The 72,089-nt window shown below is 37.1% G+C and overlaps 3 protein-coding genes across 5 annotated transcripts; 2 read left to right on the top strand and 1 right to left on the bottom strand.

The window, feature by feature from the left end:
- Window positions 1-36,606: 36,606 nt before the first annotated feature.
- Mrpl32 (mitochondrial ribosomal protein L32) lies at window positions 36,607-40,313 on the bottom strand. The gene is made up of 3 exons (XM_076864211.2): window positions 40,138-40,313; window positions 37,836-38,008; window positions 36,607-37,153 (listed from the first exon to the last, which is right to left on the bottom strand). Exons 1-3 carry the CDS (start codon window positions 40,271-40,273, stop codon window positions 36,899-36,901), a joined length of 564 nt encoding a protein of 187 aa, XP_076720326.1. The 5' UTR covers window positions 40,274-40,313; the 3' UTR covers window positions 36,607-36,898.
- Window positions 40,314-40,463: 150 nt separating this feature from the next.
- Psma2 (proteasome 20S subunit alpha 2) lies at window positions 40,464-51,773 on the top strand. The gene is made up of 8 exons (XM_076864201.2): window positions 40,464-40,545; window positions 44,362-44,438; window positions 45,181-45,313; window positions 47,278-47,400; window positions 48,590-48,671; window positions 50,095-50,168; window positions 51,351-51,408; window positions 51,491-51,773. The coding sequence occupies exons 1-8, from the start codon at window positions 40,505-40,507 to the stop codon at window positions 51,605-51,607; spliced, it is 705 nt and encodes a 234-aa protein (XP_076720316.1). The 5' UTR covers window positions 40,464-40,504; the 3' UTR covers window positions 51,608-51,773.
- Window positions 51,774-56,595: 4,822 nt separating this feature from the next.
- On the top strand, window positions 56,596-59,327 carry C1H7orf25 (chromosome 1 C7orf25 homolog). 3 transcript variants are annotated; one of them, XM_076864176.2, is made up of 2 exons: window positions 56,596-56,675; window positions 57,682-59,327. In XM_076864176.2, exon 2 carries the CDS (start codon window positions 57,703-57,705, stop codon window positions 58,969-58,971), a length of 1,269 nt encoding a protein of 422 aa, XP_076720291.1. In that variant the 5' UTR covers window positions 56,596-56,675; window positions 57,682-57,702; the 3' UTR covers window positions 58,972-59,327. The 3 variants fall into 3 exon arrangements, with proteins under 3 accessions (XP_076720291.1, XP_076720281.1, XP_076720302.1); XM_076864166.2 differs by having other exon boundaries at window positions 56,608-56,751; XM_076864187.2 differs by having other exon boundaries at window positions 56,617-56,661.
- The last annotated feature ends 12,762 nt before the right edge of the window (window positions 59,328-72,089 follow it).

The raw sequence follows: 72,089 nt of genomic DNA, 5'->3' as shown, positions 1-72,089 counted from the left end.
CTTACCTTCCCCCTCAAGATCTATCTGATACACTTGTATTTGTCAACTAAAACTCTGATATAGGCTTTTCTGTGAAGGTTCCCTGATTGCCTGTCCATCATGTAGAACTAATTGTACTACTTTTTTTCTTTCTTTTTGCCACCATGTCGTATCCTTATATCTAAAATATAATAATAACTTTAGCACTTATTGCATTTATAATTTTTTACATCCAAGTCCTCTGGAGGCAGTAGCTATACCTATTATTCCATTTTCATGTGCCATTTACAAAGTGCTTGGCAGATATGAGGTCTTCATTAGGTGTTTGTTAACTGAATGACTAATGAAGTCACAATCAATCTAAATTGTCTTAATGAAGACCTCAGACTTGGGTTGGTGTCTACGACTGACCTTTATTTAAGGAGGTAATATAATGTGCATAGAGAAGGGGTGGGGTAGGGAGTGTCAGCCTGACCCAATGCAATTTTCTGATCACATCACTTTGTCTGGTCAGTCACTTCAACAAATATCTTTTCAAATATGGGAAACAAGTCAAATCCTTGTTTATGATGTTCCATTCCCTTCATGGTCTAATTTTTTTAACCTACCTTGGTAGGCTCATTTCTCACGACTCCCTTTTGTACATTTTAGGAACTCACCAGGGCCTGCCCCCTCAGCGCTTTCCTTTAACTGTCCTTTCTTTCTATTAAGTTCTACTCCCATCTTTTTCGACTTGAGCTTTTGACATTCCATCAGTCTTTCAAGGAACCATTTGACTGCCACCTATCCCAATGGTTCCCTGACTTCGCTAGCTAATGTCTTCTCCTTTAAGCTTCCATTTTAACGTCTTCTTTATGGCACCTAATAGTATTGTGTTTTATGATTTAATGGCGGTGTATTCATCTCTCTTCAGTAAAGAGAATACATGCTGTTTATTTTAGGGTATCTTTCTTTGTGCATCTTAGTAAAGGTCATAAGGAGATAAGAAACTTGGCCTTTACTAAGTACCTGCTCTACAGAAGGCATCAGCTGAAGTACATTTGAGCATTATTTCATTTTCCACATTTGACAGATAAGAAGTAGATCCATGTGCTCATGATTATTAAATTAACAAAAAAGTGAGGGGCCTGGACATGAATTCAGCTGTCCCTTCTACTATCACCATATTGCTTCTCAATGCCTGCTGCTGATGAATCAGAGTGATTCTTGTTTATGGATTTCTCTCTGCTGTTGGTCTTTAAACAGACAGGAGACCTGTGAGCTCCAGCTGATACCTAGTTACTCAGAAGTGAACAATCTGGCTTGTGTATTATTCAGGTCCTAATTTTCTCCTTGACCTGTTTCTAGAGTTGGGATCAACCTATTTGATCTGTAGTATGACATTTACCCAGGGAAGCAGGGAAAACTCTGGTGTGGATTTTACTCTTCATTGGAAGCTCTGGAGAATAGTCATAGATAGAAATTATTTGGTTAAGTTACTTTCATAGATTAACTTTCTGACTTCATAGAAATTTAAAATTTCCCATTTTGAAGGAGTTTGAGAAGTCTTCTCTACTACCCATTTACCTCTTATTTCTCATTGGAAATAAAAGGTAACTATAAGAGACACACTCTGGTGGTCTCTGGAGCTAAGGTCTGCTGTCATATATCATAGAGGATGCCCTGTGAATTTGTTTTACATCTACATCATTTTAATAAAAGACCAAGTATCTATAATGTCTTCCTTTAGGGAAGTAGCACCTCAGGAGGTAGACATTAGCAAGGAATCTGCTAAACTGGAAATTAGTTCCCTCCAACTTCGGTTAAAATTTTTTTTCTCCCTCCATCAAAACCCATAAATACAAAGTGATTAGCAAAATTCGTTGCTTCCTCTAAAAGCTAGGAGTATGCCCCAGATATTTGTATTGTGAGTACAAGATTCCCAGCATACTCTTTTGGCCTCTCCTAGGCTTCCATTGGTATTACCTGACCCCAGGCTACATCTTCCTTTGCAATCTCTTAGACAAGTAATAATTGCACTGAAGTTGCAGGATGCCAGAAATCGAAATGAAAAGTAGTAAGTTTTTTCCAGAGGGCTTTTCTTTTGATACTTTATTCCAGTATCAAAGATTAAGGCAATGCACTTATCATCTTTTTTATCTTGATTTCTAACCTAAGGTCACAATTAGAAGGTAAAATATAAAGGCATAGATTTAAATGGCACAAAAGTGCCCTTTCCATTCACTTCGTTTCTTTCTTCCTTTCTCTCTCTCTCTCTCTCTCTCTCTCTCTCTCTCTCTCTCTCTCTCTCTCTCTCCTTTTGATTTCACTTCCCTCAGTCTTTGTAACATTGTGTAGATCTACCAGCATAGAGAATGCATGACCCCCTTCTCTTTAGTTAGTACTGCACTTTTCTGTATTGCACTAGGATCTACAAACAGAACAGTAGTTTCTCTTATCCAAGGCTTTACTTTCTGTGGTTTTAGTTATCCATGTTCCACTATAGTCTGAAAAATTAAATGAAAAACTGCAGAAAAAAGCAAGTCATAAGTTTTAAATTGCACATCGCTCTGAATAGCATGATGATATCTCATCTGTTGTTCTCTACACTGGGTGAATCACCCATTTTTGCAGTGTATCCACACTATATATACCATTTGCTGTTAGACTCAGATAGACTGTTGCAGTAAGCAGTGCTGTGTTCAAGTAACCCTAATTTTACTCCACAAATGGCCTCAAGCCACAGAGTAGGGATGCTGGCAGTTTGCATATGCCAAAAATAAACCATAAATTGCTTTCTTTCTTTCTTTCTTTCTTTCTTTCTTTCTTTCTTTGATACTTAGTATTGGATGCAGGGCCTTGAGCATGCTAGGCAAGCATTGCACAGTGAGCTCCATCACTAACCTATAAAGTGCTTTTTTAAGAAAAAAGATGAAACTTCTAGATTTAATAAAGAAAGAAAAATCTATGGTGAAGTTGCTAATATCTAAGGTAAGGTATTGTTAATCTCTTACTACATCTAGTTTACAAATTAAATTTTATGATAGGTACATATGTATAGGAAAATTGTAGTGTGTACATAATTCAGTCTATTTGTGGTTTTGGGCATCCACTGGAGATCTTGAAACATATTTCCTGAGTATAAAGGGGAAGTACTATATATTTGTGTCATTACATGTCTTGTTTTAAATTAGATGTATAATGTGCATCTTGTGTTTATTGAGTTGATTATGACAAGAATTGTGATGAATGGCCTTTGGTAGCTTTAATTTATTATCCAGAAAGCTTCATTTTCCAACATCAATCAGGCAATTAGAAGAGTAGCTATTAAGTTGACCTATTGTACAACTTCATTCTCTTGCTTCATTTCACATTCATTATGGTTCACAGTACAGAATGAGGGTATGCATTCATTCAAGAAGTCATTCAGTCATTCAAACCAGTTTCACTGAGTGCTTTCTAGGTGCTATACACCAGTAAAGGTTCAGAGAACAACAATGAAAAGACAAAACCCTTCCTTTATGGCTAAAAAACAGAGGGGAAGGACGGCGTACCAATGAACAGTCTATTGTAGTAAATAAGGGCTGAGTTCTAGGCTGGGGAAAGGGCTAGTGAAGACAGGAAAGGGAAGTCATCAGGGACGGCCTCCATAAGAAGGTGAGCGGGAGCAGAGACGTGGATAAAGTGGAGGAACAAGGTCCACAGCTACATGCCACAGCCTTCCAAGCAGAGGAAGAAACACCTGTCAAGGGACTGAGAATGGAGAGGGTTAGCTTGTTTGAGGAATGAAAGGGGTATGAAATCTGAGCCCATGGAGCAACAGATCAAGTATGTAGAGAGTAAGTAGCCAATAGATGGATAGATGTAAGTCTTTATGAGCCAAAACTAAATAAAAGCTTCATTTCATTCTGAGAAAGTTGTTATTCCATTGGAAGATTTTGAGCAGAAGAGACATAATCTGATATTTGTTTTTAAAAAGTCATTCCAGATGTTATGAGAAGAATGAATGGTTGGGGTAATAGTAGAATCCAGGAATCCACTCATGAGTTACTATGATAATCTGGGGGAAAATAATGGTGGCAATACATTAATCATTGGACCAGGATGACAGTGGAGGGGAGAGAGACAAGATTAGATTTGTGCTGTACTTTGAAGGCATAGCCAACATGCTTCAGTGTCACATTAGAGGTGGAGAATGAGAGAAAGAAAGAGGGGAGGAGGAGAAAGGAGAAGGAGGGAGGAGGAGGGGGGAGGAAGAAGAAGGATAGGAAGAAGGAGGGGGAGGTAGAAGAAGAGGAACAGGGAGGAGGAAGAGAAGGAGGAGGGGGAGGAGACAAGGTAACTCCAAGAAATGGGGAGGCATAGCTGGTTGGATGAAATTGCTATTTACTGAGGCGGGAAATAGAGGGAAGAGACATCAGAGAGAGGCAGAAAAAAGCCAAGAGTTTTCTTTCTGACATGGTGTACCGATGTGGAGTTTCCACCTCCCCAAAACCATTAATTAGTATGTTATCACACTTCTCTTAGTCTAGTCTTGACAGAACTGTGGTTGAATGTGGTCGTTGAACTTGGAACCTACCCCTATTAGTTCTATGATCTGGAAAAATGACTTAAATTTTCTCATTTTCATCACTTGGGAAACCTACTTCAAAGGGATGTACTTAGAACAGTAAAAAGTGATAGCTACTGTTATCTTCTAGATTATCTGTAGTCTACAATGGCTAAGAACCTGCTTCTCTTTGGGTTCTAAAGAATATGCAGTCTAAGGAACTGAGAGGTTGCAGAGGAAACCCTGATTCAGACATTTAAAAAAAGTTAGCCATGATAGTGCTCGTGGTAGCTTCTACCAGTGAAATGTTGCCTCTGCATGTCCCTCTCTTCCTAACCTCTAACCTGTCTCATCACTGACCTATTCTTTTTCTTTATGTTTATGTTGTCCCCTGAGAAATACATTTTTTTATACTTGGGGTTGAACTCAGGTCCAACCACTGAGCCATATCCTCAGCCCTTTTAAAAAAAATTATTATTATTTTATTTTGAGACAGGATCTTATAAAGTTGCTGAGGGCCTCACTAAGTTACTGAGGCTGGCTTTGAACTTGCAATCCTCCCGCCTGAGCCTCCTGAGTCACTGGGATTACAGATATGCACAATTGCACCTGGTTTGAAAAATACTTCTTTATTGGTGTCTTCATTATTTATTGCTGTGTTACAAATTACACCAAAATTTGGAGTTTAAAACAACAAATGTTATTATCTCCTGGTGTCAGTAGGTCAGGAATCTGGGAAACGTTACCTGTGAGGTTCTGGTTTTATGGCTTTCCTGAGTGGGGTTGAGATGGTGGCCAGGCATCTGTAGGTTTGACTAGGCCTGGAGTACCTATTTCAAAAATGGTTCACCCACATGGCTGTTGGCAGGAGGCCTCAGTTCCTCACCACACAGACTCTGAATGGGACTACCTGAGAGTCTTCATGATGAGGCATCTGGTTCCCTCCCCAATGAATGACTCAGGAGAGGAAGGAGAAAGTTACAAGGTGTTTTATGGCTAGTTTCCTAGGTCTCTTGCTTTACATCTGCCACATTCCATTTGTTAAAAGTAGATTTCTAAGTCTAAGAAGGGAGGAATTGGGCTCCACCTCTTGAGAGAGAGAGAACATCAAAAAATTCTGGGCATATTATAAAACAACCACAATTGATGGCTGAGAATCAGAACAAGTGTTATAATATTTAGGGCAGTACAAAATCTACCTTCTCAAGTTTAAACCTCTTACTGGCTGAGAGAACCTTGGGCCATCTGCTGAGGACATGCACTAAAAACTCTGAGAACCACGAGGCAATGCTTTGCGTTTGATTGAAACCAGGCCCATGTGAAGAAACCTAACTGCAAAAGATGACAAAGAGGCCAGTTGGAGCCCTGTGAGCCCCTGATGGTTGATGATGACTGTTTTGCCAGCAATGTGTATGAGTGCCCAGCTCCTATAACGATCAGTATTTAAAGGTTTTTTTTGTAGCCATGAGACATAACTCTGTAAGATAAGTTTTAGCATCAGTTTAGAGTTGCACTCAGGGCTTTGAATTCCACACATCTCTAGCTGATATCAAGAGCACAAGGTAAGTAAGTGGTGAGTTTATAATGGAGCACATTTATCACAGAATCGCCTGCAGGAATTGTGAAGGCATCTTCACTAATATGAATACGTGTTTATGTTATGACATAGATGTGTAATGTATGCAGCTGGATCCCTTGTTAATTGAAATTTTACTCTGGATTTATGTTTATATGTAAACCTTTTATCAACAAATCTACATTTAGAAGTATGTGCACCAAAATATTAACCATGGTTGTTTCTGGGTAGTAGAATTATGACGGATTTATGTTTTACTTTTTTTGCTTATTGTTTTTTTTTTCTCTATTTTCCCAAGAGAATATTTTTTTTCTTTCATTTTACAAAATAGTTTATTTTCAAGAAGAATGTTTGGTCAGAGCAGAAATAATACATATTTGAAAATATGGGTGCTTAAGTTTTTATGTTAGGAATTTCAAAGCTGTTTAAAGATAGGATTCGAAATCTTGTTTGGATCCCAATTTGAGCTACAAAGAAGCAACCATAAGAGAGAAATTTTCGAGGTGTTCTGGGAAATTTCATCATGGACTGGATTAGCAAGCTATGGCCTGGTGCCTATTTTAGTAAATAAAGTTTTAGAGGAATACAGCTGTACCTGTTTGTTCATGCATTGTCGAAGGCCGCTTTCTCTCTATTACAGCAGAACTTGAATCATTTTGGCAAAGAACACAGAGCATGCAAAGTCAAAAGCAGTTACTACCTGGCCCTTTTCAGGAAGTTTCTCACTGCGTTGAGGCTATGTGGAAAACATCCATAAACAGCCATCCACTATGAAGGGGCAAACTGAATAATCCTTACATACTTCATGATGCATGTCAAAGATTTGCTTTTAACTACTTCAGCAAGGAAACTCAAAAGGGGTGAGATAAGCCAAAATTCTTGGTAATTGCTGAAACTGAGCGAAGACTCTAGGAGGAGTCATTGTATTTTTCTCTTTATATATTTGTTTAGGGTTTTTTTTTTTTTTTTGTACAAAGAAAGGATGCAAAACTGTTATATTAAAGTAATTGGTTAACATGTGAGAGATTATTTACCAAAATGACTGCAATTCCCCTTAACTAGAGAGTGTGTAAACAACTGTAGGATATTCATACAAAGAAATATTACTAAGTAACAAAAAGGAGGAACTACTGATATATTCAACAGTGTGGATGAATCTTAAATGCACACTCAAAATGAAAGAAGCCTAGAGTCCAAAGGCTACATACTCCATTTATATGGCACTCTGGACAAGGCAAAACTGTGAGGATGGAAAGTGAGCAGTAGTTGTCAGGGGTTTAGGGTTGGGAAAAGGGTTTACTACCATAAATAAATAAATAAGATAATTTTGAGAAGATATGGGAACTTTCCAGTACTCTGACTAAAGAGATACACGATTTTACCCCTGACCCTGGTGGTTTTAGCAATCGTCCATCCATCAGCAGTGATCTAAGCATCTCTGCATTAGAAAGAATATCCCATTTTGGAGAGGCTTATATGTAACCCTCACTCTCTAATGGGGTGCTGCCCCTGGGATATTACCAGCCCGCTGCTGTCTTCCCTTTGATATGGACTCCCCATGCCATAAAACCTGTCTAGACAAGACTTCTCTAAGAGCTCCCTCTCCTGAGAAAGCTGTACTTCTCTTTGTATTTGCCATAAAAAAAAATTTCTGCCCCAAGTACTAGAGAGGTTTGTGTGCAGAGCCACAGGTGCTGCTCAGGTATCTCCTGGCCAGACCCTGAGGGACTTGTGTCTAATTATTAAGGAATAGGTGATTGAAATAAGCACAGTGAGTCCAATGAACAGAAAATTATAGCAAAGTCTATTTTGTTTTATAGCCTAATAACAGCAACAGAAAGTTTGTTGACTCCAGAGGTAATGGTTGTGCAAGAAAGACTAATTCCTCACCAAAAGGAATTCTGACAAATGAACAACCAGGATCAGGTGTCCATGGACCAAAGTAAGGCCACTAAGGGCACTCACAGGTACAGTAATTGTGACCAGTAGAATCAGGTGGGTCTGTGGGACCCAGAGCACCAAAAGAGCACCAAAGGGTTACCTTGTTGGTTTCATAAAAGACATGTAAGCTGCCCTAGGTTTGTGCTGCAAGAAAGGAAGAAAGAGAGCTGGGAGATACTCCATGAAATAATTCTGTAACTGTGAAAACCACTTTAGTGCCCTGCACTACAGATGTGGTAAATGTGGCCTCATGACTATAGAAGTGTGTGATTTGGCAGACACACTCCCAGACAGTATCACACTTTGTTTTACAATAAGCCCCTAAGTTTGAGTCCCAACTACCACCGACAGCCTTAAATGCCATCTACCCAGAAGAAAACAATCTTTACCACATTCTCTGAAAGAAGATGTAGGGTTCCACCTGTACCTGCTCAGAATCCCTATCACCTTTGGTCCCTAGTGATCACATATAAATCTCTCTTATTGTCTAACTTTGAGTCTATTGTTATTCCCATGATTCTTCCTAATTTCAATCTTTCATGCTATACTTTCCCTATCATCTTCTAGGCTCCCTTATTCATCCTCATCTTCTTCAAGGAACATTCTCTGTGTGTCCATACATGGGCAGCATCACATTGGTCTAGGTCTACATGGTTTTTTTCTCTTCTCCCTCAGGCTTCACCCTTCCACATTTAAGGTCTGCTCATCTGATTCTGTCTTCTTGCTGCAGAGCACCTGGCCACTCTCCATCATTTACTGAGGATTTGAGCACAGGAACTATGGTCTTCTGGTCAAAGCCTGTTATACCTATTATATCACTGGAACACATCAGTGTATACGTTTTTTTGAGGAACATAAATACCTGAGACCCTCAACATTTGTCTCAACTCTTTGTCATCCTAATCACCACTCATTAACCTCCATTCCTGTGACCTCACTCTGAGCTGGAGATGTGGCGCTATTGCCAAATGTCCACATCTGAGACCTTGTGAATTGTTCATGTCATGATTTTTCCCAGAGCTGGATGAGACATTTCAAGCTTCCTTACACTGTGCCTCAGTTCCTACACTAGATTATTGCTAAGAGCCACAGCCAAGTAATATGATGCATGGCATTTTTGGTTGAAAGGTGACGCCAGCAAGCCATTGAGATGATATGATTATGTTAAGATCTGCATTCATATGGATATTGGACTCCTGCTGTCCACCTCGGCCTGCTACGGGACTCCTGGAGAGTTCCCAATGGTTGGGGAAGTGCAGTAGGAGGGAATTCCGGAGGAGGAACCTCCTCTTGGGTTCCTGGAGAATGGCGCGTGTAATCTTCCCGGGCTGGCGGCAGTTTCAAAAAATAAACTTTGTTCCTGCTTGAGTGGCTCGTGATTTTGTGCCCAGCTAGACTGCGGCAGATTCTCATCCAGAACTGAATGATGCCTGAACATTCCAAATCCAAGATCAAACAAATCATTTCTCTTTTTGATCTTACAATCATGATAGAACAAAAGAACAGTCTCCACTGTCATGTGGTCCTTCAGTACCACTTGGAAATCTTTTTATGTGCCATATTTTCTGGATATCCAGCATATTTTTTAAACACCATTCCAATTCTGGAAAATTTGGAAATTTGCATTGCTTCCCATTTTGGCCTCCTTTACAACTAAATATGAGATTTATAACCTAGTTTCCCCAATTAAAATCATTCATGTGAAACCTTGACAATCAGTATAGCAAAGAAAGAGGTTCTTTGTGAGGCATCAGTTTGACTGGTGAAGGCAGCAGCAGAAGCATACTGATGTTGAATTTGGTAGTAGCTACCAGGTTGAGGGGATGGAAGTCCTTTCCCATTATGAGGAAATGCAGAAGCATGGGGGAAATGGGACAGTATTCTCCATATTGAAGTGCAGTAAGTTCCTTAAGTGAATATAATTTACTTATACAACCTTCAAGCTTGTGTACTCGACTCTTAGTAGGTGCTCAATAAATTGTTAGCATCAATAACTTGCCTTAGGTCACTCAACTGATGGAGGAAACAGATGTCCAACTTGTGTCTTCCAATTTTAAGCCACTTCTTTGGGTCTTGGGGTGTAGTTCAGTGACAGAAGTACTTGCCTACCATGGACAAGGCCCTGGGTTCAAACCCCACCACTGCAAAAGATAAAAAATAAAAATAATGTAATAATGAAATAAATGAATAAATAAAGTTACTACTCTTTCCAAACATAATTAGCAGGTCCCAACATCAGACTTTGGATAAAAAGTGATGGTTGCTTGCAATAAATTACTCACACTCTCAGGCCTTCCTGCTTCTGGATCAGCAACAGATATTATGGGACCATTTTCAGAGGTCATAGGGCATTCTATATTTGCTAACAGGGATGATTCACTGTGCCCTCTAAAAGCAATAGCTGAACTTGTGTTCCTATAAGAGCTATAACCTTGAGGAAAGTGTGAACAAGCACTGCAGGAAGCCTGGCTGGTGAAAAACAATGAGGGGCTTGGAGGTGCTCCAAATGCCAGAGAAAGTTGCAGAGGAAATGTTCAGGGTTAAAGGAAAACTGTTCTTTCTTATCCTTAATGGAGAGACTAATATAATTTGAAACAAATATGACTCTTTAGTCATTTCAAAAGTCTTGTGTTTCTTAAGATTTTCCACAAATTATTATACTGTAAAATATTCAGCAGAGATAAGCTTCTGTGTTAACCAGTGCATTGCTCATTTTCTCCAAGTATATAAAAAAATGACATTTCCCTGGCTCCATCACTCTTGATGAGTCATGTGACTCTCCTCACTCTAGCCAATAGAATATGGAAAGTAGCAATTTAACTACCTTCCAGGTCCTTAAATCCTCCCATGAGATGCTCCTATGCTACCCTCTCTCAACTGACTCCATGCTGGATATGAATATGCTAGTATTTAGACCCAATGATAGAAGGATTCAGGCTCCCCAAAGAATTACTCTGGAGAGCGAGTAGACCAAGCTCACTGACCTGTCATGTGTATGAGAATAAAACCTTTATTGTGATTCTCCAAAGACACATGCTACATTGTAAAACGGAGATTACTATTAATTATCCTTATCAGAATAGTCCCTAACCAAGATTCTTTATTGCTTAAAAAAAATTAGTGGCTTATACCATATACATTAAAACTGACATTAGGATAGTTCAATTTGGAAGTATTTATTAAGTATTGCACTCTAAGTTCCTTGTAACTTTGGAAAGCCATACCTGCCCTGTGCCTGAAAATTTCTTCTCTTGCTTATGGCCCACCTAACTCTCACTGTACTTCAAATCTCAGCTTATCCCAGGTCTTTAGAGAAGCTGTTTAGCTAAAGTAGATCCTCCATCATTTTCTCTGATGAAAATGAACACATCCAGTTCATTTCCTTTCATAGTGCTAGTGGCAATTGCTAACAATGCATATTTCTGGGCATGTATTTTAAATTCTCCACTAGGTAATAATCTCTGTGAGACCAGACACAGAGTGTGTCTTGTTATTTATTGAAGGTCCTGCACTCATTATAGTGCATGATTTATGGTAGGAAATTTTTATTTTATGGATGAATAAATGAATGAATGAATAAATGCAAGATTTGGTATTTAACATTACAGAGGAACAAAGATGAATATAATAAATACATGATAAACAATGATGCTTAGTCAAGCATACTAAAAAGACAAGATACAGACGCAACACAGAATTTTTAAAAAGTAATAGAATGAAACCAAACTGAACCAACTCCCACTGGTTAAAAAAAAAAAAAAAAAAAAAAAGTTGAGAAGAAAATAAATAACATTATTGGATTATCATTCAAAATGTAAAACAAATATCCAAGAGTCAATTCTGATAGAAATAAATGCTGGAATAATTAAATAAATAAATGGTAACAAGAGACAAATTTCACACATACAAGAAATTTATGCAGGTACTTCCCCTTCAAGGAGATGGAGCTTAACTTTCCACACCTTGTATCCTTAGTGACTTGTTTCCAGAGTAGAGTGTGAAAAGACAGGGAATAAAGTAAGTTGGGCAAAAACTGCCAGAGTTGGGTGACTCAGGCTAATACTAATGATATAACATGTTGGAAACATGCACCTTCAATATAATGTGAAATGCACAAACACACATAACCCAGTCAAGTGATGAGAAAAACATTGACAAAGTAAGATGGAGGGACGAATCATTCCTTAAAGTTCATCAGAAACAAGGATAGTCTGAAAAACTGTCACAATTGAGAGAAATCTTTATGAGGGTTCTCTAGACACACACACACACACACACACACACACACACACACAGAGAGAGGGAGACAGAGAGAGAGAGAGAGAGAGAGAGAGAGAGAGAGTAAATATCAGTGATTTATTAAAAGGAATGGGCTCACATGATTATGAAGTCTGGCATATCTGAAATCTGTAGAATTGATGTCTCAGTTTAAAAGCCATCAGACAGAGAAAGGGTCAGTTTTGGGGGCTATTCGGTTTTTAACTGAAGATGGACCCATTTTGGTAAGCAGTCTGCTTTAATCAGTTTTCCCACTTAAATACTAGTCTCATCTAAAAGCACCCTCACAGAAATACTAGAATAATGTCTGACCAAATATTGGGGTATGTCATTATGTAGTCAGGGTGTCATAGGTGTCATAAAATTACCATTACAGAACCTAAGGAGACATAACAACTAAATGTACTGTGTATTCTAAATCAGATCCTGGCACAGAATAATAACATTAAGTAAAACTAGGGAAATCCAAATAAGATACAGATTTTAACTAATAATGTATCAATATTGCCTTGATTGTAATAAATGCACTGTATTAAGTGGTTAATAGTAGAGGAGACTGGGTGAGGGATATGTAAGAACCCTACAATCTTTCCAACTTTTCTGGAAATCAAACTATTCAAAATAAAATGCACTTTAAAATTTTTATCAGTGCACTATAACTATACATAATGGGCTTCATCATGCCATATTCATACATGCACACAGCAAAATTTGATCTATCTCAGTCCCCAATACCTTCCTTTTCCCTCCCTTATCTTTCTCCCTTCCCTGATACACTTAAAAATTGTATTTTTTTTTGATAATGCAATTGTGTGTATATAGTAAACACCATCGTGGTTAAGCAGCATCATGAAAGCCTTGATGGAGGAGGTGATTTTATATATATATAAAACAGCGGAATTACAATTCTTATTAAATATATAGAGCATAATTTTTCATATATCTGATTGTATACATAGTATATTCACACCAATTTGTGTCTTCATACATGTACTTTGGATAATAATGATCATCACATTCAACCATCATTAATTACCCCATGCCCCCTCCCTTCCTCTCCCACCCCTCTGCCCTATCTAAAGTTTGTCTATTCCTCCCATGCTCCCTCTCCCTATCCCACTATGAATCAGCCTCCTTATATCAAAGAAAACATTTGGCATTTGGTTTTTTGAGATTGGCTTACTTCACTTAGCTTTATCTTCTCTAACTCCATCCATTTCCCTGCAAATGCCATGATTTTATTCTCTTTTATTGCTGAGTAATATTACATTGTGTATAGATGCCATATTTAGAGCACTAATCACTAGCGAATATAAAAAACTCAAAAAGCTAGACACAATAAAAACAACCCGATCAGTAAATGGGCCAAGGACCTGAAGAGACACTTCTCAGAAGATGATATACAATCAATCAACAAACACATGAAAAAATGTTCATAATCACTAGCAATTAGAGAAATGCAAATCAAAACTACTCCAAGATTTCATCTCACTCCAGTCAGAATGGCAGCTATTATGCATACAAACAATAATAAGTGTTGGTGAGGATGTGGGGGAAAAGACACACTCATACACTGCTGGTGGGACTGCAAATTGGTGCAGCCAATATGGAAAGCAGTATGGAGATTTCTTGGAAAATTGGGAATGGAATCACCATTTGACCCAGCTATCCCACTCCTGGATCTATACCCAAAGGACTTAAAACAATATACTACAGGGACACAGCCACATCAATGTTTATAGCAGCCCAATTCACAATAGCCAAATTGTGGAACCAACCTTGATGTCCTTCAATAGATGAAGAGGAGGTGACTTTTTAAATGCAAGTTTTAAATGCAGGTGGGCATGAGGTCATGGCCCTTGAGTTCCAAAATGGCAATTATTTGTGTGTGAATGTCTTAAACTGAACTGTAGATGTCAAACATTAGATAGAGAAAAGTGGGGAAAGGGAACCCCAACTGAGGGATTACTGCTGGATAAAGAGAGATCCAATGTGGAGTCAGTTGTGGGAACAGAAAGGAAGCACTTGCTTTGGATAACACAGAGTGAATTGACAGGATTTAGGAACTGATCAGACATGATGAAGAAGGATTCAGGGGATTTTAAAGGATTTGAGGGACTTCAGCTGGCATGACCTAAAGGGTGGTGGTGATCTAAAGGAAAGCAAAACAAAAGCAAGAGCTGATTTAAGGAAGAATGAAATGTTATGCCTTATCCTCAGATTTCTGGACAGGACACCTGGAAAGCCTTGGCAAATAGACACACAATGTATTTGAAAGGGTGTGCCTGGTTAACACGGGCACTGAAGTCCTCCTTAGAGGTGGGTAATAGCTGGAGTCCTGGCTAAAGAAGAGATTGCCCAAAGAAGGAGGCTGGAAGGGGGTTAAAGACAGAGCACTGGAGGGCACCAGTCTCTAAGGAGGAAGCTTGTGGAGACAGTACTTAATGGGGTCAGAGGGGAGTGGGAACCAGTGTGTAGCTGTAACTCAATGTGATCTTCTTCCTGCTCCTCTCAAAGAAACAAACCAAAAGAAAAAGAAAAACAACAACCCTATAAGAGACACTCTGAATAGACAAAGCTAAATTGAAAAATCAGAAAGAGTAGATATAGGCTATTGAAAGTCTTCAATAGCTGTAAATGTGACTATTGTAGGTATGATTAATTTCAAGGGTAAATTATTATATAAAGAAGAGAGTATTACCATGATAAGCTGGACCTATATATAAATTACAAATGAGATGAATAAAGATTGAATCACAGAATTAAATGTATATTTGTATTTAAAGAATAATCAAACATTATGGTTTTATCCTGACATTTAAGTTATTTACTGTATACCCTGAAAAGCAGATGGTTTTAAACAATAGGTGTAAGTCATGATTTCTGGCAACTATGCTACTTTAAAAGAGAGAATAAATGAAACAGCTTATCTGATCTAGAAAATAAATTATACAGCAAAGAAGAACAAAAAGCAAGAAACATTAAAGACACAGAAGTATAACAAAATATATCAAACTTGACTAACTCTGAGTCAATGAGTCAAAACTATTAAAATGCAAAAAAAGGAAAAAATAGATTAGGCTAAAAACACTAAATAAAACCAAAAATATTTTAACAGAAAAGTTAAAATAGACAGAGATACACTAGCAAAAATGCAAAATGATTTATGCACAAGGTTTTTCACGGTGACATTATTAACAGTACAGAAAGAATGCAAATAGTCCAATGTTCAGTATTAGGACATGGGTTTCATGACTGTGAGACATCTATGCAACAGAGCTCTGCCCTCTCTTTGGACTTTTAGCCAAAATAGTGTAATCTCTATGCTCTGCTATGGAGTTGTTTCCAGGACACATTACTGCAGTTGTCATTTAGATTATTCTTTCCCATCAGACAATGGCAAGAGCTCAGTTCTTTGCTATAGGAAATGAAGAAACCAAAGTGTTTTCTACCCTCAGTAACTCAATACATCTGACACCAGATGTGTTTGTGTGTATGTGTGTGTGGGGGGGGGGGGGCTGTTTCTATACCAAGCACTTCTGCAGTGGACACCGGCTGGAAAAGCTCTTATTCAATTCTGACAGTATCTACCTGGAGATAGCAACTGATCCCACAAGTTGAGGGCTCAGTCCCAGCAGTAGGTGGCTCGAATATTGAGTGGAAACTGGTAGAAGGGTTATGAAGTGGTAGAACATTTGGTAACAGTTGGTCAAAGAGAATAAGGGGGAGAGAAGAGCTTTCCAGAGAGCAGAGCAGTCCCAGTCAAGAAACAACCCTCAGGGTGGAGGAGTCTCACAACAGCTGCCCGGTGGGGTTGGGGTTCAGAGATGCCAAGGAGTCTGCTATATTCCTCCCATTAGTCCACTTTCCAATGGGAATGTCCACTGTCATTCTTATTTCATCTCATCATTGTGTATTGTGTGTGTGTGTGTGTTAAGAGATAGATAATGTGTGTTGTTGCTGAATAGGTTTCTGAATCAAGGGAAGCATATTAAATAACTAACACCTTAGAGAACTGTTTAGCAGCTAATATAAATACAAATATATTGAAAGCAAAATATATGACTGTAGCCAACATAGCAATTTCACTCCTAGATATAAACCCAAGAGAAATGAGTGTGTATAGTCATCAAAAGAAAGAAACAAAAATGTTCACAGCCGCTTAATTAAAAATAACCTACAATAAGAAACAAGCCAAATGTTCTTCAATAGCAGAATGACTAAATTATGCTGTTTATACAATAGAATAATATTCAACAACACAAGGAAATAAAATTTTACTACACAAAACAACACGAATGAAACTCACAGACATAATGTTGAGCGAAAAGAGCCAAACATAAAAGAGTGTATACTAGGTCAATTCTATTTGTATGAAGTTTAAGAACTGGTGAGCTACTATAGGGATATAAGTTAGAATAGGAGCTATCTCTGTGGTGGGGATAGTGGCTGGGAAGGGGCTCAGTGAAACATTTTAGTGCACTGTGAATGTTCTACTATTCATCAACAAATATTTTTAAATAAATATAAAATAAGGAAAGCCACACCTGGACTCAATGTAGAGAAATACACCTGATGTAGAGCCTCTAATGCTACAAATGGGTCAGCATTCTTGAAAGGAGATGACTGTATTTAAAATGTAGGAAAGAACTTGAACTAAATAATTAGTGCCAAGAAAAGTGAACTGTGATTATTATTATGGCTGTTCACAAATATTCTGGCTTTCTCTCTTCTTAAGCATATCCTAAAATCACCTTTCCCTGTTCACCTGAGGTTATCCATGGTTACGATATTTTCTTTAGGCAATATAATGTCAGCATTATGTTCATCTGGTGATCAATATAACCATCCAGTGAGACCCTTTGAAAGTCACGGTGGGCTCTGCCACTCACTGGTACAAGGTATAACTGCTCCCTTGGCCTCACAACACGAGGAACAGGCAGTGGCACAATAGAGCCTGTGCTGCCCCAAAGTGACACAGACTGTGAGATGAGACATGACATTGTCTCCTTTTAAGCCACTGAGATTCTAGTATTGTTTTAAAATAGGCAGATCCTCATGTATGTGCTTCCTTATGTGTATGTGTAGATCTTCTGCTTCCTTATTTGGAAAAAGAGGAATATGTATATGCACGGGTATATATCTCTATATATTTATTTATGTTTTCAAAAACAGTGGTAGAATAAAACAAAAGTTATTTTTAAAGATTATCTATAACAAAATGGAGGAAATCATGTGAAGAGGACATGGTTAGAAACCAGACTAGTCTGACTATGCCTCAATATAGAGTTCTGACTTTTGAATCATGTCATTGTTTTTCATAGTCAAAAAATTAAAGTAAGATCCAACATGGCGGCGGGCAGAGAGGCTGCACTTTCACTGTACTCCCAGTGATGGGGGCATAAAGTTGCAAGGATAACTCTTGGATCCTTCCAACGGAGATTCTCCTAGCAAAATTCCATTGAAGAGAGACCGCCCGGGAGCTACTAGGATTTTTTTAAAACGTCTATGTGACCCGGACGAGCGGGACCCTGCCGCTAGACGCGGAGTACCAGATTCACCTTCCACAGTCCGCGCACCGCGGGCACAGCTGCAGATCTGTCCACCCGCCCGCAGCAAAAGTGACTGGGTCCTGCTAGATGCCGAGACACAGCTTGGCAGGAAGAAGTCTTTAGCCAAGCCCCCACGACGCAGGAGCTGAGGCGAACCGGGCTGGACCAGTTCCACCCCTCCCCTCGGACACTCCGGCAAGGAGCCTGGGGCCCGCCATAGCAGAGAGGTGACGTCATCGGAGTTCGGCCGGCGGAATTCCTTCCCAGCAGAATCCACTTTAGCAGGTGCGTGACTTCCCATACTGATACAGGCAGCCAGGAAACCTCATTGACTTCTCAGGGGTCGTGTCCGCAGGGAAGCAGAGGGGATCCCAGACCCCAAGGCCCCCATATCACCAGCGGTGACCGCCAGGGTCTTAGCCGCCAGTTTACCACAGCACTGGGGCTTAAAAGGGACACACGGTGGGGCTGCAAGTGTAACTAGATCTCGGGGGAATCACTTCTGGGGAACAGGACCTGGCTGGCAGGCTGACAGGAGGAAGGGGGTTAAGAGCTGGAGAAGTGAAATGGCTCGGGACTGACAAGTCTGAGAGACTCCCAGGAGACGCCCTACAGAGATAGCTCTCGGCAGGTACAGAGCAGACGCTCCGCTTGGAGGGCACAGCTCCACCTACTGGAAGAGAAGAAGGAGGAGCTCCAAGACTTTAATTTATTTTTTATTTTTTATTTTTTATTTTTATTTTTATTATTTTTATTTTTATTTTTTTTGTGGTTGTTGTTGTGGTTGATGCTGCCGATATATTTTTTTTCTCTCTCCTTATTCTCTCTCTGATCCTTTCCCCCCTACTCTTTCTCTCTTTCTATCCCATTTCAAATTTTATTGTTCTTTTCATTCCCCTCTAATCTATCTCTCCCTCCATCCTTTTATCTTTTTAACAGCACCTTCATCCCCTTACCCCCCAACTCTCATCCCAAGCATTACATCTTCCATTGCGTGTAATTGTCTAAATGCAAATAGGTGAATATCTCGAGGCTGTCTATAAGACTCCCAAATACCTAGCTACTAACAACACCCTGATCCAATTGCCCGGTAGTATCCACCTTCAGTGGAGCAATCTCCTAAAGTAGCCAAGACATACTAACCATCGTACCACCAGAGCACCTAACCTAAACGTATAGACCTAAGAACAAACAGCAAAACATTATATGCATACAGGACCTAGAAGCCTTATATGAATTGAATGAATCTGCTTTAAAGCACAACAAAGCCCAACATTTCTAGGCATAATCTCCCAACACAAAAGAGAGAAAACAGAGATATACAAAGCCAAAACAAATGTATAGGAGAAAGCAGTTACAAAGCAGTCAAACAGAGCTGGATAGCGACGTGAACAATATGAAAAAACAAGGGAAAAAAGGGTTACAAACAATGCAGGACAATCTAAATGTACAAGAGGACATAGCAGAAACAGAAACTTGGACAGGGAAAGAAATCAAGACATACCTAATTCAGATGGAACGGAATATTAGAGAAGACATGAGACAGCAAATCCAAGCATTGAAAGTATATTTTGAAGAGGAACTAACCACACAAATTCAATCAGTAAAGAATGAGCTTTATCAGGAGATAGAGGTGTTAAAAAAAAATCAAGTTTTAATCATAGAAATGCAAGAATCCGTAAATCAGATTAAAAGCGCTAATGAGAATATTACAAACAGACTAGATCAAGTAGAAGTCAGAACATCAGATAATGAAGACAAAGTTTATCAACTTGAAAAGAATATAGTTAACACAGAAAAGATGCTGAAATCTCACGAGCAATCTATCCAAGAGATATGGGATCTTATCAAAAAACCAAATTTGAGAGTCATTGGGATAGAAGAAGGCACAGAGAATCAGTCCAAAGGAATGGATGGCTTACTAAAGGAGATAATACTAGAAAACTTCCCAGAGATGAAAGATGGAATGGATTGCCAAATCCTGGAAGCTTACAGGACCCCAAACATCCAAAACCATAATAGACCAACCCCAAGACACATAATCATGAAGATAGCTAACATACAGGACAAGGAGAGAATACTAAAAGCTACGAGAGAAAAGAAGCAGATTACATTTAGGGGTAAACTAATTAGGTTAACGACTGATTTTTCATCACAGACTTTGAAAGCGAGAAGATCCTGGAACAACGTATTTCAAACACTGAAAAATAATGGATTCCAACCAAGAATACTGTATCCAGCAAAACTAAGCTTCAGATTTGACAATGAAATTAAAATATTTCACGATAAACAAAAGCTAAAAGAATTTGCAGCCAGAAAACCAGCACTGCAAAACATTTTGACCACAATATTACAAGAAGAGGAACTGAAAAATAGCGCCCAAAACTAACAGTGGGAGGTATCTCAGTAAAGGGGAAGAAAAATAACCAAAGAGGGAAAACTAACCAATCTAAAATAAATAAATAAATAAACATGACTGGAAGTACAAACCATATTTCAATTGTAACCTTAAATGTTAATGGCTTAAATTCACCAATCAAGAGACATAGGCTAGTAACCTGGATTAAAAAAACAAATCCAACAATATGCTGCCTTCAGGAGACTCATATGATAGAAAAAGACATTCACAGACTGAAGGTGAAAGGTTGGGAAAAATCATACCACTCACATGGCCATCGGAAACAAGCAGGAGTGGCCATTCTCATATCGAATAAAGTCAACTTCAAACCTAAGGTAATCAAAAGGGATAAAGAAGGACACTATATACTGTTAAAAGGAACCATCAACCAACAAGACATAACAATTATCAATTTATATGCACCAAACAATGGTGCTGCAACGTTCATAAAACAAACTCTCCTCAAGTTCAAGAGTCAAATAGACCACAACACAGTAATTATGGGAGACTTCAACACACCACTCTCGCCATTGGACAGATCCTCTAGACAAAAGCTGAACAAAGAAACTATAAAACTTAATAACGTAATCAATAACCTAGACTTAACAGACATATATAGAATATATCAACCATCATCAAGTGGATACACATTCTTCTCAGCAGCACATGGATCCTACTCAAAGATAGACCATATATTATGCCATAGGGCGACTCTCAGTAAATATAAAGGTGTGGAGATAATACCATGCACCATATCTGACCATAATGGAATGAAGCTGGAAATCAATGATAAAAGAAGGAAGGAAAAATCCTGCATCACCTGGAAAATGAACAATATGTTACTGAATGATCAATGGGTTACAGAAGATATAAAGGAGGAAATCAAAAAATTCCTAGAGATAAACGACAATACAGACACAACATACCGGAATCTATGGGACACAATGAAAGCAGTTTTAAGAGGGAAATTCATTTCCTGGAGTTCATTCCTCAAAAAAAGAAAAAACCAACAAATAAATGAACTCACACTACATCTTAAAACCTTAGAAAAGGAAGAGCAAAACAACAGCAAATATAGCAGAAGACAAGAAATAATTAAAATCAGAGCGGAAATCAATGAAATTGAAACCAAAAAAACCATTGAAAAAATTGATAAAACTAAGAGTTGGTTCTTTGAAAAAATAAATAAGATCGACAGACCCTTAGCCACGCTAACGAAGAGAAGAAGAGAGAGAACGCAAATTACTAACATACGGGATGAAAAAGGCAATATCACAACAGACACTACAGAAATACAGAAGATAATTAAAAAGTATTTTGAAACTCTATATTCCAATAAAATAGAAGATAGTGAAGATATCGATAAATTTCTTAAGTCATATGATCTGCCCAGATTGAGTCAGGAAGACACACACGATTTAAACAGACCAATAACAAAAGAAGAAATTGAAGAGGCCATCAAAAGACTACCAACTAAGAAAAGCCCAGGACCGGATGGGTATACAGCAGAATTTTACAAAACCTTCAAAGAAGAATTAATACCAATACTTTTCAAGCTATTTCAAGAAATAGAAAAAGAAGGAGCTCTTCCAAATTCATTCTACGAGGCCAACATAACCCTGATCCCAAAACCAGACAAAGACACTTCAAAGAAAGAAAACTATAGACCAATATCTCTAATGAACTTAGATGCAAAAATTCTCAATAAAATCCTGGCGAATCGAATGCAAAAGCATATCAAAAAAATTGTGCACCATGATCAAGTAGGATTCATCCCTGGGATGCAAGGCTGGTTCAATATACGGAAATCAATAAATGTTATTCACCACATCAATAGACTTAAAGATAAGAACCATATGATCATCTCGATAGATGCAGAAAAAGCATTTGACAAAGTACAGCATCCCTTTATGTTCAAAACACTAGAAAAACTAGGGATAACAGGAACTTACCTCAACATTGTAAAAGCTATCTATGCTAAGCCTCAGGCTAACATCATTCTAAATGGAGAAAAACTGAAGGCATTCCCTCTAAAATCTGGAACTAGACAGGGATGCCCTCTTTCACCACTTCTATTCAACTTAGTTCTTGAAATACTAGCCAGAGCAATTAGACAGACAAAAGAAATTAAAGGCATAAAAATAGGAAAAGAAGAACTTAAATTATCGCTATTTGTGGATGACATGATAATATACTTAACAGACCCAAAAGGGTCTACAAAGAAACTGCTAGAGTTAATAAATGAATTCAGCAAAGTGGCAGGATATAAAATCAATACGCATAAATCAAAGGCATTCCTGTATATCAGCAACAAAACTTCTGAAATGGAAATGAGGAAAACCACCCCATTCACAATATCCTCAAAGAAAATAAGATACTTGGGAATAAACCTAACAAAAGAGGTGAAAGATTTATACAATGAAAACTACAGAACCCTAAAGAGAGAGATAGAAGAAGATCTTAGAAGATGGAAAAATGTACCCTGTTCATGGATAGGCAGAACTAACATTATCAAAATGGCGATATTACCCAAACTTCTCTACAGGTTTAATGCGATGCCAATCAAAATCCCAATGGCATTTCTTGTAGAAATAGATAAAGCAATCATGAAATTCATATGGAATAACAAAAGACCCAGAATAGCAAAAACAATACTAAGCAGGAAGTGCGAATCTGGAGGTATAGCGATACCAGAGTTCAAACTGTACTACAAAGCAATAGTAACAAAAACAGCGTGGTACTGGTACCAAAACAGGCAGGTGGATCAATGGTACAGAATAGAGGACACAGAAACCAATCCACAAAATTACAAATTTCTTATATTTGATAAAGGGGCTAAAAACATGCAATGGAGGAAGGATAGCATCTTCAACAAATGGTGCTGGGAAAATTGGAAATCCATATGCAACAAAATGAAACTGAATCCCTTTCTCTCGCCATGCACAAAAGTTAACTCAAAATGGATCAAGGAGCTTGATATCAAAGCAGAGACCCTGCACCTGATAGAAGAAAAAGTTGGCTCCGATCTACATATTGTGGGGTCAGGATCCAAATTCCTTAATAGGACGCCCATAGCCCAAGAGTTAATAACAAGAATAAACAAATGGGACTTACTTAAACTAAAAAGTTTTTTCTCAGCAAGAGAAACAATAAAAGAAGTAAATAGGGAGCCTACATCCTGGGAACAAATCTTTACTCCTCACACTTCAGATAGAGCCCTAATTTCCAGAATATACAAAGAACTCAAAAAATTAAACAATAAGACAACAAATAACCCAATCAACAAATGGGCCAAGGACCTGAACAGACACTTCTCAGAAGAAGACATACAGTCAATTAATAAGTACATGAAAAAATGCTCACCTTCTCTAGCAGTCAGAGAAATGCAAATCAAAACCACCCTAAGATACCATCTCACTCCAGTAAGATTGGCAGCCATTAGGAAGTCAAACAACAATAAGTGCTGGCGAGGATGTGGGGAAAAGGGTACACTTGTACATTGCTGGTGGGACTGCAAAAGGGTGCAGCCAATATGGAAAGCAGTATGGAGATTCCTGGGAAAGCTGGGAATGGAACCACCATTTGACCCAGCTATCGCCCTCCTCGGACTATTCCCTGAGGACCTTAAAAGAGCATGCTATAGGGATACTGCCACATCCATGTTCATAGCAGCACAATTCACAATAGCCAGACTGTGGAACCAACCCAGATGCCCTTCAATAGATGAATGGATAAAAAAAATGTGGCATCTATACACAATGGAGTATTATGCAGCAATAAAAAATGACAAAATCATTGAATTTTCAGGGAAGTGGATGGCATTAGAGCAGATTATACTAAGTGAAGCTAGTCAATCCTTAAAAAACAAATGCCAAATGTCTTCTTTGATTTAAGGAGAGCAACTAAGAACTGAACAGAGGAAAAGAGCATGAGGAAAATATTAACATTAAACTGAGACGAGTGATAGGAGGGAAAGGGAGAGAGAAGGGAAAGTGCATGGAAACGGAAGGACACCCTCATTTCTATACGAAATCACATATACAAGGTTGTGAGGGGAAAGGGGGGGAAGGGAGAGAATGGAACAACAACAGATGAGATAGAGAGGGAAGATGAGAGGGGAGGGGAGGGGGGATAGTAGGGGATAGGAAAGTCAGCAGAATACAACAGTCACTAATATGGCATTATGTAAGCATTGTGAATGTGTAACTGATATGATTCTGCAATCTGTATTTGGGGTAAAAATGGAAATGCATAACTCATTTAAATCAAATGTATGGAAGATGAAAAAATAAAAAAAAAATAAAAGAAAAAAAAAAAAATTAAAGTAAATCAAGGGAGAGACCCTAATAGGTGAGACTATTCAGTATCTTGACCACGGTATTGGCATACATGATAAAATTGTTTAGGACTAAATACACACACACACACACACACACACACACACCCAGGCACACACAAAAATGCAAGTAAAACTGGGGGACTATGAATAAGATCTATGGATGGTCCGAATGTTGATATTATGGTTATGATATACTATAACTTTACAAGTGTTACTATTGGGAGAACTGAGCAGCATGTCCACAGCATCTTTGTATTATTTCTTACAACAGCATACAAATACTAAATTATTTCATTGAATTTTCAATTAAATATCAAAGTAAATCAAGAAGCATAAAAAGCATTACCTACAGATTGAAAGGAAATGGAACCAGATGATCCAATTTTATTTCAAATTAGTGACATAACCAGATGAAGAACAATTATTTCAAATGACAATAGAACCCAGTATTTTGATGAGATATCTTTATTGAAGTATACGGGTAAATGGATCGATGGAAAAATCTTAACTTCATTCAGTAATCTTACCATCATTAGTAAGAATGGTATTATTTTGAAATAATTTTTCTAAGTTGTAAGATCAAACAAATAAGTAATTATGCTAATGTTGGATTTTTCAGCATACAACAAAGCTACAAGTACAGAATCAAAGAAGTAAAAACCGTGTAAGTAACAATGCAAACTCATTATTGTTGTCATTTTAAAAAACACATTTCTTAGCTTCAACAACTTAAAAGACTTGGTGGCAATGACAACTGGAAGCACTAAAAGCAATAAGCATCTGAATCAAGGAGATCAGTATTTCTAAATATCGTTCAACCCTGTGGTAGACTGTTTGCAATGATGATCACAATAATTCTCCATTTTCTCACATTCAATGTTGCCTTTTCTCCTGAACTCTATAGACTTGTCCACCTAATTTGCTCTGGGTGATAGGACATCAGCAAATGTGATGTAAGCTGAGCCTTGAAAGCATTTGTTCCTTGGAGATTATTCTCTTGCTGCATTTGGGAACTCCGTGACCACTACTGTGTGGAGGAGCCCAGACAAACTACTGGGAGGGAAATAGGACCTGTTTGCCTCTGGTGCCCTGGGAAACAGAGTGCCAAAGGCCAGCTACGTGAGCAGGACCAGCTATAGAAATTGTGGGGCCAGTGCAAAGTGAAATGTGGGGCTCCTTATTTTAAAATAATAAGAATTAAAAAAAAAAACAAACAATAGCAGTGTATTTAACTAAGTGTGGTGCCCTTTAGAATACAAGGCCCTGTGTGACCTAACCTGCATATGAATAAGGCATCCTAGACCAGCCAGCTGCCTGTTAGCTTTTCACAGGTTTATGAGAGAGTTCAGCTCTCTCAGACTTAGAGAGTAATCCAGCTAGTGCACAGAATTAGAAGTTAAGCAAGTATGGTTTTAAAAGACATTAAGTTTGGCGGCATTTGGTTGCACTGCAGAAAATAATATAATCACTAAATGAACTAATAGTTGGTTACAGGTCTAGAGCAAGAAATATGTCAGATGAGACTGAGACATCTTCTGTGCCATAAAATAAGAAAGCTCAAAGACTAATGAAGTAATGTCTAAAAGACAGAGTGCAAACTATAGATAAATACTGCAATCCAGTTAATGAAGTATTTAAGGGGAAGTAGCCTGGTGTTTACACCCTACTTACAAATTTATCAGAAAAAGAATCCCTATTGATTAATGGATCAATATAGGGATAGATACTAATTTGACTAATACATGGTGTATTAGTAACACTAATACATGTTGTATTTGTCAGATTTCTGTCACTGTGACAAAACACCTGAGATAAACAATTTAAAAGGAGAAAATGTTTATTTTGGTTCATGGATTCTGAGGTTTCAGACCACAATCGTTTGTCTCTATAGTTGTGGGCCCTGTGGTGAGGCAGGGTATCACGGCATGGAGTGTGCATTGGAGCAAAGCTCCTCACATGGTGGCAGAGAAGCAAAGGGAGAAGAAGGGGCTAAGGTCTCAACATCCCCTCTAATGGCATGATACCAATGACCTGACTTTCTTCCACTAGGTTCCACCTCATGTAGGTTCCACTACCCTCCCAATAGCACCTTGGACTGGGGACTACACATATGGATCTTTGGGGGACATTTAATATTCAAACAATATAAGAGGAATACATATGACAAAACAAGTATACTAAAATATTCATTGTAGAAACTTCCAAATTTTCAAAATTTTCTTTATATTTAAAATTTTTCATAATATAATCTTGAATAAAAAGGATGGAGGAGCCAAAAATTGATTGAAGCACACATTAAATATATATATATATATATATATATATATATATATATATATATATATATATATATATATAACCTGTATGTTCATGATGAAACCATAAAAGTGATTTAAATTCAGTCACCACTATTGATAACTAAGGCATCAACTCTGCATTCTGAAAATTGATCAATAAAAGGAATTCTCTATCCTGTCTTTCCTGTATGACCTACATCTCAGGATAACTAGCAAATTTGATAAGGAAAATTGTCTTTTACAGGATAATTCCAACAAGTAAAAATAGATGGAATGATACAAATAGGTACTCATCATTTTACAATTCCTAATGAAATAACAAAGATTTCAAAGATCACCAGTAGATGAAATCCTGTGATAAAGACTGACAGAAAATTTGACAATGGCAATCAGGACTAGAAGAATAAGAATGTCACTCCTTGAACCCAATGGTCAGACTAGGCATCTTCATGGTTACCACACATTATGTGTCAAATTATGTAATGTGTAAAGAAAGACACAGAATCACCTATGTAGTAATTGTGCCAAATTCACTTGAACCTGTATTTAATTAAGCTTTGGGGCTAATTCCCTGTTTACGTGGAGGGAGACAGAGAAATAAGTTAAATGACATCTTAAAGGAGAAAACAATAAAATAAAACAATAAAATGTTGATAAATATTTTATCAACTGACTCAATTTCTCTGAAAACTCAGTTGTTCAAAAGAGACAGAGTGTGTGTGGGGGTCACTCAAGATTGAAGACAGAGAAAAGAGAACTAAGGATTAAATGCAGTGTTTGGGTTTTCTTGCTTCTTAACTCCAACAAACCAACTGTAAAAAGATGTGCTTAAACCCCAGTGCGGGTGTGGTCACACCTGTAATCCCAGTGGCTTGGGAGGCTGAGGCAGAAGGATCGCAAGTTCAAAGCCAGCTTCAGCAAAAGCAAGGTATTAAGCAATTTAATGAGACACTCTCTAAGTAAAATGCAAAATAGGGCTGGGGATATGGCTGGGGATGCGAATGCCCCTGAGTTTAATACCTGGTAACACCCCCCCTACCCCACCTCTCTGCCCACAAAAAAAAAAAAAGGGGGGGGGGTGTGCTCAAAACAATCAGGGAAGTTTTCCTTTGGACTGTTATTTAAGGATAATAAGGAATTCTATGTTTTATCAAGTGTGATAATATCATTATGATTATGATTTAAAATATCCATATTTGCAAAAGTGAAATGACAAAATATCTGGGATTTGTTTTAAAATTCTTTAGAAAAAATGGAAATTAAAAAAAGGAAAGGTGAAACAACTACAGCTAATTTTTGATTATTGGCATATGACTTGACTAACTTTATTATGTTTTGAATTAATGGATATCTGTCAAGTACTAAAAAGTCTGAAGTTAACAAATGGAAAAATTAAAAAAGGGTAAATTTATAATTATAGAATTGATATTTTTTGAAAAAAATCACAAATGAGAAACACATCTGTACAAAGTGCTTAATGTTAGGGATGGCATAATGAGGTGAATTTTCACATATAACCCTAGAGAATTATAAAGTCAGTCAGTTGTTCCTTTAACCAAAATCACCTGATGTATAAAATAGAGGAAAGTATCTCAGGATGTTTTTATCTCAATACTTTGTCACTAAGGACATTTCTTTTTTATTTGCTAAGGACTTTTTGAAGACACTTGATAGAGTTGTGTTTAGAATGAATTCTATTAAGACCACTTAGTTCCTTAATCAATTTTCTTCAGAGAGTACCATCTAATAGGCTTTTCTGAGACAATGGGAATGTTCTACATCTGCTTTTTTCAGTATGGTAGCCACAAGTGCTACATGGCTCTTGAGGACTTGAAATGTGTCAACTGCAATTGAGAAAGCCAATTGTTTATTTTATTTTGATTAATTACCTATTTAAATTTAAATACCCACATGTGTCTTGGGGCTACCACATCTGACAACACAACTCTAGAGTAGAGTCAAAATATTGTGTTACTTAAATATTTATTTTACTAAAATAATTTTGATAATCACGAAATGGTTAATGATTTTCCATTTGTTTTAGAGTAAATATTTGATTTTGTTTGTTTTATCAGAATTACTCATTAAAGTTTCTGCCACTCTGTGGTTTCTTTTGAAGCCATTCTTTTTTACCAATTCCATTCTCTCCCAACAAAACATTTTAAGATCTATATTATATCAGGCAGATTTTTATTCTTCAATTAACTTTTATACAAAAACAAATTTTATCTTTGTAATTTTAATTATCATTTTCATTGATAACTTCTAAGTAGACATGATCATTATGAATCAAATAAAAGGCTTATATTTATTCCTTAAGTAAATATAAATAATGTGAAAAGTTTTGTGAATGAGATATATATATATATATATATATATATATATATATATATATATATATATATATATTTTGAATGAAATGCTTTTGTCCCCCTCCCTATATCCCTCCCTCTCTCTCTCTCTCTCTCTGCTTTTCTCTTCTTGAGAAAATGAATAAAACTCTTAGGATCTCTGAATCAGATTAAGGCCAAAAGATACAAGAAAAAAAATAATGCTAGCTAAAATTTACAATAATGTGTCACACAAAAATGTAATAAATCATCTACATACAACTCTTAGCTGAGGGCCTGATATATTATAAACGCTGAATAAACAGTGATCATGATTATTGCTATCCCTGAAGCATAGATTGGAGACCCTCACCCAGAAGACCCTTACCATAATTAAGCAGAAACCTCCATCATATTTGTCACATAAAATTTCTCCTCTTGTCAGAAAGCTTTTTACACAGATATAGCCAAGAACATCTGCAGAGGGCACTGTGGTGTGTAGCTTCCTCTTTTTTGTAAATACCAGGTTTGCAGGGAAAAAAACTTGCAAAACCTCTTGTCTAGTTTTTAAAAATGAGACAAAAAGCATTTGCCATGTACCCCACCCTGGTATAAAGTTCAAAGAATTTTCAGACTCATGGTCCACAAAATTTTAGGCATAGTGCTTCTGGACCCTGCAATCAAAAAGCTGTTTCCGTCTTACATCATCCCCACAATGTTAAGAATTATTTAAGACATACAAAATATGCCTGATATTATTTGGGAAATGTTAGCCATCTTATTTAAGAAAATGATTTTGACCTCAATATAAGAAATATAATATGATATTAACAAATGTTACATTTAAAATATTAAATATTTATGTTGATATTAGTAAATATCTTAGTTTTTGAATGAGGAAATTTACTAGAAATAGTAATTAAAAAAAAACTTTGGGAATTTGTCTTATCTATTACTAATTTTTATGACCTATAAACCAAATTCTGTGTTAACTCAAAGTATACATTCTGATGTTCCTAGCTAGCTTTCATACTCTGACAGTATCAGCAAAAATAACCATTAAGCCTTTGGAACAACATGTGACATATGACACCATCCATTAAATCATCAGTATATTGGACTGAATGGAATTACTTGCTTCATCTGAATCTAATGGCAGGAAAAAGGAAAAGCAAAATTATAGATGGGGCTGCGTTGAGGGCAGATTCAGAGACTGTGCTGTGGCGTGTTCCAGGAAAGGATGAAAATGATTCAGGCTTCTCAGGTTTCTTCCGGCTTCTAAAGCATCAGCCCAGATTTTCCAGGGGTTTAACCTTCAGGTATTACAATCCAGGATCCCTTGCCCTTTCTAATAAAAGCAAGCCTCAGTCTCCTTTTCTCACTGCTTTGAAGAGGACTGTCTCTGTTTTTCTTTCTCTGCATCATTGTATCAGTGGTCTCCTATTTTACTGGATAATTTTCATCAGCATTAATGCATGTACACTCTCAGTTTATAACACACACACACACACACAAACACACACACACACACACTTAATTTCCTATTCTCTTTAACCATTGCCTAATTTCTTTACTTCTGGCAGAGGAAAACTTCTGGAAAGAATTTTCTAGGAATGCTGCCTCCACCAACTCAGTAAATATCTATTCTTCAGCCCACTCCAATCTGGCTTCTGCTACCAATACTGAAATGAAATTGCTTTTGTCATGTCACAAATGAATTCCATTTGCCACAATCATCAGGCACTTTTCTATCCTCATCTTACTTCTCCTACCAGCAGCATTTGACAGAATGGTGATTACCTCATCCTGAAAAGCTCTCCTCTCAGTACCACAGTCTTAGATTGACTCCCTAGATTGACTCCCCCTCTTCAGGGATCCTTGTAGTGTTTTCTTCTCTCTCTCCCTTGACTACTTGCCCGGATAATCTCATTGCTTTCCATGGCTTTAAATACACTCCATCTGCTGACTGTTTCCAAATTTATACACTCACACATCCATTGCCCTCCTTGTCCATCTTAGTTTGGATGTTCAATAAGCATTTCAAATACAGCCTGTTGAAAATAGGAATCTTATTTGTGGCCCTGGGGATTGAACCTAGGGCTTTGCGCATGCTAGCTGTGCACTCTGGCTCTGAACCACATCCCCAGCCCCAAGATGGGAATTTTGAATTTCCTCCATACCTAACTCACCTTAAACAGGTTTTCTAATCACATCCCCTTTGTCGCTCAAACTAGAAACTGGGAATCATTCATGCTTTATCCCTGTAGCATGTCTACAATCAAGTAATCACTAAGTCCTATCTATTCTACTTCTAAAATATATCTCAATTTCCTCTAGTTCGCTCTATATCCTGGTCTGTGCTACATAATCACTGACCTAGATAACTGTTAGAGACCTGTATTCTGTTTCTATAGATCCATTCTTGCCACACTTCAATGCATTCTCCTTGCAGCATCCCTTCCTATCACTCCAAACTAAATGCTTCTTGGGGGTCTGGACCTGTTATGGGGGCAGAATCAAAAGGAGTTGCTCATAAATTATACATGACATGAGAATAAATGGAGAAATTGAGAATGAGTTAAGCACAGTGGTGTACACCTGTAATCCCAGTGGCTTGGGAGAATGAGGCAGGAGGATCACAAGTTCAAAACCAGCCTCAGAAACTTAGAGAGGCCCTAAGAAACTTGATGAGACCTTGTCTCAAATAATAAATAAATAAAAAGAGCTGGGGATGTGGCTCTGTGGTTAAAAGCACCCCTGTGTTTAGTCTCTGGTACCAAAAAATAAATAAATAAAAATTTTTAAAATTAGGGGTTTGCTGGAGCAACTTTACTTTTATCAAGGTGGGAAAGTTTGAGTCAAATACAGGTTAGGCTAATGGGGATAATAGGTAGGAATGATCAGCAGTTCTATTTTTTTTTTAAATTATTTTTTAGTTGTAGGTGGACTCAATACCTTTATTTATTTATTTTTTTAATGTGGTGCTGAGGATTGAACCCAGTGCCTCATGCATGCTAGGCAGCATGCTACCTTTGAGCCACAAGCCCAGCCCCAGTAGTTCTATTTTTGATGTGCTAACCTTGAAATGTCAATTAGTTAAGCAGAGGTGGTGCTATAGTCGAATCAAAATATTAGACAATTGTTGAATTAATAAGTATACCAATTTAGGTTAGCAGAGAAGCAAATTTAGAAGGAAAACTTGGAAAAGTTGTTAAGAGGATGATATGTTAAAGATATTTGTAATGTTTAAATGGAATCTTGTATTACTTGGACATGTGTGTGTAGAAATCTATAAGAAAATTAGATTTGGAGGCACAGACAAGAGAGTTTTCTCTGAGACTTTAAAGTATGGAGAAGACAAGAGGGCACAGTGAGACTTTTATAACATTAAAATATTTTTCATGTCACATTTTTTATTCAAAATAGAATTTGCTTTATTGAGTCTGGTAGGGGAAACTATTGAGCATCATCCCTGGTTTTTACCCTCTAGAATCCAGTAGCACTAGACATCCTCTCAAGTTATGACAATCAAAAATGTTTGTAAACTTGGTCAGTTGTTCCCTGGGGATGAGAAGGGAATTATTCCTGATTGAAAATTACTGAATCAGAACAATGTCAGGGAGAAACTCAGTATTTTTTTTTTTTCAGATGCTGAAATGTTAATATTGGGGAATATTGGAGAAGTAGCTACATAGCAGTAGCATTCTGAGCTTTTATCCTGAACAATGCTCTTGTGAAGGACTTTATATTTAAGCAGTCTGTAGTACCCAAGAGTATAGTGTAGGGAAAAAAGGTCAGGGAAAGCACCCTAAAAGAAAGCAACACTGATCCCCTGGCAAAGGAAGAGAAGCTCTAAACAGGGTTATGAGTGAGGATAGCCTTCACTCTGCATTGCAGACTTTCCTACCCCGAAGCAATTCTGTCTGCTAACCACAGGCTGATGGCTTTGGTACAAGCAGACAATGTCCACAGTACTGCTAGACCTGACACCTTGTTATTTTATTTAAGACTCTCAGTGCAATTCACCTGCTGCCCCCTAGTGAGACTGCATGGTAATGCCTGGCTAAATTGTGCCAGTTCCTAATGTTTTCAAAGCTTAAATGGTCAAGCTTGCTTAGCATTTCCGTTGGCCCTCTATAGCTTTCCTCCCATCCTTGCTCAAAATTGCATCCCTAACCCTCACCTGTGACTTCCCAAATGTGGAGAAGATGGATGTTCAAATCAGTAGGAACAACAGAGAAACAGGCAGAAAACACGAAGGCATGAGCTTTGCGAGGAGTGTTCTCAATAGCATGCACTGAGTGCAGGGGACATGCCCTTGATTTACCTTAGGTGTTGCTGATCTAGATGCCCTTGAAACCAGTGAGAGACATCAGTTGGAAGAGACACCACCATTCTGTCATGGAGGCACAGATGACAATGTTATCACATAATACTGTGCTCCTTAAGAGTTGCAGTGGACGACAGAGTATCTATTTTTGTGTATATGCCAAGAAAAGAAATGCAACCATAGACAGTAGAGTTCCGTAGAATGGATTTTAAAATAATGAGGGGCAAATCCTGCTCCTGAAACATAACTACATAGTGAGGCAGAGGAACAGACCATGGGAGACTGAGGTGGAAGCAGATCAAGTAGGGGTCAGTTCAATATTCTAGACAAGATAATGGAAGCTCTGATTGGAATGGTAGCAGTGCAGGTGAAATTTGTGGTCAGATTCAAAGCATATTTTAAATGTAGGACCAGTGGGATTAGTAGATTTGCTCATAGGTTGGAAGTAAAAGAGAGAAAAGCTGGAATTATCAGGGTCAAGGATAAGTCTCTCCAGAATAGTCCAATAAAATGTCTTAATGTAGTGGTGTAGGAGTAAGGGAGTTAATTTCTAATGTTTAACACATGAATGAATTAGTTTTAAGTGACTGAATTCAAACTTACTGTGATGGTTAATCTTGGTTGTAAATTGACCTGAGAAATACCTAGGAAATTGGTAGAGCACACTTCTGAGTGTCTGTGAGAGTGTTTTCCAGAGATGATTGGCATGTGGGTCACAGAACTGAGTGAAGACCTGTCCTGAATGGAGGCAGCACTGTCCAATAGGCTGGACACCTGGATGGAATAAAAATGAAAGGGAGAAGCTCACATATATACCCACACTTCATTCTAGTGAGTGTTGTTTTTGCTGTTTTCATTCTGTAGACATCAACCTCCAAATTCTTCAGCTTTTGAGTGTGGACTGAAACCAGTGACTCTCCAAAAGCCTTCCAGGCTGTCATCCTTGGACTAAGGCTGCATCCTTTGTTCCTTTCGTCCTGAGGCTTCCAGCTTCTTGAACTGAGTACCTAGCTACTTGTTTCTCCAGCTCTCCAGGCTGCAGACGGCCATTGTAGGACCATGCAGCCTGATTATGTAGGCCCATAATAAATCCCCTCATATGTATTCTATTGGTTCTACTCTTCTGAATAACTCATGATGCTCTTCTTCTCTGAGAGTAAAAACTGGAGGTATGAAGCAATAAGATGCATTATAATTTTGAGGGGGCAATCCATTCCTAAAAAAAATCATAATCATAATCATTTTTATGACATGGTTGTCCAACATGAACTAGAAATATGGTTTTGCTATCTATTGCCTAATTTGGAGATACAAAATGGTGACCATGCCCACATAATCTTCGTAAAATAGAGCTTTCATTGTCAGTTTGGGTGTCTAAAACAATTTCTCACACTCTGGGGGCAGATTCAGTTCTGATAAGGACTGAATGGCTTCCTAGTTTGCAGATGGCCCTTTTCTTATATGCTTATGTGGTGGATAATAGGGAAACTTAGTGCCCCTTCTAACAAGGGCATTAATCCATTTGTGAGGGCTCCACCCATTATAACCTAGTTAACCTCCCCAAAGCCCCATATTTGCTAACACCATCACACTGGGTACTGAACATGATGTGAATTTGGGGAGAAGACAGTCAGTCCACATCAAAAGACAATCTGTTATTTAGAAATACAATTTGCAATGTATTAGTCAACTAGTTAACTGGCAATACTGAGTCAGCAGTGGAACATATTCAGGTAGATATAGTCCAATTTTGGCTTTCTTGAACTTAAAGATAATTTTGTACTCAAGGACATTTGCCTTAAGTTTGACATGTAATACTTTTGTGATTCAGCAAAGTAAAAAGCAATTATCTACAGATAATTACACATTAGTAATATGCATATAACTAATTCTTCTAGATCCTCAAAATTTTTTTGTTGTTGTTTAGATTGAACCAAGGACTTTTCAATATTTTGGAAGTCTTAAGAGATTTCCTTTTACAGAACTGTACTTCAACACTGGGTTATAGTGTATCCTATGAAATTTATCCTTTTACCTCTAGAATTGGCAACACAGAGTACCCCATGACAATCTTTACTATGAAGCTCGACAGAAATGTTCCTTAGGCTTCAGTTCCAAAATAGCAATGTACCTTATGGAGACTGTTCCATTTAAGTCAATGTTCCCTTTCCAAAGAAAATAAAGTTCAGCTGGGTACAGTAGCACATACCTATAATCACAGCAGGTGGGGAGGTTGAGGCAAGTGATCTGAAGTTCAAGGCCAGCCTCAGCAATTTAGGGAGGCCCTAAGCAACTTAAGTGAGACCCTGTCTCAAAATAAAAAGGGCTGGGGATGTAGCTCAGTGGTAAAATGCCTCTTGGTTCCAATTCCCAATATTAAATAAATAAATAAACTTCAGGGTCAATTTACTGCCTAATTCTAGTAATGTTAAGATTATTGTGGCATTCATTTTGCTTTAAATACATCCCTGGGCTTTGTTTTATCTGTTTACTGATTTTTTTCCTTACCTGTAATTTCCTTAATTCTTATTACCATGTGTTTCAATAAGCTGTCTCACTTTCATTTTAAACAAAGCAGGAAACAAAACAGCAAATCTGGGACACAGGGCAGACACAGGGCAGATACATTGTAGGAGAGGGAGAAAAAAATAAAAAATGAATTTCAGGAAGTTAAAAAAGTTATTGCTATGAAGAGATAAAGATGATAAAGTGCACAATAAAAGGATATATTAGAAGTAAAATGCAGTCAACATCCTTCACACATTTTTTTGATGTATGAGAAATGTGCTCATCTCTTTACTAAAAATTCATTTCCCTAACTATGGAATTCAAATTTTGTGAGCCATCTAACGAATTTTGAATGTCTCTGATTTAATGTAAAATGTAAGGAATTATTTCTATCATCTAAACAAAATAGAACAAAACCTTTCTTACTGACACAACTATGACTTTAAAAAATAATACCCAGAGTTCAAATACCACCCTATTTCCATGTATTAGTATTTATGCTTGTCTAAGAAAAACCACTGGCAAATAAAATGAGAAGCAAAACAGGTAATTCTTGCTATTAATTGTAAATTTTTTATTTTTGTGTGGAAATCTAATGTTTACTTAAAACCCAAAAGTATAACAGAAACAGATATATTAATCCATTGAGCCTTTCCATAAACATTTTAAGAGTTTACTCATGACATATTCTTTAAGTTAACTCACATAAAGCCAACTACTTATGAAGTATAATTTAAACTCTATTGATGATTTAATAACAAGCACAACATAAAAACCAAGACTCTTCCTCTGTTTCGGCATAAATGTTTTACTGTGAAGTTATCCTTTTAATATCTCTGGAGTCAATTCTGTGTGAACCAGGATGGCCGTTTCCTATCTCGTTCAATGATCCTCTTGCCTTGATCATTTTCTGATGGTGTCTCTCCTGAATACAGCACAACAGTCTCCACTGTAGGAGCCTTAAAAGGGCCCCCTTCTTGCTTCCTTATCTGCTGTCTGATTTCTCGAACCTCTTTGCACACCTTCTCATAGCAATAGCCACAAAGGACATGCTTCTGTTTCAGGTGACCACATTCAGGACAAATGTCTATATTGTTCTTTAAAACAAAAACATAATAAACAAAAACATATATAATACTTACATTTTAGAGATACTTACATCTTAGCTTTCTGAGAAGTGTTTAGGCTACATGAGTCATATACCACCTAGTTCAACCTCACTTTAATAGGGAAACTGAAAACAAGCAACACTGAATTTGAATCAATAGAAAATTTGAGAACTTTGCATCCAATACATTTTTACTTAAATACAGTAGTCATCTTCATATACAAAGGTTCTCTATTCCCCAGCTTCAAATACTAAATATCCCATAATGAGTCCATCAACACAGTGGGGTGACCTATGTAGACAGCATCCTAAGTAAGAAACTAAGGAAAGATAAATTCACTTTCAATTATCTTGTGGAAAACAAGATGACAAGATTATAACCCGTTTTCCTCTGCTTTATTACTATGTAATTTGAATTTCTGTATAGAAATCATAGGTTTGGTGGATAGTCTATAATTTTTTTTGTATGTGAGCACTGCTTAGTCCTTAATGTAAAATTCTCTGAACTTCTTCCCTGACTGCTTTTAATATTTAGACTAGAGGACAGCACACTTACATAATGAGAATATTGTATTTCACTTAGGCTGAATGATAGGCAGAAGATCTGAGACTGCGAGGCTACTCAAGGACAGACTTGAGGAAAAGCACACCCACAAAAATCAACACATTACCTTAACTTTAATAAGTTTGTGAGGGTTTCTTCTCCTACACCGGTTTACTTCAATGCTGCGTCTGTTTTTGGGAGCTGCCATCCAAAAGATGTTATCCAAAAAGCTGGAATTCTCCTTACTTCCACTGGAATCATTTGTAAATATGGCTGGACCCTGGACTGCTAATGCTGGTCCTATAAAATAAAACATGGAGATACAAAATCAGTTTCTAGCTCCTAAGAGACTATTTACAGATATCACTATCCTTGCTAATCAACTGTGATATGTTAACCAACACAAACATGTGTAGATATACTGACAGTTTAGAATGTTCAATAGAAATTTAACATGAAACCTGAGCTAGTAAAATATATAGAATTAAAACTAATAAAGAAAGGATAACTTAAAGAACACAAATAGAAGTTTATTTTAATGAAAACTGCTGAAATGAGTTAAGAGAAATTACATCAAGAGTTTCTCATCTCATGTAGTATAGAACTCAGGAATTCAGTAGTAAACATGAATAAAAGAATGACAGGTGCCTAACTTCAAAAAAAAAAAAAAAAGAAAAGAAGAAGAAGAAACAAAAATCACTCAATTGTCCACATTTTACTTGGTGGGCAGCTAAGTAATTAATTGATGTACAGGTATATCTGATTAAAATTGACTAAGTGCACTTCTGACCTGCAATGCAAAAAAATTTAAGAGGCTGTGTACTAGCCTCTTAAAATTAATTCATTTATCAAATCACAAGGTAAGTTCCTCAAATCTCTAAGTTCTTCAATAATATTTAATCTTGACTCCTGTCTGATCACTATGGAAAAGACAGCTCACCATTTCTTTGTATATTTTTATTTATGTGACTATCAATGTCTCATTTTTGTTTTTCTAAATTGCTTATAAAAATCAAAGAGATTCCTTTACTCCTTCTTTGGCTATTCTTGAGACTTAGAATACTATTTTTGTTTTTTAAGAACTCTTAAAAGTACATAAAACTCTCTACATTTAACAACAGATACTCTTTTTCAATAGATCTAAAAGTATTGCTAAGCGTGGCCAGTGGTTAATAACGCAGAATCTGGACTGTCTGTGGGACGCAGAGATTTTTCTAAGTCTATTTCTTCAGTTAAAAAGTGGTGAAAATTAATGAGATTGTTGAGAAGCTTTTCCCAGGAAGTGGTTGGTGAAAATGTACTTAGCTCAGTGTTTGGTATATTGTAGTACATATTTTCTTGGTCTGTATCTGTTTAAATTGCCTAGGTATTATCACTTTGGGGATATTTAGTAAATGTTAAAGCAATAACAGTTTTGACATCCAAAATATTTTCAATTAAAACTTGTTCCTCAAGGAATACAAGGAATCAGAATTAATCTGCACAGAGCTCAAACACCACAGAGAGAACAAGTTGCATCCTGTGGACAATGGAACTGAAAGAAATGACAATTGGGATCTGCAGTGGCCAGCCATAGTGCCAACTGAGAACTGCATAAGTATACACACAGGACAACTCTAAACTCCTGGACAAATGAGACTTAACCTAACTCTAGCACAACTTCTGGCAACGTAAGGTCATGTCCCTGGGATGACCTCAGCTCTCCTTAAAGTTTAAGCCTGAGAAAGTTCCACGCTGACAGGAAACTTTATTTTTGGTCTAGCCAATACACACCTGAATAGGCACCTGAATTCCTTATCTTACAGGATCTACTAAAAAGGAATCACAATTGTAAAGACATATCAGTTTCACCTCCAAAGCATCTCTCTCAAGAACCCAAGGCCATTCCTTTGGAATATAATCAATGATCAAGAAGGCTTCTGTCTCTGGGTCTCTTATGTGCGAACAGAACTCTACCTTGGATACCTGCGAGCTAGCAGACACAGCTGTACTAATCCCATTTACAATGACCAACCAGCCCCTTGCTCCATTTCACTTCTCTTACTCTTCCGACTCACTTGCCTCCATTCTCCTTTTAAAACGCCCGTATCATCTCTGTAAATTGGAATGAAACTCAGTTCTTTCTTCCTCCAGAAATTACTCGAAAGCATCTGTTTTCAGCATTTTAACAAAATTCGGCTGTGCTAATCCTTAACAAGCTAAGGCGCTTGGGTAACAATCTACATACGAATGGACAAGCACAGAAACTTTATTTATTTGCTCGATGCGCACAAATAGCTGCTATGGTTTCCAGGCTAAAGTAAGGAACCACGTTCCCCTATGCGCCTCCGGGAATGAGAAAGTCCAAGGACAAAAACCAGGAACTGTGTCTACCAAGCAGCCTGGGTCCCCTCACTGATCCACTTCCTACAGAGCCTTTCTTTACCTACCCCACGGAGGAGCTGTATACCCTGGCCAGCTCTTTTGAAGTTTTCGCTGCAGAAGCTCCCAGCAGTTTCGGAGCAGCCCCCGCGCAGCGGGCCACGGAGGCACCACAACCAGGAGCATGCTAGACGCCATCTTCATTGCCGGAAAACGGAACTCACTGGGCTGCTGGATCCTTCCCCTATGAATGTGCGCAAAGAACCAGAGTCGGGCAAATCTACCTTATAGAACTACAACTCCCAGAATGCCCCTGAGGTGGCTCTGACTCTGCTCCAATCAGAGAAAGAGAAGGCAAGGAAGAGGGCGGGGAAATGGAAAGAAATCGACAGCGGTGCGCATGTGCGCGATTGTGCTTTGGTTCTCCGGGTAAAGATGGCGGAGCGCGGTTACAGCTTTTCGCTGACTACATTCAGGTATTGAAGGGACCCCAGGGTCCTGCACGTAGCAAAGGTTGCAGGAGACTACCCGACCCCACTTTATTTGTAGTGGTTTGTGCCTTAGAATTTCCAGAGGGTCCAATGGGAAGTGGAGTTGGAAATGTAGCTTTGCAAAGTCATTTGCCGGGCCGGCTGGGGAACGGGAAAGCCTCGAAAGTCATGGTTCCGGCAGGCCTTAGGTGCCCATTTGGGGGACCTGGGAACCACTGGAGGTTGCGGAATCGGGAAGCTGCTAGGCAGGAATTCACTTTCGCCTTGAATACAAGAAAAGGAGGAGTTAGCTTGCTCCTGGTGACCCGTTCAGAATTCGGAATTTCCTTCTTGACCAAAGTAGGCCCCATGCAGGAGTGCCTGAAACTCGGAATCTCCACCAAATATGTGGGGTTGCATTTTTTTTTTTTTTTTTTAAAGAATCTCGGCTTTACGGTTAGGCCGGAGTCTTGGTTACAGTTTGGCCCTAGTGTCTTGAAACTTATGCTTTCGGTTTCTTCCGTGTCCCAATTAGAAGTGTAAGGACTGAAAAATGAAAGCGCTGATTTTTCTATCAGTTAGGTTGTTGTGGGCCCCAAAAATAACTAGGCTACAATATATGTTTTGGTCTTTTTGGTTTTATACAGAGGAATGCTTAAAGAGTTTAGGTTTTTCTGTTACAAAAGAGGGAATTAAAGTAATATTCTCAAAATACAGTTGAGGTGAAACATCGTACCCACTGTAAGAAAACCATCACTGAAGAATTTTTAAAAATGACCAGGGAAGGATTCTAGTGTGACCATTTTCTTAAGGATCAGTAATGTCCCATTTAGTTGTCCGTCTGACTACTGAAGGCACAGAGGATCTAACTTGTTGAATACTTTCTGTGTTGGTGCAACTTAATCCTCCTCCACTGCTTTACCTACCACCTGTAATGAATGTTATCTCACCATGTTACTGAAGAGCTATCCACACTTGGACAAATTAACTTGTCCAAGGTCGTCATTGAGTAATTAAGTGGACATACACTTTTTATTGCATGTTGTCTTACTAAAATTAAAAAAAAAAAAAAATGCCTTCCTCTTGGCAATTTTCAGTATGTCTGGGTGCAATAGTGTTTTGGCAAACTTTGAATGAAATTAGTTTAATTAAATGGTTTTGTTATATACCTTGACAGAGACTAAAATGTGCGAGGTAACCACTGTTCACTTATGTGAATATAACACACAAGATTCTTTATCTCTAAGGATAATTTTGGTGGAGCTGAGGCACAAAACAACCATATTTCATCAGGGACTGAATGGGTTTTTTTTGTATTGGGAATTTAATTCAGGGGCACTCAACCCCTCCCGCCCAAGCCACATCCCCAGCCCTGTTTTGCGGTTTATTTAGAGACAGGATCTCACTTTGTTGCTTAGCTCTTCTGCTTTGCTGAGGCTGGCTTTGTTGCTATCCTTCTGCCTCAGCCTCTGGAGCCACTGGGATTTCAGGTGTGCGCCACTGCCCCGGTAGGACCTGAAATTTTTTTTTTTAAGAGAATTTTTTAATATTTATTTTTCATTTTTCTGTGGACACAGTATCTTTATTTATTTTTATGTGGTGTTGAGGATCGAACCCAGTGCCCCGCGCATGCCTGGCAAGTGCGTTTCCGCTTGAGCCACATCCCCAGCCCAACTGTTGTAATTAAAAAAAAAAAAATTTTTTTTTAGAATGTTATGATTAGAATTAAAACTATTAGTGGTGGAACTGACTAGAGATTATGGGATGAAGAATGTGTTTTTGTACCTTACATTTAGCTGAAGATATTGACAATAATTGAGCAACTTGGCGCCTGTTGATGAATTCTGAAAAAAAAAAAAAATGTTTTTCTGTTACCCAGGAATTTTATTTTAAAAGGACAAGAGAAGAGGCATTAGTTTGAGTGATCAGCAAAGATCCATTTTTCAATGATTTTTTATTCTGGAAAATGAAAAGGAGCCAGCTGTTTGAAAATTTAGGAGTAAAGAGAATAGTTGATAGAAGGTGGAATATAATGAGCAAGGAGGTAATATAGCTGAAGGCTAACCATTCAGGGTCTGCAGGCCAGAGTGAGTAGTTTTCATTTTATTTTAAGGGAACCAAGAAGTTTTTATAGGATTTAGTTGTGGATAACATGCTACAGAGATAATTCTGTTTGGGAGTATAAGTAAAGTAAAAAGGTTACTTTGGTTATTCCAAGTAGAGGTGCTGGTACTTTACACTGAGGTGAGGGTATTATTGACTATAAAACATGTTCAGTTGCTCAGCAAGCTTGCAGGTTATTGAGCTTTCACAGAAAGTTGAAATGATAAAGGTATTTATAGGTGGCTCTGGGAGCAGAGAAAAGATAATTAAGTTTGCATGAGTCTTGAAATATTCCCTGGAGGTATTAAAACAATACTTGAAAGCTAGATGAACCCTGAAAGTTATGATTAGTGATCATTAAGTGTCAAAAAGTGTACCCAAATGTTATAATTTAAGTGCTTATTAATATTTTCCTCTCAAGTCAGCTAATTTTATTTAGTCTGTAAGCTGCCATTTTATCAGTCAAATGACTCTGGATTCCCAGTACTAGGTTATTTCCTAAAAAACATAACCAGAGCTTACACTTTGTTGAGGAAGACACATATTATAAAAATAATTCATATATGATGAACTTTAGCCAAAGAGAAAGTATAGGACACCTTAGGCATGATTATATGGGATTCAAATTAGTCTGACAGGGTGGCATCCCTTGAGGGCATAGCATATCTACTAAGGACTCTAGGATGACCAGAAGGAGTTTATTAGGCAATAGAGAAATGGGAGTCATGTGTAGGAATTAGCTTGTCAGAGGAGTTTTGACATCTAAAGAGCAGCCTGTTTGTCTGGAGCAGGGTGGGATGGTGAAAGTTGAGATTTGAGTGACAATACCTTTAATTGTATGAAGTTAAAACAGATGGCCTTCTGGGGCTTAAGATCATCTTCATATTTTTCAATAGTAAAAGATATGGACCCAGTGGTGACACAGAACCAATTACTTTATTCAGGATTTTGTTTGTTTTTCTATAAAATGAGGAGGTTGGTTTGTGATCCTGATTGTAATTCAGCAACTAGTTAGAAATAAAGTATTACCTAAAAGGCCAGTTTGGGACGAGTTATTTGCCTGCCAAACTCATGAAACTGGAGCTGTTAAATGTAACCATCTAATGGTTCTTAGAATTAGTTTTATATTATATGGAGAATACTTTGTTGATGATACTTATCTAGGTCTTGCATGTTAAGCCCTGTCTATTTTCTTAAAAAAAAAAAAAGAAGAAGAAGAAAAGAAAGAAACCATAGAAAATAAATGCTCTTTGGTTTTTAACAGACACATACATTTTCTTGGTTACCGTTCAGAATTTGCTTATTGCTAATACATGCCAGAAACTTTTATAGTCATTATTTCGTTTAATCATTGCAATAACACTTTAAAAAGAGAACTGCTATGTACTATTAACCTCCATTTTACAGGTGGGAAAACAAAAAGCTTAAGTAACTTGTCTAAAATCACAAGGGTGGTAAGTGGTGAAAAGAGACAATAGTAATGCTGTTATTCCAAGTACAAATACGAACCAACCAAAGGAAATAGAATATGTGATTCACCATGAGTATCTTCAAATCATCTTGAAAATTACTAAACAGCTTCATATAGATAATCAAAGGCCAACCGTTGCTTACGTTTTGATTAATGGGATTTGAGTTGTACATCTGCACTCAAGATGTTTCTACAAAAAACATTTGAAAATAATGTGAACTTAGCAAATACCTGTGTTTCCTTTTAAGCCCATCAGGTAAACTTGTCCAGATTGAATATGCTTTGGCTGCTGTAGCTGGAGGAGCCCCTTCAGTGGGAATTAAAGGTAATTAAGTGCTTTAGTCACTTTAGGTGCTTGTTAATAGTTTTCCTGATGGAAGGGGTAGTAATTAGTTTATAAGTAAATAGCTGTGATAGTATAATTTTTAAGTTCTTTTTGTTAACTTAGAATACTTTGAAGTTTAAAGAAAATAGTAATAAAGACTAATGAGGTGATTAAAATTTATTTTTAAAGTAAATGTAGAACCTTTACCTATTAGTTGTGATAACCTACATGTAGTCTTTCCCATTCAGAAAATCGAGTATTGTTTTGTTTTTCTACTGATTGTGTTGCTGCTCTCTTGCAGTTTATGTCATATAACTTTAAGTTCATTATAAAACATAATTTAAAGATAATGTGATTGTTTCATATCTTAGTACTCTTAAAGAAGAAGTCTTGATGTTATAAAAACAGGGACAAAGTTATCCAAAATATGGTGTATTTTAAAACATGTAAATTCTCAGATATCCTGTGGTACTTTAAGAGAAGTTGTGTTGTGTAGTGCCTTTAGTTTGGGGGACTCCCCCTCCCCCCAAGTGCATTTTAAATGACCAGTGAGGGAAAAATTGATTTACCATTTTTTAGGTAAATCAGAATTTAAAACAGGAATCTAGAAGAAGAGGTTTCATAAATTAGAGGAAATAACAAAGTAGTTTGGGTTTAATCCACCAATAATTAGAAAATGATTGAAATAGAGGTTTAAAATAATTAAATATATAGGTCTTTATTTTGTTTTTTGTTTTTAAAGCTGCAAATGGTGTGGTATTAGCAACTGAGAAGAAACAGAAATCCATTCTGTATGATGAACGAAGTGTACACAAAGTGGAACCAATTACCAAACATATAGGTTTGGTCTATAGTGGAATGGGTCCAGATTACAGGTACTTTATATTATTTATAGTTCTCTCTACCATCTCATGAATTGATTGTAAACTATACATTGAGGAAAAAAGTCAATGGATGTTCCTTTTTCTTTTAACTCTTTGTGTTTTGTTTAGCAACTTCAGCCTCATTAATAGCCTAATTTAGTTTGTCTATATACATTACATTAAGGAGATTAACTCAGTTTCCCAACATTTTAAAAGAGGAGATAGACATAGTACTTAGTCCTCTGTTTCTGTTTAGTGGATACCTTGATTCCTTCTGGTCACTATCCTTCCTCTGTCCTCCAAGGACTGGACATAAAGGGCTTCAGTGTTCCCTAATGCACTATTTATTTATTTATTCATACCAGAATTGAAGTCATGCAACCACTGAGCCATCTCCTCAGCCCTATATTGTATTTTATTTAAAGACAGGGTCTCACTGAGTTGCTTAGCACCTTGCTTTTGCTGAGGCTGGGTTCGAACTCTACAATCCTCCTATCTCAGCCTCCTGAGTTGCTGGGATTACAGGCTTGTGCCATTGTGCCTGACCCTAATGCACTTTTTAAATTTGTATATTTATCAAAAGAACTAGAACCATAAGTATTGCAAGCACTTTCGCCAGCAAGGGAATTAAATGACTTTGTAGCTTTTTTTTTTTTTTTTTGGTTTATTTTGTTTTGGGTGCTAGGGATAAACTTGGAGCCTCACATGGTTTGGCAAGTGCTCTTTCACTGCTCTACCCCTCTCCCTAATGCAATTTAAAAATGATTAAAACAGTATATGTTGTAGTAAACCATATTTTAAAAAGTATCAGATGGCAAAAGAAAGCATCATCATAAAACTTCATTATATTTATGGTTCTTGTCAAAGGGACAGAATTCTTAAAGGCCACTGAAAGTTGTTCAGTATGACAGCCTTCTGGGATCCAGAAGCTCAAAGACACATTCCCTTTGTATTTCATGGGAAAAGAGAGTATTGCTATTATATCAGGTTACCAACAAATAGAAAGCTTTTTATTCATGATTTTGTAAGAATAAGATAAATAGAGCCAAAATTTTACTTTAATAGAGTCAGGAAAAACAGCAAGATCACTGAAATGTAATCAGCTTTCACTATAGTGGATCTTGATACCATTGTATAGAAGGGAGACTGCAGTGTGCCACCACCAATAGAATAAACTTAAATGAGCATGAGTATCATACAAATATGTACAGATAATGTGCATATTTCAGATCAGTAGTATATGAGCAGGTACTATTATTTTGATAATATACTATTTATCTTAATATATTTGATTATTATGTCATATATTCTTAGTATCTTGACATTTTTATATTTTGAGTTAAAATAGTTTCTTACTGTTTCTTAATCTCTGAAGGTTACTTGAAAGTGTAGGCAGGGAGATTTAGGCATTCTGCAGAGAAGACTGCTGCAGAGTAAGAAAAAAAATGCTCTAAATTGTGTGTCTCTATGTTCACCCAAATTGTGTGTGTGTATGTTCATGTATGCATATGTGTGTGTTGGCTGGGGTGAAATCTAAAAAGACAGGGTGGCTGCTCTCAGGATAGGGGGGCATTCTTGAAGACTGTCTCCTATTGCTTGGCTCCTCTATGATGCTTTGATATTTTTTCCTAAATTAACTGGAATCTGATTTAAAAGTAAGACCAGCTCTGAGCTGGTAGCTATTATTAAAGCATACCTATAATGCTAGCTACTTGGGAAGCTTAAAACAGAATGTTTGTAAATTTGAGGTCAGCTTCAGCAACTTAGTGAGACCTTGTTTCAAAATAAAAATAAAAGGGGCTAGGGATGAGTGGTACAGCACTCCTGGGTTCAATGCCCAGTGCCCCCCTATACATACAAAAAGAGATACATAATAAACTTATGTTGTAGGTATATGCCTAGAGAAGGGTAATGGGTCTTTTTGAGTAGTAGAGCATCCTAATTTTAATTAAATATTATTTCTTCCTTCCTTGTAGAGTGCTAGTGCATAGAGCTCGAAAACTTGCTCAGCAGTATTATCTTGTTTACCAAGAACCTATTCCCACAGCTCAGCTGGTACAGAGAGTAGCTTCTGTGATGCAAGAATACACCCAGTCAGGGTAAGTTGATTTTATTATTCAAAATGAGTTATGAATTACAAGGAAAAAAGTCATTTTAAAAGAGGAGATATATAAATAGAGATTTGCTCTCCCTGTATTTGCCTAAAAATGGAGGAAATCACTAAGATTATTTCTGATCTTAACTGTACTGAAAATGATTTCTTTTTTTCAAAGAAAGAGAGAGAGAACTTTAATATTTATTTTTTAGTTTTCGGCGGACACAACATCTTTGTTTGTATGTGGTGCTGAGGATCGAACCCGGGCCGCACGCATGCCAAGCGTGCGCTACCGCTTGAGCCACATCCCCAGCCCTGAAAATGATTTCTTAAGGAAAAATGTGAACGCAACAGCAGAAAGTAGCTTTTAGATACCCAAAGACCTTTGGCTGGTTACTAATTAAAACATTTATGGGCAATGATTAGTATTTCTACATTTGTCTTCCCAGTGATAAACGATTATTAAAGGTAATGAAAGTAATAGCTGTTGGATACATTTTATTCATTTTAATCCCGATGTTTTTAGGTTTGGGTGTGAATGAGAGTACATAGGTAGTTGTTGAAATGTAAACTCAATGGAAAAAAGAAGTTTATTTAGTTCACAGTTCTGGAGGTTCAGTAACATGGTGTTGGCATCAGCTTCTGAAGATGTTCTTCTGGCATGTAGCATTACACGGCCAGAGGGAGCCCTTGCAAGATAGGTCATGTGGTGAGAGAGGAAGCAAGACTATGTGAAGGAGCTAAACTTGCTGAATTGTAACTATCCACTCTTGTGGGAACTAGTCTGTTCCTGTAATACTTAACCAATAGGCATTAATCCTTTCCGAGGATGGTGCCCCATGACCTAATTTCCTTCTACTAGGTTCCACCTCTTAAAGATCCACCACCTCTCATTCCATTACATTGGGAATCAAACTTCTATACATGAACTTGGAAATAAACCCTACCCAAACTAGGGTAAGGTGTTACTCCATTCATCAAAACTTAAATTTAATTATTGCTTCTCACTTCCATAAAGAGAATTATTTTGAATTGATTCATTTACAAAAACTTTAAATATTTTCTAAGGAACTTCTAAGTCTAATTCAGTTTATTTGATAATTTGCTTTTCTTGAGAGTATTGATAAGTTTTCACTTGAGGGTGATTTTTAATACCATGAACATACCAAATAATTTTCTTTTGCTTTCTGCAGTGGTGTTCGTCCATTTGGAGTTTCTTTACTTATTTGTGGATGGAATGAGGGACGACCATATTTATTTCAGTCAGATCCATCAGTAAGTATCATTAGATGTATTTGAGGGATTTGTTAAAGTACTCTTAATATCTAATAAAAGAAGCCATGAAAGTTTTGAAATTTAGCAATATTTTCTCTTTTTTATTTGGAGTTTAGAAAGTACAAGGTGTGTATTAGTTTGCACATTTAAAATTCTGATAACCTGACCTTTTGCCAAGGAAGCTACCAGTTATAACTTTTCCCTCTTTTTCTGTCTTGTTCATTAACATTGAGTAACTTGTTGAAATAGTTGTTATCAAATCTCATTAAATCTATAGAATTCTGTTACTTAGGAAAATGTTGCAATTAAACATATGAATCTGGAGAAATATTATCTTTGCTAGCAGGTTAATCTTGGAACTGATTTTTGAGTGTCACTCTTACCAGCAAAAAATATTAATTCAGTGTTTTGCAAAATGAATGTAACCAATATTTTGGGCAAGTTGTCTGCTCTAAAACAGAAGACTGGTATCTAGAATAGAAAGCATTCCTAAATACCATTCCATATCATTCCATTTGTCATAAGAAAAAGTTTAAGATTGGGGACTAAATTTTCATTGTTTATGGTAGGTAATTACAAGTTCACTCAATACTAACCTTATTTATAAACTTAAAAGGCAAAAAAATTTATATATATGATGGTTACTTAAATCAGAAAGGGAAGTATTGGGGGAATTTTGACATTGTTTTTACCTCATCCCTGGGCTTCTGAAGCTAAATGACAATTTCTTTTACTTCACTTTCCAGTGGGTAGCAGAAGCTCCCATCTCTGGAACTGTATGCATTTTTCTTGCTCTGTTATCTAAAAGGCAATTGTTTAAATTGTTTTAATATGTTTGATATATCTTTCTTGGTACTTTTTATTATGTGCGTATGTTTTTCAACAGATGATGTCATGCTATTTATGATATTGCTGCTGCTTTCATTTCACTTCAAATTACAAAATATCAAAACCTTTGAATACTTTTTAAATGAAAAGCTACCTCTTTAATTTATTCACTAATGGAGTTATGTGATAGATTTTTAAGTCCCTTCAATCCAGTAAGCTAAACTGTTACTCTTAATTACTTGTTAACCCCAGTTTTCTTTAACTTTTTTTTAATAGAATTTATTTATAGTACACTGCATCATCAATAATTTGCATCATTGTTTGTTCACTTTTGATATATATACATTTCAGAGGAAACTATCACCACAGACAAGATACCAACTTTTTCCTTAATTTCCAAGTTGTTTCATGCCTCTTTATCATCTATCCCTCTGACCTTTTTAAAAGATAATCTATTTGTGACATTTTCATTCCATTCCAATAAGTATTCTATGACCTTAGAAATTGAGACCAGTTACAGAGTTTAAAAGCAAATGTTAAAATAATACAGTTGTATTAGTTTTTAAAAATGTGTCTCTTTTCCCTTTATGATTAGGGAGCTTACTTTGCCTGGAAGGCCACAGCCATGGGAAAGAACTATGTAAATGGGAAAACATTCCTTGAGAAAAGGTGGGCTCACAATAACTGGATTCAGCAGTGAATTGACTTTACACTTTTCAGCACACTTTATTATCATGGACCTAAACAAATTTGTGGTACTATTCTGTATTTGAACCTAGTTACAGATAGAAGAAACAGAAAACTTCTCAACATCCTGTCTTCCTAGCTTTCAGAATAAGTGGTATATTAATTTCTTAAGGACATCTTTTTTCACATTCTTGTTTTTTTCTTAAATAATTTTTTTTACTTAATTTTCCCTGTTATTAAAAAAAATGTTTAAATGATTTAATAGCAGCTGTATATTATGATGACAGAAACATTGTGAAATCAAGAAATTGTGATAACCAAATACCTGCTGTTGAGTAGATTAAATGTATGATTTGTGTTCTTGATGAGGAGTGGAACACTGTGTAAAAGTCTGCTGTCATTGCAGAGCACAACAAATTGCTTTCACTTATTCCCAGTAGTGTTCCAGACTCAGCATTGTTATAGTCCTCAAAAATGTTTGACCTTTGGAACAGAAAGCTTTTGTAATTGACTTGAACAGATGACCCTTTTTAGTACATATTTAACATATTAATATTAGGGTTATTAAAGACATTAGACTTTCACTTAAATGGTAAACTTAATCTTGGAGTCTTAAAGCACTTTGCTTAAAATTTTACTTATTGAGTCCAAACATTTCACATGTCATAACATGTTATAGCTTATAAAAACAAACAAAATTTTAGCAAAGGTCTGATTTTTCTGCTTTATTTTGTAATTATAATATTATTTCAATTTTATTAAAGTATTTATACTTAATAAATTTCCTAAAACTTTTAGGATTATACTTTTTCCAATGTTTGGGAATTGAGCACCAAATGATGTTAAATTTCTTATTTGGGGACAGCTATCAATGAAGTTATTAGAGGAATTAATGCATTATTTAGTATTTTTAAGAGCATTAGATTTTTTTTAAAAAATCTTGGGGCTGGGGTTGTGGCTCAGTGGTAGAGTGCTTTCCTAGCATATGTGAGGCATTGGGTTCCATCCTTAGTACCACATATCAATAAATAAAATAAAGGTCCATTGACAACTAAAAAGTATATATAAAAAAAAAACTTACGCTGTTGTTGTCATTGTATTTGAATTGATATGAAGAATATAAATAGTGCCATAAAGTCATTTTTTTTTTTAAATTTTCTTTAGATATAATGAAGATTTGGAACTGGAAGATGCCATTCATACAGCCATCTTAACCCTAAAGGTTAGTCTCCTATCTGCTAACTGGATTTATGAGGATTTTATAATTAATTGGAAAATTGATTATTTCACCTTCTTCTCAATAGGAAAGTTTTGAAGGGCAAATGACAGAAGATAACATTGAAGTTGGAATCTGCAATGAAGCTGGATTTAGGCGGCTTACTCCAACTGAAGTTAAGGATTACTTGGCTGCCATAGCGTAATAATGAAGTGACTGAACAATCCAGAATTTCAGATAATCTATCTACTTAAACATGTTTAAAGAATGTTTTGTTTTGCAGACTTTTTGCATACTTATTTCTACATGGTTTAATGGACTGATGTTTTTAAAAATGACACTTATAAATCATAATAAACTGTTAAATTCAACTTGCAGCTTTTTATGAGTTAGTAAAATTTTAACACAGCTATTTCCTGTTTTTTATCATAGCTGATTTCTAGAAACTACATTGCAAAGCAGAATGATGAAATCACTCTTAAGTTTTGGTGTACTTTTGGTTAAGTCAAATCTTGTTACCCCATTTACCCCAGGATGCTGCCTGTTTCTTAAAGTGCTGATTTTGAGAAACACTGCTTTTAGAGCTGGGAGAATATGCAGACTTTCATGGACTCATGAGACAAGATATGAAGCATAGGTGTTAGGCACCAGTAAGTGTGTATCAGTGAGGTCCTTGAGTGCCCTGTGTGAATGTATTGGAGCTATGAAGAGAGGTCAAATAGGTCTCCTGTGGAAGATATGTCAAGTAAATAAACGACAATTTGCTGGTTCCTGTTGGTTTCTCTATCACAAGTAGGTAAGCTTATTTAGAAGGAACCCTAGGTGGTATTAGGCTTGTGTTTTGTTTTGTTTTTTACTTTTGGATAGGAAAAATGTTGTCTGCCTTATTCACAGCAAAGAGTTTATGAACATTGTTAGTCTTACTAACTTGAGATAATAGGCAAATAAATGTAGTTCAAAAGATTTTGAGTAAGATTTAGCTAAGCTTAGGGGGAAAGTTTAGCTTTAGCCTTGCCTTGGAGCAATTTTGACAGGATTCTCAGTTCTACTACTTGCCATCACCTTAACTCCATATATTATGAGTAGTGGAAATGTTTTAAGAGATAGTAGATGACACATTGATCTCCTGTTTTAAGATGTTTGTAATGAAGCTTCATCTGATAATCTCTTCTTTTTTTTTTTTTTTTTTTTTAGAGAGAGAGAGAGAGAAACAGAGAGAATTTTTAATATTTATTTTTTAGTTTTTGGTGGACACAACATCTTTGTTTGTATGTGGTGCTGAGGATCGAACCCCGGCTGCACGCATGCCAGGCGAGCGAGCGCGCTACCGCTTGAGCCACATCCCCAGCCCCTGATAATCTCTTCTTATGGGCTGTTGGTATATTGTGTCTCCAGCACACTAGAAGGTGAATGTGTAGTAGTAGAAAAGAATGGACCTTGAAGTAGGTCTCAGCTTATCCACTTATAGGCTAAGTGACTTGTACAAGTTAATTATCTCAGAGGCACTCGTTAAAGGACTTAATTTGATAATGCAAGTGAAAGGCCTGGCCTTGTTAATGGTTAAATACAGTGCTTTTTAATTTGCTTAGACCCTCTGTAATGTCCAGTATTAAAAAACTAGAGGAATGCCAAAGTTCTACAAATGAAAGAAGGGAAGAGATGGTACTGAATTTAGGACAAGGAAAATGCATGTAGATTCTTATTGGGTGCTAACAGTGCATTCTATAGAATAAATGAGGAAAATTTAACTGAATTATATCCGATCGAGGGGCAATTTTCTGCCTCCTGTCCCCATTCACTTCAAAGCCCACTTCAACTGAAGCTGCCCATAACTCCAGTCTCTTTATTCAGCATTTATTCTTTTTCAGTGGTCTTAAAATTAAGCTGGTCCTTTTTGTCCCAATTCTTGGGAAGCTCGATTCTTTAATGTAGCAACCCATTACATCCCTAAACATTCCCAAGGCTTTGAATCATGTCTAGCCTGTGGATTCTAGCTTCTTTTAGTCTATTTAAGCATTATAATACTCCTAAATGTTCTTAACCCCTCCCTACTCTTGGTTCAATTCTATCTTAAAAACGTTTGTCTCCACTCTGCCCTGTCCTTTTTCTTTCCCAGTTCCTACTGAACCACAAATTTAAATTTGCAAAACAGTGATTAGCAGAGAAACATTGAAATGTTCAAAATTCATGTAAATGGTAGTATGAAGGGGTTGAAAAGGAAAGGGGAGTAAGAAAAGACTATTATAGTGCTTTATAATTATTGAATGCCAATACATTGGGAATCAGGTATTTAGGAAAGATCAAAAGAATTTTCATCTATTACTCACTTATTTTCATAGTATAAAACTCCCCGCTCTCAGTACTTAAGCTCACCTCTTTGCAAAGGCTTCATATATGCTAAGCAGTCTCTCTATCATTGAGCTATTTGTTTAGCCTATTATCTTCACTCTTTATCAAGTGCCCCCTTACCTTGTAGGAAAGCTCTCTCAGACCCTAATTGTAAAAAAGAGCAAACTGATATTCATTGAATTGCCCAAGAACATGAAATAGTTGATAGTTCCCTTGGATTAGGATCCTGATTTCCTGACTAATGTCATGTTGCCTCACAGGGGTTCTCTTCCTTCCACCTATATTGCTTAAAGAACAAGTAACATCGGGCTACCAAGTGATAATTTCCGGAGCATGTGAATATTTTTAAAAAGTTAGGTAACCCACTTCATCAGAGGCCATGCACCTCAATTTTCATCCCCTGAAAGCCAGGACTTGTGTAGGTACTTGCCTCCCTGTTTCAAAAAAAAAAAAAAAATTGGATGATATAGCCTTATGTGGTTCCCAATATTTAACTACTGTCAGTTCAGATAAGAATATAGACCTCTGTACAAAAGTTCCCCTCCAGTTCCCTACTCCCTGACTCAACAGAAAAGATTTTTCTTTTTAGGACTATATAAGTATACTATGATTATATTTTCTAAATAAATTCTCTGAAGGGGATACTGCATTTTTTTTTCTTTGTTTACTTTGCTATCTGTGTTTCTGCTTTTCCCCAGCAGAACTTAGAAAATCCTATGAATACTGTTTTCCTCATGGTCAGATGAAAGGTAATTTTTAATATTCTCTCCCACACACTTCCCAGAAGCTCCTCTCTTGGAGATGTCAGTCCTCAGGAACCAATGCCAGCTAGTTGCTTGTTTGAAACCATTCTCTCTCACTTGGCTGGGTTAAAGATTCTAGGTTAGAAATAAATTATCTCCACATTTTGAAAGCAGTCCTCCCTTCTGAATTCCAGTGTTGCTGATGGAATCCTACTGTTTTTGTATACGTGATGCCAAATGGTTTGTTTATAACATTTTCCCTCTGCAGCTCTTAGGATTCTTTCTTTTATCTACAGTGTTCTGAAATTTCACAATGGTTTATTTGCCTTAGTGTGTGTGTGTGTGTGTGTTTTTTTTTTTTTAACATTCAATGTATTAAGTAGTTTAGCAGACCCTATCACTGTAAAAACAAAACAAAAACCAAGAAAATCACTTAAAAGAAACTTTTAAAACTTTCCTTTTCTTTGTTGCCAGTTTAGTTCTAAAAACATTTTTGAATACTGGACTTACTTTTTGCCCTGTTTTTCATTTCTCCTTTTCTGCTTTCTAGATTTTTTTCCACCACTTTTTTTGTTTTTCAAATTTGGGATATTCATTTTACATTTGAGGAATAATTTCTTATGCTCTGCTGTCTCCCCTTCTTTAAAAAATAACTATTCTCATTTCGAGGCAAATATCTTTTATTTGAAGATGCAAATTATAAAATATTTTTTAAAGCCCTTTTGTCTGCTTTCTTTTTCCTTCAAATTCCAAACAAAACAATTTTTTAAAGTGCTGTGTTTGAAGCCTGGATCTATCTTCTGGGAGATGTTCATTGATTTTTCTTGGGTCTTTGCTTAATTTCTCCAGAGACAAATAGGGTTTTGAGGGGAAGGTGGAGTAACTATGAAAGGGTTGCCAGTATTCCTGAGGGAACAGAAAAGGAGCCAATGGCACCATTCAGTAAGAAAACTTTCAGTCTTCATTCCTAATGGCACCTGTTACAATCTTTTGTTGGGCCTTAAGTCTGAACCTATCTTCAGCATCTCTAGCATTCTGCCTGGGAAGAAAGGAATGGCTGGGCCTCACTGGTTGGAAGAGAGGACTTACACAAAGTTCAGCACACTTCCATTTTTTAATTCAGTCTCAGCTCCCCTCTACCTTTTGGGCACCTAAAGTTCCAAAGCCTTACTGGGGTTCTTTGTGAAGCACTTGCCCATTAGGGTCTGCAGGCAGCCTCCTCCATCTGCAGAGAGGCTTCCTGGATTTAGGTAACCTCTTGTGGCTCACTTATCTAAAAACTACAACTATCTCTTTAGGGTAAGATGACTGAATAAATAATATGTGTAAAATATTTAGAACACTGCCTGTCATACAGTAAGCACAAATATGTTATTGCTTCTATCTTCTAAAAATGTGTTATTGGTGTTTCTTGTCTGCAGCCATCCCCTCTCTCTTCTTTGTCTTTGTGGGTTTATTCCCTTTTACTTTCGTCATTTAACCCATTTTTTCCCTATCATCCCAGATGTGGAACATCTGTAAAAAATTGAATAACAAATTCATGACTTACGATAACTTTGAAATAATATTTGACTATTATGCTCACAGTGGAAAACTTGGGGCTTAAAGGGTTAAATAGAGCTTGGAGAAGAAACAGGGTACATGGGATTAGTTATGACTGGAAATCTTTAATATTTAGTTTTACTTTGTCGAATATAATCTGAGTGATCTTGAATACTTGTCTAAATATCCCAGCCTCTCAGAAGCCGCCCAGTTATTTGCCCTCCAGTATGTCTATAATACTTTCTGGGGCTAGCTCAGGATGGTGTGATATGTGTCTTTTGATAAGCCTCTCTGGTGTTTTTCTCTATTAAAACGAGCCAGAAAAACAGTTGAGATCCCAGTGGGATAAGAGTGCCGCGCACTCAGTGGAATGAATTACCACCTCGGTGCTGTCCTCTGGGGGCCTGATGAGTGGGGTCGGGGGTGCCTCTTCCCTTAGGGCTAAGGGTAGAAGCCAGCGCCCTCAACAAACATGGCTGCCGCGCTAGCGTCGGCCACGCTCGAGAGGCCGCGCTGCCGCCTGGGAATCGCGGCTTCGGCATCACCCGGCCCGGAACCACATGACGCGGGAGGCGCGGGAGGCAGCGAAGCTCTCGCGGGCGGAGCGGCCTCGGCGTTGAGTGAGGTGGGGGCTGCAGGGTGAGCTTTCCCTGCGGGTCCCGGTCTCCGCGTGCCCTCTCCCGCCTGCTCGCGCTCGCAGTTCTGGGCGCTGCTGGTGAGGAGCCCGGGAGGGAAGAGGGACGGGAGGAAGGGAGCGGGACTCGGCTTCTGAGGCCATCGGGGGCTGGGCTGGGCCGTCCTGGGAGAGGGGCAGGATGCATCCTCCATGCCTGGCCTCTAAGCCCTGTCGCCTGCAGGGGCCTGTTTGAGCCTGGACTGTGCCCGGCGGGACCCATCTGCGTAGATGGACGCGCTGGGCCCAGGGGCCAAAGCCCACCCGGAAGGCCCTGCAGACCTTGGCCCACCTGGCCGCCGGCGGGTTCTTGGAGTTCGGATATCTTTGGGCTTTTCCTTACTGAGGAGTGGGAGGCAAATTGGTGGTAGCTCCAGGTCTTTCAAAGTATTCTGCTTTGACATCAAATGCAGACGTGAGGCAGTCTTGATTCCTTGACGTAAGTACCCTGTGTCCCAGGGGTACATCAGAGGTAGCTGGTTAAAGTACACAAACTCCTGAAGGAGGAAAAAATGAGAGAGGCTAATTGGCCAGTTTAGGAGTGAGACACTTGCTTTGAACAGTTAGTTAGCCAGGTAGTCTGTATGGATTTTTTATTTTAAGCATTTTATCTGGGCGTTTTGAATCATGTATGAAAATTTCTCAGCAACAGAACAATAAGTCTGGTGATAAGAGATAAGGAGATGTTATACAGTACATAGACTAATGCATTTAATCCTAACGTTGGATATGCTGCGAACTCCATGACATTCTGAGGAAATGAAAGTCTAAAGTGTATGAGAATCCAACACCCAGATAAGGAAGAGTTCACAAGTGTAGCTTTCCTTAGTTACTATCAAAGAACTCACTCCAAAACACACAGAAGCCCAGGTTCATAGATTCAGTCTCCAAAAGCTTTGCTAGATTGAAGTTTTTAATCCTTATAATTTTGGGGGACTATTCAAATTTGCCTTGTTTGTTGTCTTTTCATAGGAAAGGAATAATGCTGTCAGTATGTCTGCACACTCCATGCTCTGTGAACGAATCGCCATAGCCAAGGAACTGATTAAGAGAGCAGAATCACTTTCTAGATCAAGAAAAGGTGGTATAGAAGGTGGTGCAAAGCTGTGCAGCAAATTGAAGGCAGAATTAAAATTCTTACAGAAAGTAGAAGCTGGGAAAGTAGCTATTAAAGAATCCCATTTGCAAAGCACAAATCTAACACATCTGAGAGCCATTGTGGAATCAGCAGAAAACCTGGACGAAGTTGTTAGTGTTCTCCATGTCTTTGGTTACACAGATACCTTGGGAGAAAAGCAGACCCTTGTGGTGGATGTAGTTGCAAATGGTGGTCATACTTGGGTGAAAGCCATTGGCCGAAAGGCTGAAGCACTGCACAATATCTGGCTGGGCAGGGGCCAGTATGGGGACAAAAGCATCATTGAGCAGGCTGAAGACTTCCTCCAGGCCAGTCACCAGCAGCCAGTGCAGTATAGCAATCCTCACATCATCTTTGCATTTTACAACAGTGTCTCCAGCCCCATGGCAGAGAAGCTGAAAGAAATGGGCATATCTGTGAGAGGAGACATAGTAGCAGTCAACTCTCTGTTAGATCACCCTGAGGAGCTCCAGCTAAGTGAGAGTGAATCGGATGACGAGGGCCCAGAACTTTTGCAGGTGACCAGAGTAGACCGGGAAAATATACTAGCAAGTGTTGCATTTCCAACAGAGATTAAGGTCGATGTGTGTAAAAGAGTAAATCTGGACATTACTACTTTAATCACGTATGTATCTGCCCTCAGCTATGGAGGCTGCCGCTTTATCTTCAAAGAAAAAGTGCTCACAGAACAAGCAGAGCAAGAGAGGAAAGAGCAGGTTCTACCTCAGCTGGAGGCATTTATGAAGGACAAGGAATTGTTTGCTTGTGAATCTGCTGTCAAGGATTTTCAGTCTATTCTAGATACTTTAGGAGGACCTGGGGAGAGAGAGAGGGCCACTATGCTAATTAAGCGAATTAATGTGGTGCCAGACCAGCCTTCTGAGCGTGCCTTGAGACTAGTGGCCAGTTCAAAAATTAATAGCCGTTCATTAACAATTTTTGGGACAGGAGACACCCTAAAAGCCATCACAATGACTGCCAACAGTGGTTTTGTTAGAGCTGCAAACAACCAAGGTGTTAAATTTAGTGTGTTTATCCATCAGCCCAGAGCACTTACTGAGAGTAAAGAGGCTCTAGCGACCCCCTTACCAAACAACTACACAAATGTTGACAGTGAACAATAATGGTATGCTTTAAATATTGTCATGGAAATAAGTTATTTATACCAAAGGCTGGGTCTTCTCATTTAGATTGCAGTGGAGGGAGGTCTGTAGTAAAAAGAATACTTAGAACTCAAACCAGTAAAAAATTTTTGTGTGTCTCATCTGTATTTAAAGTGTGTTATTGCCTAAAGTAGAAAAAGCACAAGAAACAACTTTATTTATCAAACTGTCTACATTATAGTAATTAAGACAGATCCACCTATATAAAGCTTTTAGCTGTCTCGTAATACTTTTGTTTAATTCAGTAGGGCTGCAGCTTCCCTACTGGTAATCACATTTCATGGAATATGGCCACACTGCATCTTGCATCCATTAAATATCTGGAGAAAACTCTGATGCCTGGTTTTCATTGTATTGGTTTATCGGTTGATGTGGGTTGAGACTGGGAACTAACGGTTTATAATTAATTTCAGATTCAAGTTAGTGACCATTATTAATAGAAGGAAACTTATTTGATATGTGTCAGGCATAGCTTGGTGGGTATGTTTACAAAGTACATAGCAGAGAAGAAATGGAAATAAAGTGAAGTCTGATCATAGAAGTGCCATTATCTATAGACACATCTTTCTAAAAAGAATGCCAGCAGACTTAACTATGATAAAAATAAACCTAGGACAATTAAGGTAAAATATTTAATTTGAATAAATTTGTGAAATGCATAAAATAATTTTTAAGATTTAGATTTTACTTTTAATTACAAAGAGCCCCATACTGTATGTATTTGAATTGTGAATACTGCTTTTCCTATCCTGTTTGCAAGTGGCAAGTCACAACTGCATTAACTCACAAAATAATGACAGAAGAGAGACAAGGCCAGTTCCATGACACAAGTTGTTATTAAAACTATCCATGATCATTCTGTACTCAGTACTTTTATCAGTTTGCAATAAAGCAAAACAAATTAGCAAAGTAGATATATCACATTTTTTGAGACCTGAAGGTTAAATATTAACTAGCCAGTGTTAGAACTTAATTTTGTATAGACCCAGCCTGAACTCTTAATATTGTGCAAACTTCCCTATTTTGTGGGAAGAGAAACTCAGTTTCTAGCAGTAGTGCTGAGGTGGAATTCTGTTACTGGGTCCAGGGACACTGAAATGAATACAGAATTAAGTAGATTGGGCAGTTCTCTGGGGATAGATTTATTTCTAAGTCAACATATTTCCTAGGGAAAAACTGATTGGGCTTCCAATTTAGTATAGTGTCTACTGTTAGAAATTGAATTTAGACTTTTTGAGCACATTAAATGCTAAAGTGCTTGGTACATTATTGTTTGGTATGCAAATATGAATAATTATCCTGTTCTAAGGAATTCTTAGTCTGAAAGGAGGCAAACAACTTAAATGTGATTAATGTGTTAAATTATGTTTAAAATACAGAGTAGGGGAATAATTCATGCTGTGGAGTCAGGAAGTGACATGAGGATTTCAGGTGTGAGATTTTATGAAGTATGTAAACAAGAAAGTGCTCAAAAGTACAAGGAATAGGATTGGAAAATAATAGAAGTATGAATGTGAGGGACTATTCAGGGACCAGGCTCAACTGGACAGTTTGTAAAATGAAATGAAGCTAAGAAAAGCTTTAAATTTTCTAAAGAGTGACATTAGGGAGCTATTGGTAATTTTTTAAAAAGAGTGGTTTGCGATAAGATTAGATCTCTTAAGAAAACAATAAAAACCTGTAAAGGGATTTATGAAAGAATGAGACTAATAATTATGGCCAGGCCAGACAAGGTGTATGCCTGTAACTAGTAACTCAGGAGGGTGAGGCAGGAGAATTGCAAGTTCAAAGGCAGCCTCAGCAACTTAGCAGTGTTCTGAGCAACTTAGTGAGAACTTGTCTCAAAATAAAAAGGGCTGGGAATGTGGCTCAGTTGTTAAGTGCCTCTGGGTTCAATCCCTGGTACTACCTACCAAAAAAAAAAAAAAAAAAGAATTATAGCCAGAGTGGGAAGGATGGAATGTAATATCTCTGGTATATGTTGAATTTGTTCAAGGAAGAAATGATGTAGGTGTTATTAATGTCATTTAATAAGCATTTATTGAGTGCCTGCTCTGTGTCAGCCACAATAGGAAGGGCTAGACATATAAAAGACTTGCTTTCAAAAAAGTAGATCTCATCCTGTCAGTATGAATCAATTCCTAAGAACCTGGAATCTTTGTCAACTAGACAGCCACAGCACTCCTTGGAAAAACTTTTCTGTAGTGGCCATAGCTGTGGCTCTGTCCAAGACTTGACCTTTTTCTAGGCTTTCAGTTATTACAGTTTCTAATAATAATAATAATATTAATATTAGATTAATATTAATCTAATCTTTTAAAACATAGATTAGACAGGGCTGTAGCTCAGTGGTATAATAATGTAATTAATAGATATGGACATTAAGTAATGGGCACTGGATCTTGGGATGCAAGAAATAGTGTCTTTAGAAACTGCACATACTTGACCTATACTATACCCCATGACCTATATTGTACCCCAGAGGCCTACTCATTCCAGCTGAACAAAAGGATCAATTCATAAAGGTAAAAAATATGGAATTAAAAAGAGGGACATTTTAAAGAGCATGTCCAGTTAAATACCAGTTTTTTGTCAATTAAAGGAATTAGGTAGTTGTAAGACAAAGCAAATGTCAAAAAAAATGTGAGGAGTGAAGATATATGAACTGTAATTATAATGACTGGGAATTGGAAGTGTAGAGAAAAGTAAGCATGTTAATATTTTAGAAAGAAGTCAACAATAACTTTTAAATTTTTCCATTAAGAAAGTAGAATGACATACTTTTGGGTATTAAACAAGAAGGTAACTGTTGTATAAATTAAACCAAGCTGAGTAAATTCCAAATGAGGGGTAAGAATGGAGAATAAATGTAGTCCATGAAGGAAAAAATAAAAAGTATTCTCAAGGATGCATAAAAATCAGTATAAAATGAAAGAGTTACAAAATAAAGACGGACATAAAACCAATTTGAATAAGTTAATTGTAGGGAAATAGTCTGTCTACACTATTTTGATAAATTTGAAGATCTCATTGGAGCACAATTTTTATAGGAAATGTGAATTAGAATTGAAATAGAAAAATAAGCAATAATGATTGAAAAAATGTTAAACTAGTAAAGCATTTTCCTCCAAAAAAAGTTCATTACATAGGATTTTTCTTACTTTTAAATATCAGATAATCCTCTTGCTCTTAAAAATATGGAGCACACACCATAAATGGAGTTAAAATATTTAGGATGATCAGATGTGGTGTTCTGTTTATTCTGCCTCCCCCTTCTCAAGATGAGAATGTTGGCCTGCTCCTGTTTGAGAACTGGAACCTGTGAGGCAGACCTTAATTTAGGCTAATAATAGGCTGGTTGTCTCAGGGCATCACTGTATTGGAAATGTTTTCAAACTCATTTTATAGAATATGAGCATAAAACTGATACCAAAACCTGACAATATAGCATGAAATGGAAGGTGGAATAAAATTTCAATGTAAGAATGTACACACAACATCTAGATAATATATATTGCAGATATAATGGATTCCAGGCAGAGAACACCTCACCCTATAGGAATTTTGTTCCCAGGAGGAAATAGGGCAGAATGGAGTCTCCAATAGTGGGCTAATCCTACTAGTTGGGGATTAGCCTTCATGATGGAGTAGAATCAGAGGCAAAAGGCCTGCTTGAAGTAAAGAGGTAACCCTGAGGCCCCTCCATGAAACCAGAACCTGTCATGGTCTGCAACCCCCACAGTAGAGGATCTTGTAAACTATCATGTGATAGCACAAAGAAGTTTGATTCTAGTGGTTCTGAGTGGGAAAATAAAGTCTGAGAGAAACCAAAGTCTGTCCTGTGTTCTGCAACAGAGTTCAGGTATTAAAGCATCATGGGAAAGACCTAGGGGTATGAAATTTTTATAAAAATTGGACCCAGGCAAGTACTATCCCTCAGACACCTGACAGAAACATTCATAGCATCAGTCTGAACCCACGCTTCACAAATGACAATAGAATGAGAAAGCTTTGATTGGATGAGTTTACAGTGAGAAGTAAAAGCAAGAGAGGAAGGCTACCATTAACAGAGATTTCAATGTAAGAATGTACACACAACATTACCAAAAAGAAGCCTTAGTTGTTCAGGAACATAAAAGCAAGATATATATGTAGGCAATACAGAGAAAATATGTAACAAGTACATAAAATCTATATAATAGCCAAATATAAAGAGTATGGGTCTTTGATGTGGTCCCTATCTACATTCTGGAAAAAACAAAAAGCATTCAAAGTGATAGATGAAAGCTAATACCACTTCCAACAAAGCATTATTGCATGCTGTTTAATTGGAGGATGTAGTTCATTTCTGCAGTTAGTGTTTCCCAATACTGAACTCCTGAATTAGGCAGATATGAGGCATTGGGTTCAATCCTCAGCACCACAAAATTTTTAAAAAGTATTTTTTAAAAAGTAGATTAGACAAAACTGAAAAATAAATTGAAATGGAAATAGATCTTAGTAAATTTCTAGGAATTCAGTAGCGAAGTAAAATGATGGAAAATATGAGAGACTGAGACAGAGTTAAAATAAGAGGGTCAACAAAGGTTCTGGCATAAGGTAAGGACTGACATCCTGTGCCTGCCTGTGCCATCAAGGCACAAACCCTGACACTTTGTTTTCCCAGTCGTGCATTTAGCTAGGGATAGCCAGGTTCCTTGCCACACAGACACAAGGAGAAATCCATTGATACTGTCAACTACTTCACTGAGGCCTGATTTGACCTTGGTTCATGACCATGTGCACTAACATGTTATGGTAATGAGAGAAAGGCCAAGAGCATCTTTAGTACAGACACATACTTTCCCCAATTTATATAAGCCACTGTGCTTAGCTTTTTGGTTGCATATAGTTGAAGACATTTCTAACTAATATTTAAGGATATTTGTTCCAAAAAGAGGGACAAAGCATTATAGAAGAGAGGCAATGAATATATTTTTCAAACATACAGAAAACAGAATAGAATATAAGCACCCGAGTACCTATCACCTACATTTTAAAAAAATGTTATTTTGTCTTATTTGTTTTATCTAGGGTTTTTTAAAGTAAAATTATTCTCAAGTATGTTGTAGACATTATGACCATTGACTTATACATCCCTCAGTGTTCAGCTCTAAAAAGAACATTTTTTCTACAAAGCCATGATTTCATATTAGCACATCTAACAAAATTAGTCATAATTCTGCACATCCTTTTATATCCTCTCATCTGTGCTCAAATGTCAGAAGATTTGTGTAACCAGGATGCAATCAAGCACCAGGCATTGCATCTGAGTTTATTGTTTATCTATTTAAATCTGAAGCATTCTTTCATGTCTTTTTGAAGACATCAGAATAGTTGTTTTAGAGAATGTCCAATGTTCTTGACTTGCCTGATTGTTCTGTAATGATAAATTGTGTTCCCTGAAAGCTGCAGATGAGATTCTAAAGGCTGGGTTCAATTCCAGTTAGACATTTGGGGCAAGAATATAGGTGATTCTGTGTTCCTCATTTTCATTATACCAGTGAGCAAGTTGTCTCTGCCTTTCCCACTGTTAAATACTGATTTGAATAAGGTAGTAAAAGCAAGAGCTGTCCATTATACAGTTATGATTTGCCCCTTGTGACTACTGAGTTAACTATAAAATAATACTTTGGGACCAGTGTCAATCAATATCAGTCTCCATGATGCTTTTGATAGGGAACAGACAGATATGAGTGATAGGAAAATGAGGTTAAAGGAATATTCTATAAAATGGACACACTCTACTGATCTCCACATGCTTTTTTTTTTCTAAGAAGCAACTTACCTGCAGCCCTACCTGGCTTAAGTGGATAGGATATGTCACATTCCTCAGTAAACTACCTGTTATTGGCAAGAGAAATTCAGGTTGCAAATGCTAAAATGCTGGTGATAAGAACACAAGTTACCTTGGGGATGGGGGGCTCTTGTGTGATCTTTCCACAAAGCAGATTCTAGAACTCATGGAGATAAAGATAATTCCCCTTAACAATAAAGTTTGTAAGAACAGGTTCTAATTAGAACTGGTCAGCATGTGCCAAAGTGACCTAGAGTGGTCATGGCAGCTGGGACTTGAAAGTCTGATGTCTGTTGTCAGTCTGCTGTCAGTCAAAAGTCAAGAGGTGGACCTGGACAGGGCTTTCTGGAAACTTCTTTGGGACCTCCAATAAAAATGGAGGGCAGAAGAGGCCTTAATCTCTCCTGTGTGAGAGAGTTCCCTTTCCTTTTCCTACTTCTGATAAAGTCATGCCTGTTATTTGGGAAATATGTCTGAAATCTTTCTGACTTGATTGCAAGAATCAGGGTTCCTGCTGCCTCAGTTTCCTAGAGGGCCCCAAACCCGTGACATTTTTACTTATTGATTTCAGCATGCATTGGTGATTATATCCCAAATCAATTATTCCATAGCAGTGACAAAATGGTGATTTCCCCAGTTCTATCATTTTCTTTCTGATTATTAGTCATCATTCTTACATAATTAAGAGCTTTCCCTTAGAACTAGAGCTATTTGATTGCCCTTCTACAATGGCAGTAAGCATCCTTAATTTTTTCTCTGTAAGAATTTGGTGTGACAGTTATCTCCAATAACATCAAATTAACTTGTTAAGCAGAGAGATTCTATTTTGTGAGTACCACACTGGACTCATGAGTTGTTATGTATTTACTCTGCCCTAAACAATACACTTATTTTTTTTAAAGTTCTTATTTCAAGATAAATATTGTGGATTCCCATGTAGTTAAAATAAGTAATACAGAAAGAGCCAGATATCCTTTACCCAGTTTCCCCAGTGGTAACATTTTAAAAACTATCGTTCAGTATCACAAGAATATCACCATGGATTATGTCAAGACACAGCATTTATATCATGGCAGGATCTCTCATCTTGCCTTTTATTTATTATTCTTTTGATGTTTTAACTACCCAAACCTTGGTTAATGTAGACCCCTTCAAGATCATTTTGTCCCTTTGACATAATCCCATTGTTTTTGGTTTCTTGCTTTCTGCTAGAACAAGATGTCTCAGAATTACCAGTAGTTTCCTGCCAGAGACCTAGAACCTGCTATTTTCAAGGAGACTTTATAAGCCAATGGCGCTGTAGAATAAAAGTCCCAGGGTTCCAGGAACTTGTGCTACTCAGTTGTCATTGTCCCTGAGTCCTTGCAATGCATGGAAATGGAAATGTTGGGAGCTGGGGATGTGGTTCAGTAATAGAGCACTTGCCTAAACTGTGAGACTCTGGGTTTGGTTCCAGCACCACCACCAAAAGAAAAAGAAAAAAAAAAAAAAAAAAGTAAAGATGGAAGGAAGAAGAGTTTTATATCTTCAATTCAAGTTAATATTATTAAGTTTAAACATTGTGTTTCTTACACTACAAATCTCTCTTCATGTAATTACTTAATTTGTTTTATTCTGTGATATATGTGAAAAGTTTCAAGAGTATGATTATATCTGCTTATAATAAAGTCACTAAATAAATGTGGATATTTCTGTTTATTTCTTTTTGTCCTTATAGCCCACCAAGGATATATGGTTAAAACACTGCTTTAAAGTCATATTAATATGTTTTATCTTCTCCCGTGGGGCTGTTACTAATATAAAGGTTTACTTGTTTCAATTTTAGAGTTTACTTTTTAATTTAATTTTATTTCTTAATATACAAAATATATGTGGTTCAAAAGTAAAACCTATATAAAAATTATCATCACCAATGTATTGTTTCTTTCTTTTTCCACATAATTTCCTGCCTTTCCTCCTTTCTTTCCTCTTTCTTCCCCCCTTTCCTTTCTTCCTTTTTATTTTCAATTAAGAATATATGAACAAATAGTCTTTTCCATTTCTTTTCTTCATGAGAGATAACATCTAAGGTGTTTGCAGTTTCCTTTTCTTTTTAATTTAAAAATATAGGATGTTGGTGAGTGGTAGAGCACTCACCTAACATGCACTAGACCCTGGTTCAATGCCTGACACTGCAAATAAATAAGTAAGTAAGTAAATAAATAAATAAGAGATCACTCGCTGGTTGTAGTGGTGCATGCCTATAACCCCAGTGGCTCAGGAGGCTGAGGCAGGAGGATTGAGAGTTCAAAGCTAGCCTAAGCAAGTTAGTGAGACCCTAAGCAACTAACAGATCCTGTCTCTAGATAAAATATATAAAAGGACTAGGGATGTGGCTCAGTGGTGAAGTGCTGCTGGGTTCAATCCCTGGTACCAAAAAAAAAAAAAAAAAAAAGAGATCACTCACACGAAGGGGTTCTTTCATGCTTATGGAAGGGGTGCAGTACACCATAGTGTGGAGTTGCCACAATTGAGCCAACTACTCCCACCCTAATGTGTGTTTGGGTTGTGTCTAATACTTTGCTTTCACAGACTGAGCTGCCATGGATACTTTAAGCATAGTTGGTGATTGGGTCACAGTCTGCCTCCTCAGCAGTAATGACTGACAGGAAATGCCTTCCCACAGCCCAATGGTGCAATGTTGTCACACTGTTGGTTGGTTGGTTTACATATTTATATGCATTTCCCTTTTAGGAATGAGCTTTAGAATCTTTTTATTGGTTTTAGGGCCATTTCCATTTTTCTTTTAAAGTTGTTTTTGTGAACTCTTCTGCCGCAGTCTGGCTGGGCACAAAATCACGAGCCACTCACAGCCTTGTAGATTCAAACAGCAATTCTTTATTCCCGATCTCACACCGACACTCTACAATCATGTTCTGGGGAAATCCAGGTTCTCTGCCCAAATCCACCTCCTCTGCCTCCCAAATACTCTCTGAATCCCGGGAGAACTCAAGGGAACTCAGGCAGCAGGATACGCCCTATTCCCAGCAGGAATAATCTTAAACCTGGAACCGCCCTAAACCCGGATTGTCCTAAACCGGGAACGCCCTAAATCCAAGGAGAGCCTTAAACCCTGATCCGCCCTAAACCCGGATCCGCCCTGGTCCTTGAGCAAGGTCACCTTACATGCAATGTCACTGCAAAATGTCCAAAGCAAGTCCATTTTACCACGAGTCCCTCCTGTAAGCAACATGGGGTACGCTGGCAAGGAAATTGTCATACCTACTTGGCTAAAGGCTCTCAGCACTCTTCATGGTTCCATGAAGGTTTATCCTTTTGATTATGTTGTCGATGTCTTCTATCTTCTCTTATTTTTTTTTCCATTGAATGTCTCTTAGATTAAGAAAGGTTTAGTAAATTTTCCTTGAATATTCAGTAGTTTGTTTTGTGAAAGCTGCTATTTATTAACTTGATGTATAAAAATGTGTTAAATTCTCATTGTGAATTGCATCCTCTATTATAAAGTGTGCTTTTTTTGGTCATCCTTATTACACGTTTCATCTCGTCTAATACTTTGGTCAAAACTTTCATATAATTCTTAGACTCAGCTTTTCACTCCTCTCCCCTGCCAAAAAGTAATGGGATTTTTATTTGGATTATATTGACTCTAGACCAACTTTGAGAGAATTGGCATCTAAATAAAAACTGAGTTTTCCAATGAAGAGTATACATGCTATTTACTAAAGTATTTCCAAAAATTTCTCATTAATGTTTTGCAGTATTCAGTATAGAAGTCCTATACATCTCATTAGATATATTTATAGGTGTTTTATGTTTTGATGTTCCGGCAAATGCTAATTTAAAATTTTATTTTCTACATGTTTGTTGCTGTCATGTGGAAACACAGTTGATTATTGTATAGTGTTCTCGATAAATTCATTTATCATTATTAATAATGTGAAGGTTTATTTGAATTTTACAATTTGGTTTTTACCATTTATTTTGTTAATATTATTAATTATGTTGACTTTCAAATATTAAACCTACCTTTTATTTCTGGAATAAATTCCCCTTGGTCAGGATGTATTACCCATTCTATACCTACCTACATCTGATATACTTCAGTTGTGTGTGTTCATGAAATATATTGACCTATGGTTTTCCTGATTAGTAATGTAATTCTAGGTTTGGAAATCAGTATTTTTTTTTTTTTTTGGAGAGGAGTGGGAGAGAGCACTAGGAATTGAACCCAAAGTCTCCTGTTCTACACTCCCAACCCTGGAAATCAACATTCTGATGGTCACATAAAATGAGCTGGAATGTATTTAATCCCACTTTACATTGTCACCCTCATTAAGTTTTAGTTTTTTCTTACATGTTAGGAAGAATTCACTAATGAAGACACGTGGCCTAAAGTTTTCTTCATGGGAAGGTTTTTGTATTTTTTTAAAATCAATTCTTATCACAGATTCAATATCATTCACATTTTCTATTTCATTCGGTGCCAATTATGGTCTGTTGAGAGTTCAAGGTTTTTTCCCTCCATGTGATCTAAGTTTTTGACACAAACATGAAGTTTTTCATACCTCTGAAATCTGTGTGACTTCTCCTTTTTTATGCCTTATACTGATAATTTATATTTTTTCCTCCCTTTTCCATTTCACATACTAGTTTAGCTAGGTGTTTATCAATTGTAAAGAAGCAATTTTGACTTTGTTGACTATCTTTATTATATTACATTTATTTCTGTTATTTTTGTCTTTTATATTTGGGTTCAATTTGCTTTTCTGAATTAGAGGCTTAGATCTGTGATTTTAATTTTTTTTCTTGTCTTATACATGCATTTAAAGTTATTGATATTCTTCAAAACTGTATAAGTTTGGCTTATTGTATTTTCTTCTTCATGTTTCGGCTCAAAGTATTTTCTACTTTCCTTTGTGATTTATTTCCTTGATTCATAGATAATTTTGTTGTTGTTGTACCTGAGAGTGAACCCAGGGGCACTTTACTGCCGAACTAAATTCCCAGCACTTTTTATTTTTAGTGTCTCACTAAGTTGCTGAAGGCCTTACTAAATTGCTGAAACTAGTCTTAAAATTCAGATTCTCTTACCTTAGTCTCCCCAGGTTCTGGGATTACAAGTGTGTACCACCATACCCAGCTCAATTCATAGGTAATTAGGTAATTTGAAGTATATTGCTTTTGTGTTTATCTTTTGGTTATTTAGTACTCATTTAATTCCATAGTTGAATAAGAACATATAGTGTATGAGCTAAATCAATTTGAAATTTGTTGAAACTTGTTATGTGAGCCTAGTATGTGGTAAATATCCTATCAGTAATTTATAAGCCTATGAATGGATACATAGACACACACAGATCTATATTGAAATTTTCCATATTTTCATCTGTGATGGTTAGTTTTGTGTGTCAATTCGACGGAGTACCCAGATATTTGGTTCAACTTTATTTTGGGTTGTATGTATCTGAAAAGGTGTTTCTGGACAAGATTACATTTGAAAGAATAGACTGAGTAAAGAAAACATACTGCTTTACTTCATGTAGGTGGAGCTCAAGAACACATCTGGTAGTCACATGAAAGAAGGAACATCATTACAGAAGAGGAAGGACTCAGGGGAGGGAGAAGGGAATAAAAAACTAGAAAACTAAAAAAAACCACTTTTTTTCTAGTGTTTATTTAGTTTTATTTCTATGTACACATGTTTGATGTACACACACACATACACACGCATATATATATATACTCACACACACACACACATAAGGGGGGGATCAACTATGTTATTCACATGTACAATATACCACAATGAAATTCATTATTCTATATAACTGAAATTCACAAAAGAAAGAAAGAAGGCAATAGAAAAAGAAACCCCAGAGAGCTTGATGATCCCTTCTATTACAGAAAGCAGATCCTTAGCAGATTTCACAAGTGCCAGTGCTTTGATTTCGAACTTCACAGCTTCAGAATTGTGAGAATAAATTTCTGTTGTTTATAAGCTACACAGATTAAGGTATTTTATTATAGGGATTAGAAAAAACTAAGACAATTTCCTTTTGCTATTTTTTTCCTCTTATCTAAGATGTTTTACTTTTTCCTATTGATATTTAAAATCAGTTTATATAAATTAGGGATTATTCCCATTATCTATTGTTACATAATAAACAATTCCAAAATATAGTATCTTACAATAACCATCATTTCATTATATCTCATGATTTTGTAGGTTAGGAATTCAAATAGGGTGTGTCTGTATGTTGCTTCTACTCCAAGTAGCATCGATTGGGGCCACTATATGGTACTTAGCTGGAAGCTGGTGTGGTCTGGAGGTTCCAAGATGGCTCCACTCACATGGCTACCACCATGGCAGAGATCACTGGAAGGCTGTGCTTAGCTGAGCACATGTGGCTCAGGAATCTTCCTGTGGACTTTCCAGCAGGATAATTGGAACTCTTACATGGTAGCTCAGGCCTCCCACAGATAGTACTCCTAGAAACAGAAAGTAAAAGCCTTGTCTCTTAAGATCCAACTGAGCCTCCAAACCAGCACAAGAGCTGCCATATTTTCATGGTTAAAGCAGCCTCAGGTAAACCCAGATTATGGGGGCGGGCGGGGGGACTTAGGGCCCATCAGGTAATGGGAGAGTGTCACAGATTTTACAATGATTTTTTTTTTTTTTTGTACTGGGGATTGAACCTAGGGACCACATCCTTGAGCCACATCCCAAGCTCTTTTTATTTTTTATTTTGAGACAGGGGCTCACTAAGTTGCTTAGGGCCTCATTAACTTGCTGAGGCTGACTTTAAACTTGTTATCCTTCTGCCTCAGCCTGCCGAGCTTCTGGGATTAAAGGGCGTGCATCACCACACCCAGCTACAACAATCTTTAATCCTTCATAAGGATGTAAACATCTTCCTGTTGTATAAATTGCAGACTTGCCCCCTGCTTGTCTTTGGTATTTCAACTTTTGTTTTATATTACATAGAACTTACACAACTTTATGTAATAAAATATGTTGGAATTATTTTCATTATGGCTTCTGGGTTTTATGTCATACCTAGAAGGCCTTTGCCACCCAAATTTACTTTTCAAAAATTCACCTACACTATTTTTCTAGTGTTTATTTGGTTTTATTTCAATGTACATATGTTTGATGTACACACATACCTCCACACACACACACACACACACACACACACATACACACACACACATACATATTTACATATCATAAAATTCACTA

Source organism: Callospermophilus lateralis, chromosome 1 (genome assembly GCF_048772815.1).
Source record: "Callospermophilus lateralis isolate mCalLat2 chromosome 1, mCalLat2.hap1, whole genome shotgun sequence".
Classification (NCBI taxonomy): Eukaryota; Metazoa; Chordata; class Mammalia; order Rodentia; family Sciuridae; genus Callospermophilus; species Callospermophilus lateralis.
This window is presented reverse-complemented; position numbering and strand designations above follow the sequence as displayed.

Coding starts and splice junctions, on each gene's coding strand:
- Mrpl32 (XM_076864211.2), bottom strand. CDS start 40,273: ATGAAGATGGCGTCTAGCATGCTCCTGGTTGTGGTGCCTCCGTGGCCC. Junction 38,009..40,137: donor GTATACAGCTCCTCCGTGGG/GTAGGTAAAGAA, acceptor TTTATTTTATAG/GACCAGCATTAGCAGTCCAG. Junction 37,154..37,835: donor ACAAACTTATTAAAGTTAAG/GTAATGTGTTGA, acceptor TTTGTTTTAAAG/AACAATATAGACATTTGTCC.
- Psma2 (XM_076864201.2), top strand. CDS start 40,505: ATGGCGGAGCGCGGTTACAGCTTTTCGCTGACTACATTCAG. Junction 50,169..51,350: donor AAAACATTCCTTGAGAAAAG/GTGGGCTCACAA, acceptor AATTTTCTTTAG/ATATAATGAAGATTTGGAAC. Junction 51,409..51,490: donor CAGCCATCTTAACCCTAAAG/GTTAGTCTCCTA, acceptor TCTTCTCAATAG/GAAAGTTTTGAAGGGCAAAT.
- C1H7orf25 (XM_076864176.2), top strand. CDS start 57,703: ATGTCTGCACACTCCATGCTCTGTGAACGAATCGCCATAGCCAAGGAA.